Below are 71,618 nucleotides of genomic sequence, written 5' to 3' on the forward strand. Positions count from 1 at the left end.
GTATAAAATAGATAACCAACAAGGTCCTACTGTATAGCACAGGGAACTACATTCAATACCTTGTAATAAACTATAATGGAAAAGAATCTATAAAAGAATCTATCTATATATATATCTGAATCACTTTGCTGTACACCAGAAACTCACACAACATTGTAAATCAACTATACTTCAATTACAAAAAAAAAAAAAATAGTTTGTGACTCACAGATCCCAAGAGGAGGGGGCACACCGGGCCATGGCAGGCCACACAGGGAAGCACCGAGGCTGCCCAGGAGGCGGAGGGAGCGAGGGGGGACCGTGAGCAAGAGCCTTTGTTGTGGTTTCCAAGGGCGGGCGGGTGCGGGTGCGGGTGCGGGTGCGGGTTGGGGGGGCAGCGGGCGACTAGAGGAAGCCAGCTTAGGAGTGGCTAGTTGGAATGGTTTCAGCGGGTTCTGAGGCCCAGGGGACGTCCCCAGTCCTCTGGTACCTGGCTCTGGGGTGATGAGAGCAGAGGAAGGTGGCCCAGGATGTGAGAGGCGGACAAGGGAGCAATTAGGGGTGTGTGGACCCTGGATTGTATTTGAAGAGCATGCCCCCAGGGAGAGGACTTCTCCTGGGGAGGGCAAGAGGGTGCAACGAAAGAGGGAGGAGCCCAGCAACGGGACCCAGGTATATCACTGGGTCGTCCAGAGCAGTGTGTCTCACTGGTTATCCTTGGATCCTACTTTTCACCAGTTTTATTCCCATTTTCAGGGGCTGACAGTCTTCTCCCTTCATGTTCTAATAAAACAGCTCAGTGTCCTGAAGCTCTTTGACCATGACCAGCACAGAGGAAGGGCCTGGTTATTGCCATTTGGAACTAAATTCCAAAATATATCCTGAATGTAACCATAAGAGAATGGGAATATTTCCAGTGTTATTGTTTGTCAGCTCACTGTGTCTATACTCTCTCTCTGTGTGTCACACACACGCATGCACACACACACACACACACACACCCCCCAAAACATAAGTACGTATTGATGAACATTGTCTATTTTTTGGAATGGTAATAAGATGTAGACATTCATAAGGGGATGCAAGTGTAGCTTCCAGTAGAATTCAGGCACACCCTGTGTTCACCTATTTTTAAGCCAGTTGCCACCCCATGGATCTTCCAAACAGAACTTGGAGTCTCTGCTCCATGCAAGCCTTGGTGAGGAGGGAGTTGAGTTTTCAGTTCAAGAACTATAGGAATCTTTTGAAGGATTTTAGGTAGAAGAAAACACAGTCAGATTTTCATTTTTAAAAGGCTATGGAGAACCTAGGCAAAACATTCTCTGACATAAATTGTAGCAATATTTTCTTAGATCAGTCTCCCAAGGCAAAAGAAATAAAAGCAAAAATAAGCAAATGGGACCTAATCAAACTTATAAGCTTTTGCACAGCAAAGGAAACCACAAACAAAACAAAAAATAACCTACAAACTGGGAGAAAATATTTGCAAATGATGCCACTGACAAGGGCTTACTTTCCAAAATACACAATATCAGAAAACAAAAAACCCAATCAAAAAATGGGTAGAAGACTTAAATAGACATTTCTCCAAAGAAGACATACAGATTTCTCCAAAGAAGACATACAAAAAGCACATGAAAAGATGTTCAACATCACTAATTATTAGAGAGCTGCAAATCAAAACTACAAGGAGGTATCACCTCACACCAGTCAGAATGGCCATCATCAAAAAGTCTACAAATAATAAATGCTGGAGAGGATGTGGAGAAAAGGGAAACCTCCTACACTGATGGTGGGAATGTGAATTGGTGTAGCCACTATGGAGAACAGTATGGAGGTTCCTTAAACAGCTAACAATAGAGTTACCATATGATCCTGCAATCCCACTTCTGGGCATAGAGCTGGACAAAACTCTAATTCAAAAAGATACATGCACCCCAATGTTCACTGCAGCACTGTTTACGATAGCCAAGACATGGAAGCAACCTAAATGCCCATCGACAGAGGAGTGGATAAAGAAGATGTGGTACATATATACAATGGAATACTACTCAACCATAAAAAAGAACAAAATAATGCCATTTGCAGCAACATGGATGAACCTAGAGATTACTATCCTGAGTGAAGTAAGTCAGAAAAGACAAATATTATATAACTTATATGTGGAATCTAAACAACAATACAAATGAATTTATTTACCAAACAGGAACAGTTTCACAGACATAGAAAACAAACATATGGTTACCAAAGGGGAAAGGGGAGGGGTAAATGAGGAGTATGGGATTAACAGACACACACTACTATATATTAGTATAAAATAGATAAGCAACAAGGACTTACTATATAGCACAGGGAACTATATTCAATATCTTGTAATAACCTATAATGGAAAAGGATCTGAAAAAAATATAACTGAACCACTTTGCTGTACACCTGAAACTAACACAATATTATAAGTCAACTATACTTCGATTTGTTTAAAAAGGCTATGGAGAATGGATTCCAGGGGGTAAAACGCCAGGGAGATAGAATGTGATTTCAGGGACCCAAGCTAATGTAGTGGTGGCCTTCACTGTATTGGAAACAATGAGATCAGGTCTGAGGAAAGAGCTATTTCAGGAGGCAGAACCGGCGGGGCTGGCGGGTGATGGTATGTGCCAGGTGTGGAGGGGAGACTGACAAGGACATTACCCACATTCCTGCCTTGGACCCTGAGAAGAACTGCCGTACAGTGTCTGTGGAGGGCGGGACCCCTGTAGGACCAAGATCGTGTCTAAATGTGCCTTTCTGGGCAGAGGAATTCTAGAAGGAGGTAGAGCCAATTGTGTCCACCCTCTGGGAGGAAAGAGATTACCTTCTGAAAGCAGTGCTGGCTACACAGCTCGTGGGACCCAGTGTAAAATGAAAATTGTCCAAAAAGCATGAAAAAGTGTGCACTGAGAGTATTAAAATATAATGTTGTTTCCTTCCTTCCTTTCATGATCTCGCTCATGACCCGTCCTGCTATGTTCCCTTTGCTAATTGATACCCTGCCCCCTTGGGTACAGGGATTGTTGTGGGGTGAGTGCAGACCCTCCCAGGCAGTTGGGAGCCCTCTCCTTGATTCAGATATGTGTGCAGAGCCCACCAGCTGCTACGTTCCTCTGCCCATCTGAGCCAGAGTGACGCATCGTGCCCTGGTCAGGGCAGGGAAGCCAACCAAGTATTTCCCCTTCTCCTCCATAACTGGATGGATGGACCATTTCCAAAGGTCTGAATCAGGGGAGGGTAAGAGTCTTGCCCCCGTCCGATTGCCCACTGAGGGCACCCTTCCTCCTCCTCCCCATCGTCTCCCCTCTGTCTATCTCATCTCTCTCTGTCTCACTCTCATAAGGACCTTTGCCTTTGGATTCAGGGTCCACTCAGGCAATCCAGGATGACCTCGTGTCAACATCTTTAACTTAATTACATCAGCAATGACCCTTTTTCCAAAGGTTAACATTCACAAGTTACAGGGATTTGGATGAGGACGTATCTTTGGGGGGTAACCATTGGACCCTCTACACTGGCCATGTCTGAGAGAGAAAGTGTTGGGGGTACATGGGGGCCATATCCTCCCCCCTTCCCCTGCGCCCCCCTCTCAAAGGAGAACTGGGTCCTTGAGAAGGAAGAGCGAGGGGAGGAGAAAGGAGACACATAAGAATAAGACTCCAGCAGGCTCCTTTTTATAAAGTTGCTGCATTTTATAAAGTTCATTCTTGCCCAGGTTGGGGAATGAATGGAAGGAAGGGAGACCAGCAGAGGGGCTGGTACATTGGCTGTTATGGGTTGAATTATGTCCCCCCGACCCCCTCACCGCCAATTCCTATGTTGAAGTCCTAACCCCCAGCACCTCAAAATAGGACCTTATTGAAAATAGGGTTGTTGCAGATGTAATTAGTTAAGAGGAGTCACACTGGAGGAGAGTGGGCCCCTAATCCAATATGACTGATGTCCTTATAAAAAGGAGAAATTTGGACACAGAGACACACGCACACAGAGAGAATGCCTTGTGAACATGAAGACAGACATCTGGGTGACGCACCTACAAGCATGCATTGGTGTTCTACAGGGGATGCCAAGAATTTCCAGCAAAGAACCAGAAGTTAGAAGACTGGCACGAACAGTCTCCTTCACAGTCCTCAGAGGAAAACAAATGCCAAGATCCTGGTCTCAGACTCCTGGCCTCCAGAACAGAGAGAGAATAAATTTCTATTGTTTAAGCCACTCAGTTTAGGATACATTTTTTAATGGCAGCCTGGAGAACTAATACACTTGCCTACGCAAGAGAAATGAGGAATCGACCAGGGAGGTGGGACCGGATGAAACAGAAGTGGCAGGAATCAAGGGTGATATAGGAAGGAGGAGGGGAAGCTGAAGATGCATGTTGGAGACAGGACTGATGGATTTGATGCTGAAGTTGAGGAATAGAGGAGAGTCAAGGATACCATCCAGATTCCTGGTCTTTACAGCTGGTGGCACCATTTTGTGAGTTTGAGAAAATTGGAAAAAGTGGATTTGGGGAGGGGTGGAGTAGGGGGGATGGGCTTGATGAGATCAATTTTGAATTTTTTTGAGTCTGAGGTATCAGTTCCACCTGGGAAGAATGCCCAGGTCATAAGTGGATATACAGTTTAGGAGCCCAGAAGAGAGTTTGTGGTTGAGGATAGAGATGTGAAAGGCAGGTGGCCCTTGAAGCCGTATGGGTGTGTAAGATTTCCCAGGGAACTAGTGTGGATGGAGAAGAGCCGGTCCAGGATGGAGCTGTGATGAACTCAACATTAAGGTTTTTACCATCTAGTTGGGAGGACGAATCTCAATGAACAAGACATTATAGAAACCACAGAAGTTATCTAACATCCTGAGACAAAAGTCCTGTCTTGAATCATTCATTATTTCATTGTTTTCTCCTTCACTCTTGCCCAGTAATAGTACCTTTTTTTTTTTTTTTTTTTTTTTTTTTTTTATTACGTACCATGTGGCATGCGGGATCTTAGTTCCCCAGCCAGGATCTAACCTGTGCCCCCTGCAGTGGAAGCACAGAGTCATAACCACTGGACCACCAGAGAATTCCCTAATAGTACATTCTTAAGGTCATGAATTTCTCAGGCTGGTGATGCAGACATCCAGCAAGGGGGCACATCCAGAAGGCAGAAACCAGCCCAGTAAGACACAAGACTGTGTGTGCTCAAAACTGAGTATTTATAATACTCAGTTTATACACAATGTCTGTCCATCCGTCCATTCAACCCTCCGTCCAGGAAAAACCAGATACTTCATGAAGGGAGTGGTGAACCCAGTAAGGCAAGAGAAATTTGCAACAACGTAATTAATTGATGATTTATTTGTCTGTTAACTGTGTTTCTCATGAGGCCAGCAGGTAGCAAACTAATGGCCTATGGGTCAAATCCAGCCCACTGCCTGTTTTTGTATGGCCCATGAGTGACGAATGGTTTTAATATTTTTAAATGGTTGAGAACAAATCAAATGAAGAATATTTTGTGACATGGGAAAATCATGTGGCATTCAAATTTCAGTGTCCCTAATAAAATGGAACACAGTCACGTGCACTTACATACAGATTGTCTGTGGTAGATTTTGCACAAAATGTCAGGGTTGCATAGTTAAAACAGAGACTGTATGGCCCACAGAGCCTAAAATATTGATCTGGGTTTTTTGTTTTTGTTTTTCTTTCGCTGAAAGTTCGCTGACCACTAGATTATAGGTTCCAATCAGAAAAAGACATCAAGTTAGTTCAAAACAAAATCTCCAGCACCTAGCACAATGCGCAGCATGTTACATATGGTAAAAAATGTTCCTTATGTAAATAAATGTGCAGATGGGGCTTGCCCCATCTTCCTCCAGCCTTATAAATGGAGGCTGTTGTAGAAGCCTAGAGGACCTGCATTGTTACTGGTTCTGGCCTTCTCTGCTACCCTATTCATTGTAAAATCTTTAATGGGTGGGATCAAGTCTTATGTATCTTTTCTTCTGTAGAATCTTATCCAGGGAAGATGTCTGCTATGGATTGAATGTTTGTCTCCCACAGAATTCATATGTTGAAATCCGAACCCCCAAGGTGATGGTATTAGAAGGGACCTTTTGGAGGTGATAGGTCATGAGAGTCAGAGCTCTCATAAATGGGATTAGTGCCCTTATAAAAGAGGCCTCACAGAGATCCCTTAACCCTTTGGCCATGTGAAGAAACAGCTAAAAGATGGGCCCTCAGTAGACCCCAAATCTGCTTGCACCATGATCTTAGACTTCCCAGCCTCCAAAACTGTGAGAAATAAGTGTTTGTTGTTTATAAGCCATCCAGTTTACGGTATTTTGTTAAAGCAGCCTTGATGGACTAAGACAGTGTCCGTCAAAGTTTGAATGGGTTGGTCCAAGCATTTTGCCTCCAGGCAACTGTGTTCTGCAGTGAATCCTGGACAGCTCATAAAACCTCATCATGGCCTGGAGGAAATATTCCTCTGTACAGTACATCTACATTTGTTTCATTCTATGCTGTCCAAGAAACCTCCTGATTTACTTTATTTTGAAGTGGTCAACAAACCCACAATCTTCCAGTCCCTACAAAGAATTTCTTCTCATGCTCCCTTTGTAACTCACTCACAAAAGTGGCTGACATTTATTGAGAGCTTACTTTGCACTAAGTCCATTACAGACATTATCTCTTCTAAGCATCAGAAGAGAGAGTTGGGGGGGGCACCCTAACTCTCTTGCTTTTTTCCCTAATAGGCAGACAAGACCAGTTTAGCACCCCAGCAAAGAGAATGTCATTCATTATAGCCCTCAGGGAAAAGTTCCAGGTGAGTCTCTGAATGGCTCACCTGGAGTCATGTGCTCATCCCTGAGCCAATCACAGTGGTCACAGCAATAGAATAGAGTGACCAGGCCTGGGTCAAACAATAACCAGTTCTCCGTAGAACAGAGGGCTTCTGTGGCAAGAAGCTGGGGGAGGGAGTATTGGGCAAAAAAAGCATAGAATCTGCAATGATATAAATTATGTTTCTAAATAGATGACACCACCTATACCTCTGGCATTTTCATTTAATTAGGCCAATAAATTCTCCTTTTTATTTAAGTCAATTTGAGTTGAATATCCTGTATGTTGAAACTGAAAGAAAAAGAACACTAATTGATTCATTTACATATATTTCCCTCTTCCTACCATAATGTAAACTCCATGAGAACAGATACCAAGTCTATTTTGTTCATTGCTATAGTTCCTTTGCCTAAAACAGTGCCTGGCACCATAGTAGGTACTTAGTAAATATTTGCCATGTTTGTGATTATCTGTTTAATACCTGACCTCAATCCTACCAGGTTTGTTTCCATGCAGCACAGCATCTTGTTCTGTTTTTTTTTTTTTTTTTTTTTTTTTTTTTTGCGGTACGCAGTCCTCTCACTGCTGTGGCCTCTCCCGTTGCGGAGCCCAGGCTCCGGACGTGCAGGCCCAGCGGCCATGGCCCACGGGCCCAGCCGCTCCGCGGCATGTGGGATCCTCCCGGACCGGGGCACGAACCCGTGTCCCCTGCATCGGCAGGCAGACTCTCAACCACTGCACCACCAGGGAAGCCCTGTTCTGCTTTTTAAATTCACTCTGTATCCCCCAGACTCTAATATGTCTCACACATAATGGGCTCTCAGAATATAGTGATGAATGAACAAATAATAAAATAACAAAAGAAACAAATAAATAACAAAAGAACACAAATAACAAAGGTTGGCGAGGATATGGGAAAAGGGGAACCCTGTATACTGTTGGTGGAAATGTAAATTGGTACAGCTACTGTGGAAAACAGTACAGAGGTTTCTCAAAAAACTAAAAATAGAACTACCATTTGACCAAGGAATTCAACTCCTCAGGTGTACATATCTGAAAAAAATTGAAAACACTAATTTGAAAAGATACATGTACCCCAGTGTCCACAGCAGCACTATTTAGAATAACCAAGATATGGAAACAACCTAAGTGTCCATCAACAAATGAATGGATAAAGAAGATGTGGTACATACATACAATAGGATACTCTCAGCCATAAAAAAGAATGAAATTTTGCCATTTGCAACAACATGGATGGACTTGGAGGGGATTATGCTAAGTGAAATAAATCAGACAGAGAAAGACAAATACTGTATAATATCACTTATATGTGGAATCTAAAAAATATAACAAACTAGTGAATATAGCAAATGAGAAGCAGACTCATAGACAACAAACTAGTGGTTATCAGAGGGGAGAGGGAAGAGGGAAGGGGGAAGGGGAAAATATAGGGGTAGAGGATTAAGAGGTACAGACTATTATTACACATAAACTAAGCTACAAGTATATACTGTACAGCACAGGGAATATAGCCAATGCTTTATAATAACTATAAATGGAGTATAACCTTTTAAAATTGTGAATAACTATATTGTACACTTGTAACATATAATATTGTACTTCAATTTTTTTTTTTTTTTTTGATCTCAAGGGCCAAAATTACTGTGTGGCCTTATTCTTTTTTTTTTTTAAATTTTATTATTTTTGGTTGCATTGTGTCTTCGTTGCTGCGTGCGGGCTTTCTCTAGTTGCAGTGCAAGGGCTTCTCATTGCGGTGGCTTCTCTTATTGTGGAGCTCAGGCTCTAGACACATGGGTTTCAGTAGTTGTGGCGTGTGGGCTCAGTAGCCGTGGCACACAGGCTTAGTTGCTCTGCGACATGTGGGATCTTCCTGGACCAGGGCTCGAACCCGTGTCCCCTCCATTGGCAGGCAGATTCTTAACCACTGCGCCACTAGGAAAGCCTATACTTCAATTTAAAAAAAGATCATAAAAAACAAACAAATAAATAAAAGTTTCTCCTGCTGAACTCTAAGGAACAGGAAGGTAGAGACCGTAAGTGTTTTGATAGCAATTGTATCTTCAGGATCTAGCACTGTTTGACACATAGAAAACCAGGTCCCTTCGGGCTTCCGTGGTGGCACAGTGGTTGAGAGTCCGCCTGCCGATGCAGGGAACACGGGTTCGTGCCCCGGTCTGGGAAGATCCCACATGCCGCGGAGCGGCTGGGCCTGTGAGCCATGGCCGCTGAGCCTGCGCGTCCGGAGCCTGTGCTCCGCAACGCGATAGGCCACAACAGTGAGGGGCCCGCGTACCGCAAACAAACAAACAAACAAAAAAAAACAGGTCCCTTCTGATAATTATTAGTTGATCAGACTAAATGATCAACCAACAGACTAAATGAATTAATAAGTGTTAAACATGCAAAATGTTAATCTCCCTGTTGCTTGCAGCAGCTTCTGAACTGAAAACCTATGACTCTGTGGAGTCTGCAGAGGTTCACATAGCCAACTTTTTGTTTTTCTGCAGAGACCCCGTCCAAGGACAGATCTTAACACATCATACATATTTCATAAACCACTGAAGGAGCCGGCTTTAGGGCTTCAGGAAGTCCTCCACATCCCCCAGCCAGGTTAGGTTGACGTCAATGGTTCCGGCTTGTTCCCCTTCAAGAGCTCTCATCTCTAGTTAGCTATAGAGGCAGGCTCAGTTTGTTACCATGGAAACTGCAGCTGGAGTGGGGAAGCGGCGGGGAGCCTAAGGAGTGAGCAGAGACTGAAATTTTCAAACTCAGAAGCAGACTGTGTGTGGAATAAAAATACCAGACCAGCACACAAAAATATTCTCAATAACTATTTTTGGGGTGACTGAACGAAAATGTGGGAACTTGGACAAGCAACCTCTTTCTTCATTTGTAAAGTAAAAATAATTATCCTACTGCATGGGACATTTCAATTAAGATAATGTAAATACAATCTTTAGCACAGGGCTAGGCACTTTTATATCAAAGTTTCTCAAGCACGGTCTTCAGTCGTGCTTCATAATTGGAGGCATTTATTTATAAATTCCAGATGTGCTTTTTTCCCCCTTCTCCAATTCTCTAAGAGGAATGAAATCATCTTCTCTCCCCACCTTAACACGTTGCCCTATCGCTAGGGTGCCAGATAAAATATAGGAAATCCAGTGTGGGACATAATAAGGCTAAAAAATTTATGTTGTTTACCTGAAATTCAAATTTAACTGGGTTATCCTGTACTTTTATTTGCTAAATCAAGCAACCCTACTTCTCACACTAGGCTACCTTGTGACGAATGAAAACTTGGTTTTATCAGCCAATCTAGCGGATGGTTCACTTACCCGGAACTCTAACTTTTGGTGCAGCACGCCCTTTTAAAGACTTCTGTGATCTGAGAACTCTTCACTGGGCATCCATTCTGTCCCAGGCACCGTTTAGGTGCGGTGGATACTCGTACTGACAAGTGCCTGCTCTCTCAGTTTTCGTTCTGTCATGCAATTTCTCTTTTCCCCAGAACATAATGAAATTATTCAAAATATGATCTCATGGAATTCTAAAATTGAAATTTATTTTTAAAAGATTAATCCACTGCCTAGATCAAGATATGAAAGTAATGTGTCTCAAAACACAGCTCACCAAGCTCTATAACAGACGCTTGGGTATAGCTAAAGGATACCCTACATTCGCCCGTTGCTTTTTATCTGCTTCCGGTTCCTCCGTGAGCTCCTTAAGGGCAAGACTCGTCTCGTTTTACTGACGGTTTCCTAGGCGCCCTTGAGTAGGGGGCCCTTACGGCGCGTCTGCGCACAAAGTTCGTACTCATTGACCAAGAAAACGCCCATTCCTGGGTCCTATCCCTGTCCTAATCCGTGAGTTGGGCTCAACTTAGAGACCTGTGACTCTAAGACAGTAGTGGCTGGAGGTCATAGTTCTACTGACTGTTCTCTACCGAGGGACTGGGCAACTAGTCCACAGCCATAGGAGAACCCCGGAAACTCCGACGCTCTGTCGTGAGCCCAACAGAAAGGCCGGCCCAAGGCGCATGCGCAGAGGGCCTCGGGCCCTCGGCACTATCTCGAACCGCCGTGGGAAGTGATACGACCCAGTCCTGGGCGTTCGGGCCCGCGAAGTCGGTGAGCTAGCGTCGTGGGGTCTCTCGGGGCGTCGGATTCCCCTCTTTCGCGGCAACTTTCCTGGCGTCCCCGTCAGGCCTCGTGCTGGACTCAGGCCGTAGGAAATGCGCTCCCCGGTGACCGCACAATCTCGGTTCCCTCACCCTCTCCCTTCTGCGGGGCTGCTTCTCAGCTGGGCCCAGCGAAGACCTCCAGCCTCGCCCCCGGGTCTTTTAAACAGCGAGAAACCGAGAAACTGTCCACGAACAGCTGCTGAAGTCCCGGGCCCGCCTCCCTAAGTCTGTTCCACCGCAGCATTTCCTCTGAATTCGGGATTTCCAGTGATTACCATAGACTTGAATAAGAGGAAGCTTGTGTGACGCGTAGCACTGAGTCTAGGAAATGGCCTTCGATAAGAATCGGTTGTTACAGAATATTGAGCATAGTTCCCTGTGGTATACAGTAGGTCCTTGTTGGTTATCCATTTTAAATACAGTAGTGTGTATATGTTAATCCCAAACTCCATAACAATTCTTCCCTCCCCACCATAAGTTCGTTCTCTAAGTCGGTGAGTCTGTTTGTGTTTTGTAGGTAAGTTTTTTTTTTAAGATTCCGTTATTCATATTTGTCTTTCTCTGACTTACTTCACTCAGTATGACTATCTCTAGATCCATCCATGTTGCTGCAAATGGCATTTTATTTTTTAATGGCTGAGTAATATTCCATTGTATATATGCACCACATTTTCTTTATCCATTCCTCTGTTGATGGACATTTAGGTTGCTTCCCTGTCCTGGCTATTGTAAATAGTGCTGCTCTGAACACTGGGGAGCATGTATACTTTCGGGCCATGTTTTTCTCCTGATATATGCCCAGAAGTGGGGCTGTAGGATCATACGGTAGCTCTGTTTTTAGTTTTTTAAGGAACTTCCATACCGTTCTCCGGTGTCTATACCAATTTACATTCCCACCAACAGTGTAGGAGGGCTCCCTTCTCTCCACACCCTTAGATCAATTTGTGGCACACAATTATTTGCTCCCTGGGAGTTGGTAGGAAGTTTATGTATACCCCCCCAACGGTATTTTGATAGTTTTGGTACTTTATATTTTCTCAGGAAATTGTGCATGTCCTCAATATTTGCAGATTTATTAGGTTAAAATTAAGTGGTGTCTTGTTAAGAGTGTAGTCTCTGAAGGCAGAAGCCAGGGTTAGAGGCCTGAGTTCTTATCAGCTTTAGTTCCTTGGGCAATGTGCTTAACCTCCTGAGGCTCCAGTTCATCCACAGAATTGGATAACAATGGCACCCTAACTTCCCTGGTTGTCGGAGGATTAAATGGAAATCTTATGTTACAGCACCTGGAATCGTAGGGATAGTTCTATAACTATCAGCTGTTGTTATTTTCATTATGCAAAGTTCTTTCCAATTAAAACAGCTTAGGGATTGTAAACCTCTGTGAACCAGTTAATTCAAAGGAACTGGGAAGCCCTCCACTGTTTTCTTCGAGGCCTTGGAACACGTTATGGAACAGAGAAATTTGTTCCTTGATAGTTGGAAGTTTCCATTCCTACTCCAGTCACCCTTTAAAGCCATGCTTTTTCTTCCTTTTGGGGAGTACTTTTTACACACTCCCCCTCCATTTCACTAAGAGTTTTAAATTTAATACTAAAGAATGGGTGTCCGTAAACCTTTTCTGTAAAGGGCCAAATAGTAAATATTTAGGCTTTGTGGGATATGTGGTATCTTTCGGAATTACTTAGCTGAGCCATTGTAGTGTGAAAGCAGCCGTAGATAGTATATAAACATGGATGTGGCTGTGTCCAATAAAACTATATTTATGGACGTTGAAATTTGGATTTCATATAATTTTCATGTGTCACAAAGTATTATTTTGATTTTTTCCCCATCACTTAGCCACTTTTTAATTCAACTATTTTGTGTGTGGACTGCTCAGAAACAGCGGGCCAGATTTGGCCTGAAGGCTGTAGTCTGCTGGCCCCATAGAATTTCATGACACAGTGACTAGTGGTAGGATATGGAGTCAGAAAGACTTGGTTCTGATATGTATTAATTGGTTGTGTTTGGGCAAGTTAACCAGCATTCTAAGCCTCGTGTTCCTCATCTTACAAACAGGTATTATGCTAACATACCTACCTCCTCAGGTTGTTAAGTTGATACAATACATGTGAAAGGCCTTGCATAATGTTGGGTGTCTAGTGAATCAAATATTAGCTATTTCACATTCTTTTTTGAGAATCAGTCAAATAGAATAAGTGCTAGAGGGTGGAGCTAGATGACTTGGGTTTAAATCCTGGCCATTTATTAGCCATGTGACTTTGGGCTGGTCACCCAACCTCTATGCCTCCCTTAACTCATCCCTAAAATAGGGATCATAATAGTACCTACTTCAGACAATTGTCTTGAAGATTAAGTAAGCTAACACTTCATAAACTGCTTAGAAAAATTTCTGGCACATATAAATTTTCAATTAATATTAGCTGTCACTGTTTCACAATAAGACATATTTGGGGTTAAAACTCCTGTGCTTTGTTGTTAAAATGAAAGACTTTCGTCTCTCTTCCCTGGAGTGGTACAATTTATAAGGCACAGGATTTGTTTCTTGGAAATGAAAAGAAAGTTGCCGGTAAATGGCAAGGGCTTACAGCACTTTTTAAGGAAAGTACTCCCTTGATATTTGCCAAGTTTTTATTATCTGCCTTCCTCTCAAGAATGATCCATTTCATTATGGCTTTCAAATTTAATAGCCTAGAAATGTATCCAGTGATAGTGAGAGCTCAGGCGTCTAACAGATTTCGGTTTGATTCCTGACTCTACCAACTACTAGCATGTAACCTGGGACAAGATACTAACCTCCCAATGCTCACTTCTGATCTATGAGACTTCGATAGTAATAGTATCTACCTCATAGAGTTGTCATAAAGATTAAACATACTAACGCACGTAAAGTGCCTGGTGCCAGGCCTTGCCCATTGTAAAAGTTTAATAAATGATAGCTATTACTTTTACTGTCCTCCAGGGCACTCTTAAAGTAAAACCCATTTGAGATGGAAAACCATTTGCCAGGTTTTTAAATGGGCAGCCTTCTCTCTTACTGTAGGTTTGGAATGCTTAATAATACAGGAATTTTTTTTGTTCTTAGGAGATTGCCCTTGTGAACCTGTTAGCTATCAGTTTATGTCTTCACAAAAAAGGGGGCCATTTTTTGAAGATTTTCACTGTATTTGCATTAGGATTGTGTTGGGAAGTAGTAGGCATTGTAGACAGAAAGACCTAGGTGTGAATCTTGGCTTTCTCAACCAGTTAGATTATGACTTTGAGTAAATGACGTCCTATCTGAGATGCAGATTTCTCATCCGTAAAACAAGTATATTAGTTCTAGTTTCATTAAGATTATTGGGAGAATTTAACCAGATGCATATTTTTAAATAACAATTTTATCTCGGTGTAATTAATTCACATACCATACAATTCACCCACCTGAAGTGTATAATTCAGTGGTGTTTAATATATTCAGAGTTGTGCAACCATAACCACAGTCAATTTTCAAACATTTTCATTACCCTAAAAAGAAATCCTCACTCTCCATTCCCTTCTGCCCCAGCCCTAGGCAACCATTAATCTACTTTGTCATTGCCTATTCTGGACATTTCATATAAATGGAATCACACAATATTCTGGGCTTTTATTACTGGCTCCTTTCACTTAGCATAATGTTTTCAGAGTTCATCAGTGCTGTAGCATGTATCAGTACTTCATTCTTTTTTATTGCCAAATTCTCTGTTGTATGGATATACTACATCTTATTTATCCATTTATCAAACAATGGGTCCATCAAATGATGGGCATTTGAGTTGTTTCCACTTTTTGGCTCTTATGATAATGCTGCTGTGAACATTCATGTACAAGTTGTTATGTGGACATATGTTTTCGTGTCACCCAGAAAAGGAATTTCTGGGTCTTGTGGTAACTGCTTAACCTTTTAAGGAACCGCCAGACTGTTTTCCAAGCAGCAACCGGATCTTTTTTTTTTAAATTTTATTTTTATTTATTTATTATTTTTGGCTGCATTGGGGCTTTGTTGCTGCACGCGAGCTTTTTCTCTAGTTGTGGTGAGCGGGCTTCTCATTGCGGTGGCTTCTCTTGTTGCGGAGCACGGGCTCCAGGCGCATGGGCTTCAGTAGTTGTGGCACACAGGCTTAGTTGCTCTGTGGCATGTGGGATCTTCCTGGACCAGGGCTCGAACCCGTGTCCCCTCCATTGGCAGGCAGATTCCTAACCACTGTGCCACCAGGGAAGTCCTACCCGGATCATTTTTAAAGAACTTAACCCAAAGCCTGACATAGAGCAAGTGCCTCATACAAGACAGCTATTTCATTGTAAGAAATATGTTCTTGAAGGCCACTCCTAATTTAGTTGAATAAACTGGCAAGCCTTCTGTCTTTTTAAATGCTCTGGAACAATTTGTACAGACTAAGAATAATTGGCTCCTTGGGCATCTGAAGGACATTTCCAGTCAAACTGAGATTTCAAGTAACTTCTGCTTCCCTAGAAAGTGATACGTTTCTTTAAGGTTTTCCTAATTTGTTGGCATAAAATTATGTTAGCATAGTGGTTGAAGAGTCTGACTCTGGAGTCATTTGCTAGGTATGCAGGTTTGAGTGAGACTCCATGACCTTCAGTTTCCTTACATGTAAAACAGGTCATGAGGTCACGTATCTCAGAGATATTTTACGAGGAGCTGCAAATACATATAATGCTTGATGCTGTATCTTGCATACAGGAAGTGCTCAGTAAATATTCGTTTTTAATCTCATAGAGCCTGTGGGGTTGAAAATCCCTGTGCTAGGCTATTAAAATGTTCTAGAGGGGCTTCCCTGGTGGCGCAGTGGTTGAGAGTCCGCCTGCCGATGCAGGGGATGCGGGTTCGTGCCCCGTTCCGGGAAGATCCCACATGCTGCGGAGCGGCTGGGCCCGTGAACCATGGCTGCTGAGCCTGCGCGCCCGGAGCCTGTGCTCCGCAACGGGAGAGGCCACAACAGTGAGAGGCCCGCGTACCACCCAAAAAAAAAAAAAAAAAAAAATGCTCTAGAGAGTCTTAGTACATAGGAATTCTTTGTAAGGTTTTTCCTACTTTTTTTTCCTATTCCTTTGCTAGTCGGTTTTGGTAATTTTTATTTTCCTTGACAGTGTTCATTTTTATTAAAATCTTCATATGCATTAGTCTAGAACTTTGACTAATATTAATCAAGTTAATATTAATGTGTTTGCTTTAACTTTTAATAGGTAATTTATTTGTGTGGCTCAAAATTCAAAACGGAGAAAAGGGTATACACTGAAAATTTGCTTCCCATATCCCTTCTCTCAGCCACCAGTTTCCCTCCCTGCAGATAACCAGCATCACTAATTTTGTGAATTATCTTTCCAAAGGTATTTCATGCATATTGAAGCAAATATGTATATATTGCATTTGCCTTTTAGTTTAACAAATGAAGCATACTGTGTTCAAGGTTCAGCACCTTGGCTTTCATTTAACAATGTATCTTGGAAATCATTCCATAAGATATTTCTCATTCTTTTTTATGGCTACTGAATATATATGTATTCTATGTATATGTATATATATGTTTAATTTATAAAATATGTATCTTTTATCTCCAGCTCTTTTTCTGCTTTCTTATTCATGCTTTACTTTAATCTCAATGATTGTCTTTTTCCTGTTCTCTTTAGATTTATATTTGATGGGCCTTTGGCAAAACGAACCAGATAAGAGTGCATGTTCTCCTGGCCTGACGATCTGCATTGTGGAAGCCAGATCACCTCTCCATAACATTCTAATCACGTTCTGAGGTGTTGACATGTGAGTATGTGGGGAAATCATGCCACTTTTCAGGAGACTTGTGTGAGGTTTGAGTGCTGGCTGGTCACCCCTGCGGGGAATTCCTGTGGCATGCCAAAGGTTGTGGTTGTCAGGGATCTCCAGTCTTTAAATGGCCTACAGGGCTTTGCAAGGTCTGACTTCTTGCTCCATCCTTTGTCTTAAGCCAGTCTGTATTCTAGCTGCATGGTTCTCCATACTCCTCTCTGCCTCCTAACCTTTGTACGTACTGTTAATTAGGCGTGGAATGTCCTTCTTCAGCACCTGGTCCAGATCAGATTCTCTCATTATACGTGCTTATAGCACAGTGTAGATCAGATTCTCTCATTATACGTGCTTATAGCACAGTGTAGATCAGATTCTCTCATCATACGTGCTTATAGCACAGTGTAGATCAGATTCTCTCATCATACGTGCTTATAGCACAGTGTAGATCAGATTCTCTCATCATACGTGCTTATAGCACAGTGTAGATCAGATTCTCTCATCATACGTGCTTATAGCACAGTGTAGATCAGATTCTCTCATCATACGTGCTTATAGCACAGTGTAGATCAGATTCTCTCATCATACGTGCTTATAGCACAGTGTAGATCAGATTCTCTCATCATACGTGCTTATAGCACAGTGTAGATCAGATTCTCTCATCATACGTGCTTATAGCACAGTGTAGATCAGATTCTCTCATCATACGTGCTTATAGCACAGTGTAGATCAGATTCTCTCATCATACGTGCTTATAGCACAGTGTAGATCAGATTCTCTCATCATACGTGCTTATAGCACAGTGTAGATCAGATTCTCTCATCATACGTGCTTATAGCACAGTGTAGATCAGATTCTCTCATCATACGTGCTTATAGCACAGTGTAGATCAGATTCTCTCATCATACGTGCTTATAGCACAGTGTAGATCAGATTCTCTCATCATACGTGCTTATAGCACAGTGTAGATCAGATTCTCTCATCATACGTGCTTATAGCACAGTGTAGATCAGATTCTCTCATCATACGTGCTTATAGCACAGTGTAGATCAGATTCTCTCATCATACGTGCTTATAGCACAGTGTAGATCAGATTCTCTCATCATACGTGCTTATAGCACAGTGTAGATCAGATTCTCTCATCATACGTGCTTATAGCACAGTGTAGATCAGATTCTCTCATCATACGTGCTTATAGCACAGTGTAGATCAGATTCTCTCATCATACGTGCTTATAGCACAGTGTAGATCAGATTCTCTCATCATACGTGCTTATAGCACAGTGTAGATCAGATTCTCTCATCATACGTGCTTATAGCACAGTGTAGATCAGATTCTCTCATCATACGTGCTTATAGCACAGTGTAGATCAGATTCTCTCATCATACGTGCTTATAGCACAGTGTAGATCAGATTCTCTCATCATACGTGCTTATAGCACAGTGTAGATCAGATTCTCTCATCATACGTGCTTATAGCACAGTGTAGATCAGATTCTCTCATCATACGTGCTTATAGCACAGTGTAGATCAGATTCTCTCATCATACGTGCTTATAGCACAGTGTAGATCAGATTCTCTCATCATACGTGCTTATAGCACAGTGTAGATCAGATTCTCTCATCATACGTGCTTATAGCACAGTGTAGATCAGATTCTCTCATCATACATGCTTATAGCACAGTGCATCTTCATCACATTTACTGCTTGTCACTCATCTTATTTGTGTGGCTATTTTTAATCGTTTGGTGTCATCCATGAACCATATACCCCATGAAAGCAGCAACTGCGTCTCCTTTATCATTTTATCCCTAGTGTCTGGATGTATTTGATAATACCTGTTTATTCAATGGTTGAATAAATGAGTGTCTACCATTTTGCCAGTTCAGGATTAGAGCTTTCTGGTTGGCAAACCAATGTGAGAAAAAAGCATGTGAATACCTGGTGGCGCAGTGGTTGAGAGTCCGCCTGCCGATGCAGGGGACACGGGTTCATGCCCCAGTCCGGGAGGATCCCGCATGCGGCGGAGCGGCTAGGCCCGTGAGCCATGGCCGCTGAGCCTGCGCGTCCGGAGCCTGGGCTCCACGACGGGAGAGGCCACAACAGTGAGGGGCCCGCGTACCGGAAATAAAAATAAAAAAGTATGTGAATAACCCTGTATTTTTTAAAAAAGTATTTTGATTAGCATGTGATAACTTGACTTCTGAGTGATTTTGCTTCCTGTGAGAGAAGGTGCCTAGTGTCCTCTTGGACAGGGACATGTGAGTAGAACTTTGTGTAGATGAGCCTTCCTGGCATACAGGAACTCTTGTAGTTCTGAACCTTAACCCCATCTGCCAGACTTGACATAGCATTTTTCTTTTCTAACATCAGACTTGTGACAGGGTTCTCCTTTGCCTATCTTTAATCTTATGTGTAATTAACTGTTTGTTTAATATTTGAATTTAGAAGCAGTTTTTGTGAAATAGTTGGTTGCTTTTAATGTGAATGTTTGGTTTTCTGTTATCTTGAAAGTCCTTGAGAGGGTTAACAAATAAAAGTAAGTTTACTCTTTAAAAAATTGGTTAGATTTGCATTACTGAGGAACTATACAAATTTGTATACTAAGATAATTACCTATCCAGCACTGAATGTGTACACGAGAGTACTAAATACTGAAGAACTGATTTTATTTTATTTTATTTTTTTGCCGTACGCCGGCCTCTCACTGCTGTGGCCTCTCCCGTCGCGGAGCACAGGCTCCGGACGCGCAGGCTCAACGGCCATGGCTCACGGGCCCAGCCGCTCCGTGGCACATGGGATCTTCCCAGACCGGGGCACGAACCCGTGCCCCCTGCATCGGCAGGTGGACTCTCAAGCACTGCGCCACCAGGGAAGCCCTGAAGAACTGATTTTTAAATTTATTTTGTAAAGTAGTGTTTATCTTAACCTGACTATTCACGCAACAAACGAGCTCTGTGCGGAAAACTTCCAGAGTTAGAGCTCTAGCAGACCTCTCCCGAATACCCACTCAACATCTTCACTTGCTTGAGCATAAGCATTTCAAATATAACATATCCAAAAGAGAGCTCTAGGTTTTCTGCTCTTCCCCTGCCCAAACCTGAGACTCGAAGACTCACTAAATAACACTTCCATCTACCCAGTCATTCAAACCAGAAATGTAGGAATCATTTGCAATACTTTTTTCCTTTGCCACACATACACAAATTATCAGCAATTTTTGTCTCTTTTGTGTCTTGTATTTGTTCACCTCTCCTTGTCTCCACTGCCACCATGCTAGTTCAGAGCACTGTCATCCTGCCTGGACAGCTGCCTCCTAACTGGTCTTCCTGCTTCCTCTCTTTCCTATTTCTAGTCCTCTAGTTTTCCACACAGCAACGTGAATCATCTCTTAGTGGATTATGTCAGACCTTATTTAAAAGTCTTTAATGGCTCCTTATCACATTTAGGATTAAATTCAAGATCTTTATCTTGGCCTACAGTTCCTAAAGAACTGGTTTTTGCATACCTGTAAAACCTCATTTTATGCCCTTCTACCCCATTCTTGCTATCCTCCAGACATTCTGGTGTCTTTTCCATTTTTTTCCTTTATGGTCTTTGTATATTGCTATTTTATTTGTCTAGAATGTTCTTCCCCTTGCTCTTCCCAGGCCTGGCTCTTTCTCACAATTTAGTTTTAGCTCCTTGTCCTCAGAGAAGCCTTCCCTGACTGCCCTATCTAACCACCATATAAAACCCTCCCCCTCCCCACCTCATTTCAGCATCCTGGTTTTTTCTTCAAAGTCCACACCGCAATTTTTAAAGGTTTATTTTGTCAACTTAATGTATGTATCTTCCCAGCTAGACTGAAGCTCAAAGACATATATATCAAATAAATGAATTAGGGCAAGGGCCATTTCAATTTTATTTGCAATGAGCCAAGAACCTGGCCTAATACTGGTCCTTATATGTAGTAGGTAGTCAAATATTTGTTGAAAGAATGCATGAATAAGCATTCATTGAGAGACTTACATGTATTAAGCTCTGTGCTAATCCATGGGATCATACCACCCAGATAGTAGCCCAATCTAGTATAGATTTATTGTAGACCAGAGGTTCTCAAACTTTTTTGTCTCAAGACCCATTTACACTCTTGAAAATGATTGAGGACTCCAAAGAACTTTTGTTTATATAGATTATACCTATCAATATACATAGTTTTAGAAATTAAAACAGAATTTAAAATGTATGTTAATTAATTTAAAAATAGGTAGTCCATTACATGTTAATAGAAGCAACATTTTTTAAATTAAAAAAAGACATAATTCCCAAGACAAAAGATTACTGAGAAGAGTGGCATAGTTTTACATCTTTGCAAATCTCTTTAACATCTGGTTTAAATGAAAACAGCTAGATTCTCAACTGCTTCAGCATTCACTCTGTCATGATACCACATGTCATATAGCCCCAGTAAAACTCCATTGTACACTTGGGAAAGAAGTGAGAACTACTGCTATAGACAATTTAGAAGATAATATTTTTGATTGAGATGGTGCTGTGAGTTCTGCATTCACACTTCAAACCAACCTCTTTTAAATATAAACTTGTAATGATCTAGATATATATGACATCTGTATGGATCAAAAACTGAACAGAAAAACAAGGATTTGCGGGGTTAAAGACATGAACCTGCTGGACTTCTGATCTTTAAATAGGCAGAGGTAGTTAACAATTTGACTGCTGTGGATTAATGAGGTCCAGAAGTACCCTGTGCCTATTGAGGTCCCAGGCTCATTGTGTCAAACAGGGGCTGGGGTGATATTCTCCTGACATGAAATGAGACTGCAAAAAGCCAGTAATAGTTACTCAGGGCTCCAGCTTATATTATGAGCAGTGGCAGGAGATAAAAACATGGCCATGCAGAGTGGACCCAGTCTAAGCTTAAATTTTGCTCAGTGACTAATATTACCCCTTTATCACATGGCACAGAGCCCCCAGTTGATGATATAAGACTTGTCTCACGACTAAGTTTCTCAGAGGCAAAGCAGACACTACCAAAAAAAAAGGCTAGATATGGAGGGAAGAGATGGGTGGGGTAGGGGGAGATACCCCATAGGAGAAACACTTAGAAATTAAAATTGCAAAGCACTCAGTTAAACATAGGAAAACTTAAAATAAATAAGACAACAAAGTCAGTCAGGATATGAATTCATTCCTGACAAAATGCCATTCTAACAGTTTTAGTTTGACTTTAAGATTCTTGAAAGATAAAGAACAGTATGAATAAAATGTTCATCCATTTGAGAAAGGTGGATATAAAAGAGTACTGATTAAAAATCTTAGACATGAAAACAAAATAGCCATTGTAAAACACATCAAGGGAAACAGTACATTGGATGCAGTTAGAAAGAGGAGTTACTCAGAAAACAACCCAGAAAAGAATATGAAAAATAGAGACGATAAATGGAGGATAGATTAAGAAGGGCCAATATACTCTAATAGTTTGAGAAAAATAGAATAGAGTTGGAATGACAGAATATATTGGCCAAGAATTCTCCAGAATGGAAGAAAGACCTTCACTGGTCACACAACTCCTGAGCAGGATAAACAAAAATAAATCCATATGTAACAAACACCTTTTGAAAAGCTACAGAGGGAAAAACCAGTGTTAGGAACATTTAGATTATAGCACACCTCATCAGCAATGTTAAATGTTGAAGACAATAGAATAATATCTTCAAAATAAGCAGAGAAGATAAGGGTCACTTCAGAATTCCATACCTAGGTAAACCGTCATTCAAAAAATATCTTTTAAAGCCATTGTTAGAAATACAAATAGACTGTCTGAAAGGCTTATTTAAGGATTTATTACAATGAGAAAAAAAAGAACCTAGAGGGAAGGAGTAAAATTCAAGAAACAAGAATAAATTATCAAAATATCAATAAATATAATTAATCATTGACTGTAAAAATTGTGCTTTTAGTTGTTTTAAAAATATATAGCCAAAATTCTAGACAATAACCAGGAAAGTGGGTATAGGAAAGTCAATGAATTGCTAAGATATGCCAGGATCCTTTATTATTTTATACTCTTAAAAAATATGTACTTGTATATAAATTAGGAATTTAAAGATAGACAATAAAACAACTGAAATATAATTCAAAGCTTTCAAATTAGCAAAGGGAAAAAAGAGAAGTAAAGAAAACTTGATCAACTCAGTAGAAGGCAAGAAAGGAGAAAATAAGCAAAGGAAAAGGCACATTTAACAAGCAACTATATCAGAAATTTAAAATGTGATGGATTAACTCCTCTATTAAAGGCAGACTTCTAGATTAATTTCTTTGATATCTGATTTAGAGGAAATCATGGACTTGTTCCTACCTAAAAACATGACCTTGAAATATATAAAGCAAAAGCTAAAAGAATTACCAGGAGCAATGGGTGAAACCGTAGGCATAATGGGAGATTTTATTATAATTATTTAGAACTGATATATCAAGCAGACAGAAAATTAATAAGAATACTGAAAATGTAAACACAAAGAAAGCTTGCTCTTATGAACATAAATAGAAATTGGTACCTGATAGTTAGAGAATGCTTATTCTTTTCTAATACATCGAACAATTAAAAATTGATCACATCCTAAGATCACAAAGGAAATTTTAACAAATATCCAGTAATAACATATAGGCCATATCATTTGGCTATAATGCAGTTAAATTAGAAATCTATAATCAAAAGATTTTTAAAGAACTTGAAAACCTAAACACATTCCTTAATGTGACTAAGAGGAAATCTAATTGAAACAATGGAATATAGTACCAAACAACAATGAAATACATGGAATGCAGTTCAAGTGGTACTTGAAGGGAATGTTACAGCCTTAAATGTACCTGTTAAAAATTAAGAAAGGTTAAAGGTAAATGAGTTAAATATGCAACTTACGTTGCTAGGAAAAGAAACTCAAATAAATAGAAGGAAGGAAATAATAAAATAAAGAACAGAAATTAATTAAATGGAAAAGAAGAAAGAATATGGTCAAAAGACCAAAAGCACTTTAAAAGACATAAAATTGTCAAATCTTTAGTGAAACTGATGATAAAAATAAGAATAGATTAAATGATATTAGTAACAGAAAAGGGGACAAATTATTAATTACCAATGAGGACTAGATTAAAAATCAAAAGAATACTGTGAATAATTATGTGCTAATAAATTTAAGTGAGGTGGACAATTTTCTTGGAAAATATAAATCACTAAAATTGACTCAAGACAAAGCAGAAATATAAGTACAAAGCTAAGGAAACTAAGTCAAAAATATTCCATGCAAAAAGACATCAGATTTAGACAATTTTATAGTGTTATATTAAACTTTCAAAAATCAGAGAATCTCTATTTTTTATGAACTGTTGTAGAGGATATAAGCAGCAAGGTAATAATCCAAATAATTTTATAAGGCTAGTGTAACCTTGATACTGAAATGAAACAAGTATAATAAAGTAAAAACTTAGGTGCAAAAACAAAAGTAAAATATAACCCAGTAGAATCCTCCTGTATGTGTATATAAATCAGACCCTCATAATCATGATTAAGTAGGGATTAGGAACGCAACATGTTTCAACATCAGAAAATTTGCCTTAATTCTCCACATTAACAGATTATATAAAATAAAGTATAATCTTCCCAATAGATAATAAAGTCATTATATAAAAATTGAACTTATTCATGATAAAATTTTTAGAAAACTAGAATTAAAGGGAATTTCCTTAACCCCCAACAAAGACGCTCTACAAAAAAGCTTATTGTGAACATTTTTACTTGATACTGAAAGAAAAGTATCCCCTTTCAAGTCTAGAACAAGACTTATTCCGTATCACCCCAGAACGCATTATGATAGAAATGAGATATAATTGTCAATAAAAATTAAAAATCGTCATTAATAAACCGTTTAACATTTTAAAAAATCCAGGAAAATCTGAGAGAAACTATTAGAACTAACAAGGAGAGGTCAGCAAATTCACTGAATTTAAAAAATCAACATATAAAAGGCAAGAGCAGATAATTCTTCTCAAAAACTCATAACCCAAGACAAATCATGAGAAAATATTAGACAAACTCAAATTGAGAGATTTCCTAAAAATCCTGACTAGTACTCCTCAAAACTGCTAAAGTTATGAAAAACAAGGAAATACCGAGGAGCTGTCACAGCCTGGAGTTGTCTAAGGAGACATAACAACTAAATGTAATGTGGCATTCTAGATGGGATCCTGGGACAGAAGGAAGACATTTATGGAAAGTTTGTAGTTTAATTACTAGCTTTGTACTAATGGTAATTTCTTCATTTTGACAACGTACCAAAGTTAGGTAAGATGTTAACATCAGGGGAAACTGGGTAAGGAATGTTTACACTATCTTTGCACCTTTTCTGTAAATAAGTTATTTTTAAAAAGCTATACTACTGTTGTAACCCCAAAATAACCAGTTAGGTAAGTAATAGGAAGAAAGACCTCCTAAAGCCAAATAAGATCTTAAAGGGAAAAAAATTACAATGTACTGTTGATGGCTGTAGATGACATGAATAAATGGGTAGCATAGACGATAGGCAAAGATGGGAGGTGTTGATAAAACGTTTTTAGTTCTCTTTAAATTTCTCTATGGATTTAGTAAAATGTCAGTCGAGGGCTAAGAATAACCAGACACTTTTGAAAAACAAGCTAGGGCAAGTGTCCTTCCAGATATCAAGATACTGTAAAGCTCCAATAATTAATATGATGTGTAAAATGCATACAGATAAACAGATGGGCCAGTGGGACAGACTAGAGAGTTTAGGAGCAGGTCCACTTGTACAGAAACATGACATATGTCAGGAGAAAAATTAGATCCATACCACAGAACATATATAAAACTAAACCTAAAAAAGTAAAACTTAAGGCTATTATAATATCTTTATGACTTCAATGTGGAGAGGGATTTCTTAAGGTAAAAAATGCAGAAATCTGAAGGAAAAGATTATTAAATTTTACAGCACAAATATTTAACATTCTTCCATGACAAAAGATATTGACGCCTTTTAACCTTATATGGATTTTAGACTTATACTGAAGTGTGATTGGGGTAGGGAATAGGAGGTAATTCAAGCTGCAACACGATGTCTTATTCTCAGTTAAAGAAGATCACCCTGGATGCTGTCTAGAGAATATTGGAGGGAAGGGTTTGGAATGGAATCAGGTAGTCAAATGAGTGGGCTAATATCTAGGGGAAATCATGGTAATTAGGACTATCATGCAGAGGAAAAACATAGGAAAAATTTGGGATGTATCTTGGATGTAGAGTCAGCAGGACTTGCTGACGAATTGGATGTTGATGGTAAGGGAAAGGGGAATCGAGAACAATTGCGAGATTTTTGGCTACTGCAACTGGTGCTGTTTATAGAAATGGGGAAAAGGGAAATTACTATTTGTTTTCAATGTTTTGAGTTGCCCATTAGGCATCCTGGTAGAACAGTCAGCTGTTAAGCAGATAGTTGGATATATGAGACTGGGCCTCTGTGGAGAGTTCCGGGGCAGAGGGAGCTGTTGGCATGCAGGTGCTATTTAAACCATACGGCTAGGTGAGACTGCTACCTAGGGAGTAGACGTTGATGGAGAAGGCTAGTGACTGAGTTCTGAGCCTTGGGAGGTTGAACAAAGCAGAAGCCAGCTAAGAGGACATGGAAGGAAAACCAGGGCAGTATAGTGTCTCTGAAAATAAGATAGTTTTTGTTATCATTGTTTGTTTTAATGAGGATGTTGAATGTTACTGAAAGATCAAGTGAGATTAAGAACAAGTTTCCTAGCCACATGGAGAACTGCTGAAATTGCCAAGCAGTTTCAGGGGTGTGGAAAGGATGGAAGCCCGTGTGGCATGCTAGGGGGAGAGAATGTGCGGTAAGGCTGTTGAGTCGGTGACAGAAGGCCACTCTATCAAGAGGGCTTTTTTGGTGGGGGCAGGGAGAGAGTGCTGAGAAAAGGGGTAGTAGCTGGAGAAGCTCTGAGAGCATGTGATATTTGATGGGAATGAACGACCTGGGATCCAGAGAAAAAGCTGTGTTGCAGATAGAGGTCTTTGAGAAGGAAAGAGGGGATGGGGTCCCTAAATTGCATTAAAATCACCTCCTAAACCATAACCAGACTTGAGGATCCCCTGAGGAGCTCCAAAACAAACACCTCTCTGGGACCCTGGGCACCTGCAATGTTTGACAGCTCCCCCAGGGGATCCTAATGTGCGGCCAGATTTGAAAACCTCTGACCTAAGGGTAGTACCACATTCACTTCTAGTGGTGCCTCTAGAATTTCTATAGAAGCTCCCGGGGAATAATTTTCAAAGGTACAGAGCAAACACAATGTTTTCATTCAGATTTTATGTTTATGTGGCACTGCTGGGTGAGAAGAGACTGCTGAAGACTTGGGGAGTTTCAAACATCCCCCACCCCAAAAGCCAGTAGTTCTTAATGTACCCAGCAACCACTGATTTATAAATATTTATACTTATTAAGTATAAAATTTGAATCTGGGTATCATGTTCTTTGTGCTTAGGTAACCTGCTTTTTGTAATTAACTGTATCTTATGAATCTTTTCCTTTAAAATTAAAAAATTACATTTTAATTGGCCACATAAAATTGCAGTGTATGGCTTTGCCAGAATACAATTTATTTCTTCCGCAGAGTACATTTTTCTAATAAAAAATGCTACGTGAATATGCCTGCATATAATCTTTCGTACCTCTTAGCTTAGTTCGTTTCCCTTAGCTCCTGGAGAGTGGAATAGTTGGATCAAAGGGTGCATCAGTGAGCTTTTTGTAATTCATTGATTCTATTACTGGGAAAGAAATGCATATTTCTGGCTAGGAGATTCAAACAGTATGGACTGGAGACGGGAAAGATCCCTCCTCCATATTCCTTCCCCTCATCCTTTTTCCCTAGAGGTAACCGGCTAACAGTTTCTTGTACACTTTCCCAGAGGTTTTACCTGTGTGTGTGTTCATCCTTAACAAACAAATGAAAACACTTACCGGGTCATGTCTACAAACTTCGGCCACTTGAGTGTTTGACTAACTCTATTGAGTCCTCGGCCGTCGTTCGTCCCGAGCGGCGCTACCTCGTCGTTTCCCGCTGCATACGGGTTTCCTCACGCGTCTGTGTGCCCTGCACGTCCGACGGTCCGGGTGGCCACGGGTGGGACTGACCCAGCCTGTCCCAGGCGGCGACGCGCGAGGCCGCCTCAGGAGAGCATCCGCTAAACCGTGCTGGTCCGGGCTCTCGGTTTTACGTTTCTTTGGGGGTCAGGTCGTGAGTTTTGTCCTGTAGGTCTGTCAGCCATTTGTATTTTCCTGTGAATTGTCAGTTTCTTCCCTTTTTGCCCAATTTTCTGGCTTAGTTTGGTCTTTACCGTATCGGTTTCCAAGAGGTCTTCGTTTATTAGGGAAGTTAGCCCCGTGTCTTTCATGTGTCCCAGGCGGAAAAGTCTCGTCTCCCACTTTCTCGTTTGTCTTTAACTTCAACATACATATTTTTGTCCGCCGGATTTTCATTTTCTTAGACAAATGTATGGGTTTTTTTTTTTCTTTTTCTTCAGAGGTTTTGCGTTTGGGAGTCGCTAGCGGGCCTTTCTCTGCGTCACCCCCCTTCTTTGTTTGGGGGTCGCACACTCACTCCCCCTCCCCCTTTTCCAGACCCTTCCTCAGGGCCCCTAGCATGGGCTTCGTTGACGTCAGCCTGCTGCCTTCGCGCCAAGCTGTCGCCACGGCAACTGCGGCCTGATTGGCAGGGCTTGGGGGCGTGGCGAGGGGGGGCCCAGGGCGTGTAGCGCTGCTTCTGATTTGCCCGCGCCGGGGCCCCGCCTCTGCGGAGAGCCTGACAAGGAGTCGCGGGCCGGGGCTCGGTGCAGACGCCGGGAGCTGCGGGAGGACGAGGTCGGAGCGGAAGAGTGGACATGTCCACCATGGGCTGGTGGCGCTGCCGGGTGCCCGGGGCCGTGTGGGGGCAGTAGACTGTGCACGGGCTGCGCCGTGGCTGACCTTCGGCCAGGGGCGGGGCGGTGCCTTGAGGTGCGGTGTGGCGAGGTGAGTCCGGCCGCCTCGGCCCGCACATCCGCGTCTGGACGGTGCGCGGGGATGGGATGCCGCAGGTTCGAGACCCTGGTCAGCGGGCCGGGGCTGCCGCACTTGCCGCAGCGGCGCCATCTTGCGCTGCCGGCCGGAGTCTGGGGTGGGGGCTCCCATGCCACCTTTCCTGGGCATAGTGGAGGACAGGGATGGCTGGCCGTCCTGGGTAGGGGGCGGGAAGGCCGCGGGCTCCTGTCACCGCAGTCCGCTGGGGTGGGTGCCGGAGAAGTGGCGGGCCATACCTAACGAGCGCGGAAAGGCTCAGCGCGCCCCCCCCTGCGCCCCGCCCTCCCGTTTCCTCAGCTTGGTCGGGGGGCTGCAGAGGACACCCCATCCCACGGGGTCCCAGATTGGCCAGGTCTGCTCCGGCCGCCCCTGCATCCTTGCCGGTCTTTGGGGGCGGGACTTGCTTGCCGCAGTGGCGGCGGGAGGAGCTAAGGGGCGGGGCCGAGGGCAGTCGTGCTGCGGGATGTTTTTCTCTGGGCGGTGACAGACTGCGGGCCCGCCCACCCTGGCGTCACTTTTGATGTGTCAGATAAGAGTGGCTGCGCAGGCGCTGTCCTGATTGGTTGGTGCGGGCTGGGGTGGGGCCAAGGGCTGTCTTGACTGCAGGTCTCAAAAGAGATCGACTGGTCAAGCCCCGCCTACCTCAGCGCCATCTTTGATGGGGGCGGCTGAGGCTCGCTGCGCATGCGCGGCCTGGTCTTGGCTGGGTGGCCGCAGGGGCGGGGCTGAGGGTAGCGGTGCCCTGTGTTCTTTGCTGTGATTGAAGGCTGCGGGGGTCCTGCTACCTCACACCTTCTTTGCTGGTCACGGGCCTGGCCGCCGACACTTGCCGCGGACGCTTGCCGCGACGTGCCACCCTGACTAGCGTAGGTTTTGAGGTCTGACTTGAGATTGGGCGACGGCTGGTGACTGGGGGGCTGTTTTATCGGCAGGGTCCATGTGGCCCAGAGTTTGCCGACACTGTTGTTGCTGGAGAGCTGTCTGTCCTGAGGGAGAGGGCTACGGGCTATCATTGTGCCCGCTGTTTCTCCTTGGTTGGTCTGGGGGTTGCAGAGCATCACCCCTTCCCCTGTCGTTGCCTTCCTGAACTGCTTTCACCTTGGGATGTTTCTGGCTAGATCTCTTGGCTTGGGGGGGAGGGCTGGGGCGGGGGGTGCCACCCAGCCGTGTTTCGCAGGTGCCCTGTCGACTGGGCTGAGGGGATGGGGCCACGGGCCGTCTTTGGGGACTGACAGTGCTGCAGAACCCCGCCCACTCTGATCCAGTGCTTGTTGGCCGACAGGTGGCGCCGAGGCTTATTGCGCAGGCACTGTTATGAATGAGGGCGGAGCTGCAGGGGGCGGGCCAGGGGAGGGGCTGCAGAGCCCTGCCCACTCTAGCACTGTTTGTTGGCCGTCAGGTGGCGCCAAGGCTTACTGCGCAGGCGCCATCTTGAACTACTGTGGGGCTGCAGGGGGCGGGCCGAGGGAGGGCTGCAGAGCCTTGTCCACTCTAGTGATGTTTGTTGACTGACAGGTGGCGAGCAAGGCTTACTGTGGAGGCGCTGTCTTGAATGACAGCGGTGCTGTCTGCTGGGGTGGGCCCAAGGGAGGGGCTTTTATGCTTTGTATGACTAACAGGGGACTGCAGACCATTTCCCATCTAGCGCTGTGTACTTTGGCCTAGGGGTGGTAGCTGAAGCTTACTGTGCAGGCGCCATCTTGAATGACGGTGGTACTGTAGGGGCAGCCCGAGGGAGGGGCTGCAGACCCTTGCCCACCTAGTGCTCTGCCGGCCGACAGGTGCCAGCCGAGGCCTACTGCGCAGGCGCCATCTTGACTGACACTGGGCCGGCTCCAGGGGGCGGGTCCGAGGACGGGGCTGTGGAGCCCTGCGGCCCTTGCTTTCTGCGCATGCGCCGTATTGAGAGCCAGTAGGACTGCGGGGCAGGCAGTGTATGGCGTCCTGGGAGATGGAACTCACCCCGCCGTCTTCGCTGCGCAGGCTCCAGGTGGACCACTGCTTGCCGCTGCGGCACATCTTGGCGGCCGCGCGACGGCGTCGTGTTCCCTGGAGGGCGTGCAGAGCCTTGTCCCTGGGACTGTGGGACGGGTTTCAACTGCGCATGGCCGGGGGTCACATAGGAAAGTGGGAATTTTAATAGATTTGGGGAAGGGGTGGATCTAAGTGAGAAGGCGAAGGAGAGCGTGGCAGGCTCTGAGGGCGGTGGGAGGTGACATGAAGGAAAAGGCCTCAATCTCGTAGACAGCCTGGAGAATGCGGAGCGCGGTTATGAGGGAGGCGTGGCATGAGAAATGATGGGACGGAGGAGGGGCTGGCAGGTGGGGCGGGGCTGGGAGGGGCGGGGCGAGAGGGAGCAGCCCTGGATTCCTTGTTTGTGGGCGGGACCTAGTTATATATCTGCCCATGACTGACAGCGTTAACATAAACCAGAGCCATAGTCCTGAAGGTGCATCCCCCTCGGGGCCTCTGATTGATTGAACGCATGCTCTGAGGCACAGTGGGGCTTGAAACATGTGTCGTCCACGGGGATCATGTTGACAGCCTCAACTATTGTGTAAGGTTAAGTAATGATACCATTATCTACTGGTAATGTTGATGATAATAGCATTAAGATTGTAGTATAAGCTAGTCTTTCATGCTACTTAGGTGTACAGCACAGTAAAATTTCTGGCATTGCATCACTGGCTATCGCATGGCAGAACTGGAGTTTTACTCACCTTTCTAAGGGGTGCCTATATCATTATTCCACAAGGTTTCCATGAAAAATGTCTGTAGATTACTGTTTTCCAAAAAGACGTTAGTTGATCTGTAATTGCCATGAGTTCTGAGGTTGAGTTCTCTGAGCCTCTGCTTTTTTGTGTGTGAAATAAGTAGAAAATTATGTTGTGGTGGGAATTAACAGAGATGCTAAAAGTAAGGTGCTAATAAGCACTGTATGAGGCACTTAATTAGCAGTAAATAATACTACCTTCTTAGCTATTTTTTCCCTCCAATTTGTACCTGCAGTGTGTGTCCCTTGCCTTTAGAAGGATGGCCAGTGCAGCATAGCTAATAAGTGGGAGATTGGGGTCTTAAATAGGATTTCTCAATCCCAAGTCTTTACTGTTTTGCTCTGCTTATTAGAGAAGTTTCTAAGACACTCAGAGATTGGCTTGCACACGATTGACATACCCTCACTGGAAAAAAGCTATGATTATAGCCAGGGTACAACATACACCCCAGGGAGCAATGCCGATGGCCCTTCCACCCTGGGAGGAAAAGCTGTTCTTCTTGGTATCATTTTACCTCTACCACTGTAGGAGGCAAAGATGCAGCTGTGTGGGGTCATTTCCAGCCTGGAAATTCAGTAATTGGGAAGTAAGTTCGGTGGCTCACATTTTCTTTTCCTTCCCCAGCTCTACCCTTCTCCGAGACGACTTGCAAGAGGAAGAGGGACTAGGTCCAAACGCTAGGTGGCGGTGTCCAGGTGAGCTGAATTCCCTCCTCGCAGTGCCACACCCATCCTTGGACTGAGCACATCCTTCCTCAACCTGACACTTTCCTACTGTACACGTGTTCCATATGGCCACACGAGCACCCTGTGTGCTCTCTGAGAATGCACAGGCTCTTCTGGTGGGTCACGTGTTCACCAGATTCTCCTTGGTCTTTGCAACATTCAGCTACTCCTTCAGGCCTGCCCTTTCTTTCTTATTGGGTGAATAAAGAAACATGAGAAATTCATTGATTCATCTATCAAACATGGCCCCAAGTGGAAAAGGAAGTGTTTTCCTGGAGCTCATAGTCTTTTGGGTAATGAAAGACATTGAAAAAATAATTGTGTGATTCACGCCTTTGAAAGAGAAGGTTCACTTCAGGCATTAACTTAATCTGGGAGAGGCCATGTAGGGTCTCCCTGATAAAGTGAGGGACATTAAGGCTGAGCCCTGAAGCGTGGTGGATGGTAGTGTGTCGTGAGAAGAGCAGTCTTAAGGGAGCTGGGAGTCCAGGATCTAGTCTAGACTAGAAGCCTAGAACAAAGGAAAGAAAAGAATGGTGTTTGAGATGAGAAAAAGGTAAAGTGGAGCTGCACTGTGAAAGGCTTTGCAATCCGTGGTAGGTAATTGGGCTTGATCTGAAGCACCATGAGAAGCCATGGCAGCACCATGATAATCGGATTTGTGTTTTAAAAATATCATGTGGTTGCAGGGTTCAGAAGGGGAGGGTAGAAACAGTGGGTCCAGGAAGACCTCTTCGGATCTGGGTGAGAGATGGTGGCTTGGGTTAGGGTCACAGAAGAGGGATAAGTGAATTGGATGGATCTGAGAGAGGTACTGAAGAACCGGGGACTCAGTAGGTCTTGTACTCTTTGTTCATGGTTTGCTCACTGATTCAGACCATACTCAGTGAATCATATCATGGGGGGAAGTGAGCAAAACAGCCAAATATTGCTCATTCTGTCAGCAAGCATTGATACTGTGCCTGATCTGGGACGTGATCATGCTGGACTTCAGGTCTCCGGAAGTGAGTGACATAATCCCTGGTCTCAGTGTCTATTGAATGAGAACTCCAGTTAAGTGGAGAGTAAGAAAACATGCTTACCAAGATTGGTGGCCATGCTGATGGCATGTTACCACCCAGGGAAAGACTAACATGCTGTCCCAGTGAGCCACCGGGGGTGGGTTGGTTTTTTCTGGCCTTGGTGAATGCTTCAGACAGCAGTCCAGTGTCTGGCACTCAAGCCTTTGGAGACTCAGAGGCCCTACTTCACCTGAGGACTCATCTTACATCAGTAGATCCACATTAACGAAGCTAAGCCATAATGAATTATTGGTTTATGTCAGAAAATAGTGTGACCAAATACGACGTTCCTGTTTTCTCAGTTTTGGTAATCGATTCATGGTGGGAGAGCACTACCACAGGAACCTAGATATTCAAAAGTACGCATGATCAGCACATTCTCTCCCTGTAGGCAGACCTACATGGGAAAGGAAGCCATAGTGAGAGCTCGCTTGGTGAGTATGGAATCAGAATGAGAGGATGTGGAAAAGCTTTGGTTGCGCTGGCCTGTAAGGTCACCTGGGGATACCATCTGGTTGCAGTGAAGCTCTTGCTAGGGTCACCAGGACACCAGAAGCCCCTTGTCTGCAGCCCCCGCTCTCCCCAGTCTCCATTCACATTAGGTCTGACCAGAGTAGCGTGCTCTCTCCTATAGATGGTTAAATGAACCATGCTTTGTGGTCTGCCTTTTCATGCCCTCACCCCTTTAAAAAAAAAAAATCTGATCAGCCAGTTACCGATGTAAAAATTGGTCAGATATGTCCTACTGGCACAGAAGAGGTTTTATCTCTTTAAAGTAACTCTTTTTCTTGAATCATTTGGGGGCCGACCATAAAACTAAACTCTTAGTTACTGTTTCCTCTTTTTTGAAATTTTTGGGGAAATTCCTCCAGAATGGACAACGATAAGGAACTTTTGCTGCAGAGTGGTAAGTGCTCAGTTTATATGATGGAGGTAAGCCCAGGGCGACGTGGTGATTATCTGCGAGGAGCCACCTGAGAGTCCAGAGGGTGGAGTCGTGGCTGGTACGGTAGGGGTAGTGGTTGTTTACTCCATGCTCACATTCCCCTGTGAAATTGTTACCCAAACAGCCTCTATTGTCCACATGTACCTGTTCATGGTTGACTGGACCACACTGGACGCATCAGCCTAGAGCAGTGGTTCTCAAAGTACAGCTTCTGGTGTGCTTCCTGGATGGCTGTTTCCTGGGGAGCCACAGACCTCCTAAATACCCACCCCGGAAAGGCTGGTGCATTTCTCCCAGTCACCCCAGGCTTGAGAACCACACCCTAGAAGGCATCGAGCTGTAGTGTGCACTCATAATGTCGGAGTGGGGGTGAGCAGAGGCACGGGCTAGCCCAGCTGCTAGTGTTGGGAACCTGAGCTGGGAGGTGAGGCGGGCCCAGGCTGGGACAGCACTTCCCTCCACGTGGTGCTGAAGGAGAGAATGTCGGTTTGCAGAAAGAGGCAGGAGAAAGGAGCAAACAAGAGCAGAGAAGAGACCGCACACCCTGCTGTCCCTGAGAAGCGAAGAAAGTAACGTCCTCGGTTCGTGACTTTAAAGCTCTCAATTCCAGCCCCCTTTAATGAGGTAGGTAGAACGAGAGAGGGGCTGAATCTAGGTGCACCGTGATGAGCACCAAACTAAGTAAGTAGAAACGGGCTTGGAGAAGAGACCATGAGCTTTTCTCACTCGTGGTGGGATGTGGGGAACCTGAGGTCACACAGGGGGCCACAGAATTTCTTTACCTCTCCTCGCGCATCCGGCCACATTTCCAGCCACCACTAGTTGAGTTCCTTCCAGTTCAGTTGAACACTTGACCCACTGATCCTTTGATTGAGGCCAAAGACCCCCCCACTTGTGGCAGGGGTGCCTGATGACTTCCATCTTTGTTTCGGATGAATTAATTGTGAGACTGTGCTTTTGTTTTCTATGCATTTTTGTGAAATAGAAGTAAAGGGCTGTAAAATACTCAGAGAATGGCATAAACACCTCCACATGGACCACAGTGGCAACACTTGTCCATCAGGCAGGACCACTGCCCTGTGGTTGGGGTCCAGCTCTTGCCCGAAACTAACTCTGCATACAGTGCTTATGACACACACATTTCATGCTTAGATGTCCTGTGTATTTAAGAACAGGTCTTTGGAGGTTGAAGAACAGCTGGAACCCCGTAAGCCCCTCTGCCCGGTGTGGAGGGTAAGACCTTTTTCTGACCAGCTGTCCTTGTTTGTCTCCTCTCCTTCCCTCTCCTTGGAGTTAGTGGCTTCCCTTGGCCCCTACGACCAGTGTCAGGCTGGGTCTGTGTGTGTCCCCATCTTCGCCCCCATCCTCTGAATGTGGTCAGACCTTTGGCTTTTAAAATCCTGCCCTTGGGTACTACTTGACTCACGCTGGGACTCCTGCTGCAGAGAGAGTGCGGAGGGAGATGTGGGAGCTTCAGTAACTAGGGTGTGTGAGAGCCCATCTCCAGGCCCGGAAACAAAGCTGATGGGTTTGCCACGTGGCCAGAATTGAGTGTGAACAGTGAGACCGAGAGGACAGCTGGCAGTGAGGTCAGGGTCTAGGTGTGGCGCCCCAGCAGTGGTGTTCTGGCCCAAAGGGTGTGTGGGGAGTGGAGGACTCCACGGGAGCACTGTGGGTGGTCGGAGAGAGGGGGAGCCATGCAGGGGAGGGGGTGCTGATGCGCAGTGACTGGCGCAGAGGAGAGGACAGACAGACAGCAGCTGAACTTCCAAATTTATATTCAGGTATTTTTTTCTGATGGTGAACTTAAAATAACATTCTAAGTTGAAATGCAAAATGAAGTATCTTTTATTAATCATTTATTTTTTCGATTTTCCCCGCTTTACGCATGGTCTTCATACAAGTTTTTATGGAAGTTTTCTTCCAGTTTGGTTTTGTATGTACTTCCATACGTTTAAGCACCTATGTAGTTTTTTGTTTTTTGGGTTTTTTTTACGTAAATGAGATCATGCCCAATTCACTAACACTTCAAACTCAGGCTACCAGAGTGAAGTATGTGGGGTGTTAGGCAGTAATATTTGGTTGTGGGGGAGTGCGTGGTGTGCCACCTGGCGAGCTCGTATCACGTGCCCATCACGTTTACAGTCTCCATTATATGCATGTTTCTGTGTGTGTGAACGTAATATTGTGCAGCTGTTTAACAACATCTACAATAACTTCTGTATAAATACATCTCCATCTGCAGCTTTGATTTCTAAAACTTCACTTTATTCCATTGTGTGGACATCCTCATTGTTTTCTGTGTACATATAAATGAGTATATTTGCGGTAAGAATGCCACATATGCTGTATAATTTTATGCCCTTGTATTTTCATTTAATGCTTTAGACATTTTTTACATTGGTCATTTCCATCAAGTGTAGATAAACTGGTATATCCATAGAATGGAAGACTATGTGGCCTTTAGAAAAAATGATATAAATCTATATGTACTGGTTGGAAAGATGTCTATCAAAAATTACTGGGTTTAAAAATACACACAGAACTCCTGGTATGATCTCATTTTGGTAAAAATAAGATGTTATATGTACAGACTTTAAAAGGTTTAGTATAGGAACAAATGTGATCACTGGATGTGGCTTGCAGTTTCTACGTTGGATAATCTGTAATGTTTGAATGTTGTGCTGTCTTCTATGTTTGTAATCAGAAAATAAAGCTACAAAGTTTCTTGGCAACATGACTTAATGTTACATGACATTTTCTTAAAGATTCTATCTGTTTTCATTTCTTCTTGCATGATGAAATTTTGGAGGAATGCTGTCTTTTGAAGGCAATGATTTATTTTTCTGAAAACAAAGTATGTTTGTCATTGGCCTTAGTGGCCTTTGCCTTCTAGAGATGAAATACCGAATTTCTTGGAGGAGAGGCCAGACACCGGCACTGATGTTATTGGTCTTTCCTAATGTCAGACAGAGGCCTGCTCCAACCTTCTTAGAAATCCATACTCGAATAGCTGGTCAGAAATGGAAGTGTTGGCTGATTTTTCTTGCCACTTTCCTTAAAAAGACCCTTTATCATTTACTCCTAAGGAAGTTCCTAGTTCGTATTTAAACAGTTAATGCTTTTCTTGATTTAAAAGACTTTCTTTACTATAAACTAAATTCCCACATGTGTATATACTTTCACACGAGTCAGATTCTGGAGTGCATTTTGTTCCATCAGTGTATTTATCATTGCACCCCCATCCTTGTGTTGGAAAGAATACTTCGTGTTCTTATATGTTTGGGTCACTTTACAGACAATCCCCCACCCTTGCTGCACACATACCTTCTTGTTCAGAATTGTCTTGATATTTCTGTACATTTAGTCTTCTGGAGAAACTGGATTCTCAGTTTGTCAAAACTCCCACATTTTATTGGATTTTAACTTACATTCAAGGGAGGATTGACAACAATTTTCATGGTCCTGTGCAAAAACATGTCTTCATTTATTTAGGACCTGCTCTGTGTCCTTCTGTACATTAAAAAAATTTTATTTGGAGTTGCAAATACTTCACTGAATTTATTAATGAGAATTGGTTTATTTGTTTTGCTATTCCTGGAATTTTTTTTCTTGCTGTATTAACTGCCAAGGTTTTTGAATTCAAAATAATGCTTTTTCCACATTTATACCTTTCACTTCTTTTTTATCAGTTGCATTAGCTAGGACTTCCAAAATAGTGCTGAATGGTGGGTATGGTGGAGGGCTTCCCTACCTTTAGTGTTTAATGCTTGCTTGCACTTGAGATAAGTCTTTATTGTGTTTAGATGGTCTCCTAGTCTTACTCTTTGCTAGGGACATACAAGGAAAAGTTGAAGTTTGCAGATGCTTTGTAATGTGCAACAATGCTCATGGAATCCCCTTCCCCCTCTAATCCCTTATATAACAGCCTACCCTAATGGGATATCATCCTTGTATTCCTGGAATAACCTTTCATGGTCAAGGGCTACTATTTAGACTTTTCTAGATTGGATTTAAATGTTTTTGCATCTAAGTAGAAAAAAACCCAAACACAGTTTGTTGAACACCCTCTACGTGCCAGTCCTGTGAAGGTAACAATGCAGTGATGAGAAAGGCGATGTAGTCCTTGCCTCAGGGACTTTGAGGGCTGACATAAGTACAGGTGCTCCCTTTCTCTGTTGGGCTGTGCGTCCCCCAGCACATCTTGATTCTGTGATGGCCTTTCTGGGCCGTCCTTGGACAGGCATCCCCCTCGGCCTCAACACTGCCTTTGGTCATGCCAGGCAAGCCCGTGGATGACTCTTCCCTGATGCTTTCTTCCTCTCAGCCACACCCGACACGTATCTTCTGTCCTCTTCAGTGGTAGGCATGGCTGTTGCCATGGAGGCAGGAGCTGGACTGGGGAAGTGGGGGCGAAGTGGGAAGAGCAGTTATGCTTTCGATTGGCCAGAGTCGCTGTCACAGGAGGAGTTCACCTGGGTCTTCCAAAGGGTGAGGTGAGTATGGGGTCCTGGCAGGTGCTAACTCAGCAATGGCCTCATTCCTGGGTGCCCTTTGGGCTGCCAGCGGAGGACAGGGTGAGTCGGGGCTGAAGGCTGGGTCACTCGGCTCCTCCTGAGGGGCCACCTGCAGTCAGGTAAGCCTGTAGGAGAACATTGACCCGTGCTTCCTTTCCCTGCTTTGCCTCTGGTTGCTGTGCAGGGATCTGCCCTGTGTTAGGGCCGCCATTGCATGATAGCATGTTCCCGGATGTGCTCCTTGGGTGACGTTATGTCACCTGCCATCACTCCTGCAACATATTTGAGAGTAGATGTACATACAAGAACTTAGTGGTGGTGGGCAGCTGACTTTGTAGCTTTTTTCTTTTTTAACTTATATTTTTATCTACTTGACTGTCTTTGTCCTTAAGTGGAGACTTGCTGTTTCAAAAGGAATAGGCATTTTTAATGTTTTTTAGATATATGCCAAAATGATATCCAGAAATAGCATTCACACTTGTACCAGCCAGCTTCCCACCAACACTGATTTTTATTTTGAAATAGTTGCCCATTTGGTAAGCGTAAAACGTGTTCACCGTAATATTTTACATTTCTTTGATTTCTGATACAGATGTTGGCTCCTGTCACTGATTTTAGGAGCTGTGTATTAATGTCCTTTATTTTCATGAGGAGCCACTTACTTTTTTCTCACTGCTTTCTAAGACCTATTAACTGTCATCTATGCTGCAAAATATTTTTCCCCCTCCTTTTCTGGTTTGCTTTTATTCTGATTAGTTTTTATAGCGTGGAAAATGTGTACCGTTTTTATTTTCACGTCTGCTGCGTAGCCGTCAGTGGTCTCTGCCATTGAATCTGCTCGAGCATTCTCCTGCCTGTCCCTGTTCTTCACTGTTGTAAACAGTGCTTCTGTGAACACCCTTGTGAACTGTGTCTGTGCTCATGGGCACATAGGTCTGTCAGTTCGAGTTCAGAAGTGGAATCGCCAGGATAGCGAATGGCATTGCATTTATGTACTAATAGTTGCTAGAGTTGTGAGTGCTGTTTCAGCTTGGAGCTGCAGTTTCCCTAAGTACTTCTTGGGTCTGAGGAGTTTGAAAGTTGATTTTTGGGGGTTTTCTAAATTGCCTATCATATCATCTGCAAACGGCCAGTTTAGGGTGTGACCTTGGACTCAGACCAGGGTGGGGGTGGGGTGGGGTGGTGGACAGGGAGGAGAGGAGACCCCTCAGCATTAAGGTGGTAGTGCTGCCAGCACCCACTCAGTGGGCAGCATGGTCTCGAAAGACCTCCACTAGTGCTTTTGTTTATCATTTTGTTTTAACTGTGAATTTATTTTTTTGACTAGTTAATACATGTCATGATAAAATAAAAACAAAAGGGGAATATACAATGAAAAAGTTAAGTCGCCCTTCCTCCCCTGGCCCCCAGTTCCCTTCCCCAGGGGCAGTCACTATTAATCACTATTTTTTTTTTTTTTTTTGCGGTACGTCGGCCTCTCACTGTTGTGGCCTCTCCCGTTACGGAGCACAGGCTCCGGACGCGCAGGCTCAGCGGCCATGGCTCACGGGCCCAGCCGCTCCGCGGCATGTGGGATCTTCCCGGACCAGGGCACGAACCCGTGTCCCCTGCATCGGCAGGCGAACTCTCAACCACTGCGCCACCAGGGAAGCCCATTAATCACTATTAACAGTCTCTTCTGTGTCCTTCCAGAAACCGTCTAAGTAAATGACATCTGTTTTTATAATTCCTTAGAATGCTGTGCACATTGGTGTGTCCCATTTTGCACTTAACTACCTTAGAGGTCGTCTCATATCCATTTATTTACAATTGCCTCGTTATTTTAAAAGGTTTCATAATCATAAACATAACCATATTTTGCCCATTGTCATAACAGTACTTCAATGAATATATTTTTGCACGTATGTCATTACATAGCTCTGGGATAAATTCATAGTAGAGTTAATAGGACAGGATATTACATTTTTTAATTTTGATAAGTAACCAATTTGCCCTTTATAAAATGTGCAGGATATGTGTATCCAGTTTTTTCTTCACACAACATATATGTTATCTATCTTTATGATTATTCTGTTCCCAAGGCCCGTTCTTACTCTCAAATGAATTTCCTCTGCCATTGTGGGAAGGAGTAGGTAAGGCCCAACTGTTTTTCAGGTTTTTCTATTAAAAATCCTTCCTTTTTCAGCGCCCTTGCAGACCAAGGGCTGTTTCGTCGGCCTGGTCAGAAAATCTTGAGCACATTTAACAGAGATCACATTTGTTGACTCTAGTCCTGAATTTGAATTGAGGAAAGGAATAGGTGAATTTTCAGCATACAAGTTGGCATCTACCTTGTGACAGGATGTTTATGGGTGTTCACATGGTCATATTATCAATGAGCAGGAAGTCCTCCGTCTCTTTTCTGTGCTCTGGAAGGGTTTTTATAACATGGTAAATACTTCGCTCATGGAAATTTTATGGGAAGTTGCTCCTTCGGTCATTTCATCTTTTTAAATGTCTTCCCTGGATTTTCCTCTGCTTCCTGAGTCAGGTTTGCCAAATATTTATATTTTCTTAGCAAAATTGTTGCTTCCTTATCAAACTTTTTAAGCCTTACAGTTCTTAAGTATAATTTTTACCTACTGGTGCTTTATGCTTCAAACACATGCCTAGTGGGAAGAAAAATTAATGCGATTAGAGAAGTATGTATACAAAGTCAAAGTTGTCCCTGTTTCCCAATTTCATTGTCAGGTTAGAAGATCCCGTCCCTGCTCCAGGATTATAAAAATTAATCTTTTATTTATTTTGATCTTAGTTTTAGCATTTTCATATATGTTGTGACCTCTTTCCCCAAGTGAATGATTGGCTAGATCTCCTGTTACCATTATTATTTATTGAAGTAATCTATATGCATTCCTTACTATTTTTTAATGCCACTTTCATAGAATTCTACATACTCAGTTGTGTACATACAGTAAACTTATATTACAATTCTTAAATGAATCAGTCTTCTTGTCTTTTTTGGTCCTTTTTTAGGTGGTTGGTTTATTGCTTTGGCTTTGATGGTATAAACAAGAACATCATTTGTTACTTTTTTGTCGTCTTTCTGCCTTTAGGCATCATACTAGAAAAGAACTTTCTTAACCCTGAGATTATATTAAGATACTTCTTTTTTGTGTGTGGTTTGTTGGCCTTTTGATGTATGAACTTTCAAAATATTGATCCAAGTGAAATTCTTCCAGGTCAACTTTAGAACCATTGTGAAGTTCCCCAACATTTATATTCTTTGAAATTCCACTAGGTAGTATAGGGGGTATTTAGAGCTTTCATATGCTAGATCCGTATATCTTCCATGATTATCCTGTGTCTCTCTGGTTATTGCCTTTTCTATTGCCATATAATGTATAAGTTTGTTCCTATGGGTGCTGTCTTCTTCTGTTAAATCTTTTGTATTTTTACAATGGAGTTCTTCCTGTTTTTTCAAATTGGTTATTGTCGGTCCATATTTAGGGAGTCTGTTATAAATGGGTTTCTTACTAAATTATTATTACTATTATAAGGTCTGTTTCCACTGATTTGCAATATCTGAGTGGACGGTCTTACATAAGAGAGTGATAATTTTATATCTTTCTTTGTTCATGCCCCAGATTTTCTTGTAATTGGCTGAAACTCTGTAGAATGATGTTCATTAGCCATAGTGTTAAGACTGTTATGTCTGCTTTTATAAGTGAGTTTGGTCTGCAGTTTGCTAGTGCTCTCTTTGTCTTAGATGTTTTAATTATTCTGGTTTCATAAAGAAAATTGGAAAGCTTTCTGCTTCTTGTCTCTGGTTGGTCTATATGACACGGGAATGGGCCTTTTCTTGAATATGGTATCTAAGGCCTCACTCCCAATGCTCTCTTGGTCCACAGCCATTTGGAGAGTGAATTCTCTGACACTCTTTACATTTCTTCCATGTTTACTTGTCCATGTATTTCTTTAAAATGTCTGCAGGTCCCTGGCATTTTGACTCTGTTCCTGTGGATAAGAACACTTGTTCTGAAGTTCCAGAAAGGATCCTATTCCCAAACAGGTGATTTACATACCCAAGGGTGTCCTGTGGCCTCTGAGAGGTGGGGCTGCTGTCATCTAGGGGACTGGAGTTCTCTCTGGAATTGGATGCCACAGAGCAGGCTTGGGCTCCCTGCCCGCCCCTCTGTCCCGCACAGGCCTGCTGGCTTTTGAGGGCCCTGCTCTTGTCACGGCAGTCCCTCTTAGCCAGTTGTTGGGTAAACTCGACTGTGTTCTCTTGTCCCAGCTGTCTCATCAGCTCTCCAGAGCCTGGACGCTTGCCCTTTCTTTCCCCTGCCCAGCAGGGTGTTGTCTAGTGTCCTGTTTGTCATCGAGGAGGGCAGGGCAGGCAGGGCGGGAGTGGCAGGGTCTCCAGGGTCTCCGAATGGAGGTACATCTGTGTAGTTGGTGCTGAAGCTCCAGAGGATGATGCAGAGAGAGTGGGAGGGCAGTTTACACGGGGCGGAGCGGAGCCCACCACTGTCTGGAGAGAGTCCCCTGCATTCATGCCCAAATGATGAAGGCTACTTTGAGACTGAATAATTGAAACATCTTTTGTTTTCTCTTTAGACATTAAAAAAAAATTCTTTTTAACTTACTGGTTTTTCCTTTTAAAACAAAAAGAATTTTTGCTGCATGTGGTTTTGTTCTTCTCTGGAAGTAAAGCCAGAAGTACAAAACTGTCAGGTAAGTTAATTCACCCAAACCTAGATTTCTTTCCTGTATTGCCTACTTTCTTGCTCCAGTTGTGGCTGACCACTAATAACAAGGCTACATAATAGAAACCACATGCAACTAAAATGGTTTAGGTGAAGGGAAACGTATAGCCTTAGTTGGTTACGTTAGAACAAAAGGAAAAGGGAAAATCAGCTTTTATACTTGGTCTAAAAAGTTTTCTTAAGAAGGGAGGGAGCAGATACTAAAGGACAAGTAAGGAAATAAATGATACAGAGGATTATCAAAGTAGAAAGCTGGTTCTGTGGAGGCAAGCTAGATATTTGAAAAGATTGATAAAAGCAGGAGGATGTGCAGGGGTGTGAAGAAGTCCTATGGTCGCTTGATCACTTTCTCACCATTGATATGAATAATAGGTGTTTATCACCTGTGTAGGGTTTCTGTGGGTTCACTGGTACTTCCTTTAACCTTCCCCCTCTGTGCTAGGCAGCGCTGTAAGAGAGCTCCACATATACCGCACAGTGCTTCCCATGCCTGTTTGTCGGGAATACCAGGAAGGGGCTGGTAGAAAAGTGGGCAGGTGAGGGTAAGTGAAATGCCAGGGTGTTCTTTTGGAAACAGTGCTGCAGAGCTTAACCCAGAAACTGCACTGTGCTTCTGCAGGCCTGTAGTAAGAATGCATGCCTGTGTCTAAAACCAGTTTTAAAATGGGTTTGCGTACATTATCTTCAACATGCTCTATCAGTGTTGATACCTGACTCTTCCAGTGATGGAAAAGTTCGTCTCTCATCCCTTTACCAGAGTTTACAGTGGGGGCATAGGCACGTGAGCTCAAATATTTAAGACTAAATGCAGCAAGTGCTTGGAACACTAGTAGAGGAAGTGAGTCTCGGGAAGGGTCCCAGAGGACGTGGTGTTAGCACGAGCCCAAGGCTGGGCTGTGGGGCAGACGCTCCTCAGAAGGGTGGGCACTGCTGACGCAGGGGTCCTGAGCTTTCCTGCAAACTCAGATGCTGTCCAGCCACTCTGGCCAATAGAACTTGCTCCCACGAGGGCGATGTTCCGTGTTGTGCAGTAGGGTAGCCACTGGCGCTTGGAATGTAGCTGGTGTGACAGAGGAGCTGAACTTTTAATTTCGTTGAATTTTAACTTAACAGCAGCGCGGGTTCAGGGAAATTATTAAGAGCACTTGCAATCGCATTACCCAGAGCTGAGCACTTGTAACATTTTTCTGTGGTCTTCTACCTTTCACGTGTTGTATGCTGTTTTAACAACCATGTTAGGGGAAGAAATGCTCAGAAATGGCAGAATTGAGCCCCTCACGACCCCCTTTCCGTTTTTGCTAAGAAAAAATACCGACATCCCATTTTAGTAATGGCCAGCACCTTGGGCATCCCCATGTGCTGTGTGCTGGGTGGTTAGGCCTTTTAGGTGTATTGGCTTATTTAAGCCTCACAGTTCTAGAAGGGGTGTAGGTCTGTTGTTCCCATTTTGTAGATAAGGGCACAGACGGCAGGACGTGGGCTGTGTGGCCCAGGGTCACAGAACCAGTTAGTAGCAGAGCTCACTCCTCACACGGGTGTGTGTGGTGCTTTAACGCCTGCCTGTGCATGTGTCTGTGTGTTGGGGTTTGATGCCTCTCTTCTGCCCTTGGCCTGTTCACAAAGCACTGTTGGTGCCCTTGTCGGGCAGCCCCACACTGCTGCCTGGTCCTCGACTTCTGGGACATGTGTATGTCTCCTTACGATCCGCAGGTCCCTGAGTACTGACTGTCCCAGGCTGCCGCGTCTTTCCTGTTGACTCATGTTGGGTTCCTCCAGTGAAAATTTTCCTTAGAGAGATGCTGCCTCCAAAGTACTTGTCTGCCACCAAACCCAAGAGGTCTTGGGCCCCAAATCTGTGTGAGCTAGACAGTGACTTGTCTCAGGAGCCGGATGCCGCCATAGGAGAAGCCGCCACTGACTCTGAATTCTTTCATCAGAGGTTTCGGAACTTCCTCTACGTGGAATTTGTCGGGCCTCGGAAGACCCTGCTCAAACTCCGAAACCTCTGCCTCGATTGGTTGCAGCCGGAGACTCGCACCAAGGAGGAGATTATCGAGCTCTTGGTCCTCGAGCAGTACCTGACCATCCTTCCAGAAAAGATCAAGCCTTGGGTGCGTGCAAAAAAGCCAGAGAACTGCGAGAAGCTCGTTACTCTGCTGGAAAATTACAAGGAGATGTACGAACCGGAAGGTGAGCGGGAGAGGAAGGCGGAGCTCCCTGGGGTGCCCCGCGCAGTGCCCCTGATGTTCTAGGCCGATCGTCCTCTTCGCGGGGAGTGGGGGACTGCCCTGCCATAGGACGTAGGTGGCCTCCCGGCCTTTCTGCCCACAGCGTGCCAGTTGCACCTCCCTCCCCAGCTGTGACAGCCCAATGAGAGCCGGTGCCCCGTGCCCCCGCGGAGCAGAATCCCTCCTGGTTAGGATGCGAGAGGGAAGGAGACCGTGGGCCTCTGACTGGAAGGGAGCCTGCACACACCGCGCCCTGGCCCAGGCTCTGGAACAGGGGCGGGGGCAGGGTGCACCCCAGCAGGTTGTACCTGGCGCTGCCATCGGGAGGGTCACAGCCTCGTTCCTGCCCAGCAGGGGCGGAAGGGCGGGGCGAGAGGGTCTGACCACTGCAGCAAGGGGTGGGGGCCAGCCGGGGGGGCTACTTAGAGGGGACCGGCGAGCACGGACGAGACCTTAAGTCGTGTGTGGTGCCCTCTCAGACGACACCAGCAGTGATGCCCACAGCGAAGGCAGCATGAGCCGGAAGGCAGCAGAGGCCCCGCCGCCACACTCCGCCTGCTGCAGTGAGTAGCCCAGTCGCCGCGCCATCCAGGCCGCGCAGGACTTCCCTGGGGCAGGGCTGCTGCTCAGAGGTCTGAGGGGGAAGGAAATCAGTGAGGATGGAAGGAGTCGTTCTTATGTCGAAGCAGACACATGTGTGGCGTGAAATACAACTGTTTCTCTTAATGATGAGAGAAAATGTTTAAAGCTATGTGAATTTTGCAGTAGGCCGTTTCAGGTTGTGTCCACAGCCTCCCAGGAGGGGCAGAGTTCATCACCCCTTTGCCTCCAAAGCTGTTTTATTTGTTAAAGGTTCTTCGGTGAACTTTTTGAAGGAGCGTTGCTTTTGGGGCAGGTGGGTGTTTCATTTCTTTGGGGTAAAGTTACGTGCACATTAAGACTGACTGGGGTAAGCGAGGCGGTGGAGGGTCTGAAGTCCATTTTCCCGAACGTGGACCTGACCACGTGGGAGTTGGGAGACCAGGAGAACCTGAAGGGGGAACCAGCTCCTCAGCTCAGTGTTAGCCCTGACTGAGACCAGGCCCGCCTAGGCAAGGCCCCCAGAAACTGGTCCGGGGCCCGGGTGTCGGGTTGCACTTGGGACCCCTGTTCAGGATCCGTCTCCTAGCATCCCCTCCAGAGGGGTATGTGCACGTGAAGTGAGCGCACTCGTGTCAGGACACGTGCTCAGCTCCTGAAATGTCTGCTTCCTCAGGTGACCGGGACTGGGACCGGGACTGGGACCGAGACTGGGACCGAGACTGGGAGCGAGCCCGCGAGCGGGAGCACCGGAAGGGCAGAGGCAGGGACCTGGAGTCCCGGGCCCGCTGGCCGTACGCCCGGAGCCCCAGGAGCAGTAGGTCCTCCTCCGACTGCTCCCCAGTGCGCGTGCCAGGTTGACTGTGCCTTGTTCCCTCATGACGCCTGTTGTCTTCCAGGGTTTCATCAGCGGGATCTTTCCCTTCCTCTGATGGAGAAAGTGACTTTTGCAAAGGAAAGAGAGCACAAACATCGGGACTCTGTGATGGATTACGAGACAAGATCACAGGTATGCTTAGGTCTCCACTCATTCTAGGAAGGCTGTCTTCATTTCATGGCAGAGATGCCTTTCTTTCCCGAGAGGCTGAGTTATCTGCCCGCTAGAATCCTACCTGGATTGGGGAGAGCCCCAGCGACTCCCCAGGAGCCTGTCCTGTCCCCAGGGGTGACTGGTGGCTGGGGAACTGCTGCCTGTTTTCTGGTTCATCTACGGGATCAGAGGAGCACTTTTCCGCTCAGCGTTTGTGTCATGTGGTGCGTCGTCCGCAACGGCTGTTCCTCCTGGGCCAGGGAAGCCCATCGATCCTGCAAGTGTTTCTGGTCCTCAGTAGGGAGCCAGGAAAGTTGCACATCCACAGAGCAGACTTGGGGGAGAGCAGAAGGCCCCGGGGCCTGGAAGAGCTGGGTCTGGAGCCTGGCTCTGCCACCTGCTACCTGTGCAGCCTCAGACCATTAACGAAGCCGAGCCTCGGTTTCCTCACCTGTGAAGTGGGCGGGCTGTTGTGAGGAATGGGTGAGAGTCACACGTAGATGGAACCGGCGCAGTGCGATGCCTGGCACGAGGGAGGCGCTGTGGGCATCACTGGCTGTGGGTACAGGGAAGACGGGCCTTGAGAGAGAGGGTCACGTGTGACACGGCAGCGTGGAGGAGGGTGCGGGGCCTGCGGCCCTGGGTGCATGGTGGTGACCAGGCGGGACCCGTCCTGGGAGCCTCCTGTCTTGTAACAGGAGGGTGTTCAGCAAGCATGCGGGGAGTCTCTGTAGAGAGAGATGCTGTGCCTGACGCTGGCTGTCCAGCTCGCTCTTAAGGAAGAGACAGGGTAGCGGACTGTCACAGGGACAGGAGCAGCTGGCCAGGTGCCCCCTGGGGCGGGGGATCCCAGGAGAGCCCAGCACAAGCCCCGAAGCGGCACCAGATGAAAGCCAGAGTGGGTGGAATGCAAGGGCAGAGGTGCAGTCTGTCCCCAGTGCCCCGAGATGCGGTAACGGTACTCCCTGTGGCGGGGTTTGAAAGGTGGGGTCAGGTGACAGAGGGCTCTGAATTCTACCCCCAAAACTCTTGTCATTTGTCCTGTGTCCTGGAGGCAAGCCAGAACGCGCAGGTGTGTGAGAAGGAGGGGGATGGCATCCCGTTACTGAAAGCAGAGCTTCTGCGGCAGCAGTACCGATGGGGGAGGGGATGTGGAAGGGGGGGAGGGGATGTGGAGGGTGGGCTGGGTCGGAGGTGACCCCGGTGCTCCAGATGTGTGTTATGACCTTGTCCCAGGGAGAGGCCTCTATGTGTGGGACACACTTAGTTTGTCACTAATTTTGGTTTCTTATTTGGAGAAACCAAATTGACCAAATTTTAGGAATCCAGATAAAAACATTAAATCGTAGAAACTCTGAAGAAGAAACCTCTTTAGTGTGCATTTGCCCCCACGAAGTGATGGATGTCAGGGGTTTCCAGTTAACTGCTCTGTGAGCCTGGGACCAAGCGTTCACTCATCTTCAGGGAAAACAGGAACTGCGGGTGTCCTTATTTGGGGGTGTTAAAGTACTCTTATGAAATGAAGGTGATAGCAGATTGGCAGTGGGATTGTGTCTTATTTTGCTTTTCAAATGCCCGTCCTCGCTACTGGAAAGCGTTGGTCCCCTGTGTGTGGTCCAGAGGTCTGGGAGCCACTGGTTCCTCCTACCTTGGTGTCATAGAAATAACAAACAAAGTTCTCATCTTCCTTCAGCATGCATTGTTCGTGTGTGTAGGTCATGTGAGGATGCAGCAGTGTGGGTGGTGTTCTCTGGACAGCATCTGTAACAGGGAACGTGGCGGTGGCTTGTGCCACCTTAGATCCGTGGTTGATCACAGATACAAAGAGAACAGCTGCTTAGGGCTACCCACTTGAATAGGTCAACTTAATTTAAGTCAAAGCAGCATTTTTATTTCCTAGCAACAACGTAGTCCAAAATTTAACATACATTACATTTATGTTACTCAGATTAGCCAAGCGGAGAGAAATATATGAAAAATGCCCCTTCCCTTTTGCCATCGCCCTTTGGCGTCTGTTAGCACCAGGGCTGGTGCCCTTCTGGCACCCTCAGCCCCCCGGGGTCTTGACCTCATCTGCTCTCTGGCAGCCCGCAAGTTAGGAGTTCTGGTTCCCTCCCTCTCCCACCACAAATACATCTGTGCTCCCAGCAGGCTTCTCCCACTTTGCAGTAATCCAGGGCTGAGGCCTTAGGATGGAGGCACTATCGGCCCCGAGCCCAGCGGGGTGCCCACTCTGGGGAGCCGCCCTCTGACAGGAGGAGACAGGCTCCCACCAGAAAGGGTGGCCGGTGGTGGTCCCAGCCGATTTTGCAGTGAGTGCTTCCTGATCTTTTGTAGTGTGTTGTCCTAAAAATCCTAAGGCCTGGCCTGGTAAGAGTTCGTTTTTGAAGTTCTGCTTAGTGTTGGTGGTGGCCTTTTGCTTTTTAATCACTGCACATTGGCAGTTGTCTTACAAATGAGGCTTTCCTCATAGACCCCAGTGCCTGTGCCTGTTTATTTTTTTCAGTAGGCGATGCACCTGATTGTGTCTTTTTGTGTGTGTGTGTGTGTGTGCATTTGTGCATGGCTGTAATATCTGTGCCACTTTCCAGAACTGTAGCAAATTTAATATCAAAATATCTTTACCTAATAGTTCAGTAGTGACAACAATTTACCTTTCGCTTACACGATTTTTCTCCATGCTTAAACAACAAATCACATCGCAGGACATCCACTCCCACAGTGCTACAGAGCAGGCCGATGCCCTTCTCTCCATTTCACAGATGAAGGACCTGAGGTTTGGAAAGACGTCTGCTCCCAGGGTTGCTCGGTCGTAAACGGTGCATAAGCTCCTTTGACCCTGGAGTCTTCTCTGGCCCCACAGCCTGTGGGCTTCCCACGGCTCCACCTCGCGCCTTGAGTCTGTCTCCAGGCTCCCTGGGACCACGACTCCCCGAAACTAGTGACGTTCTAGTGCAGCAGTGAGAAGAGGTCCTGTGAGGTCCTGTGCAGGAGGCTGTCCCGCGTGATGTGGGGACTCCTAAGATGCTTTGCAAGGGAATGTGTGTCAAAGCAGAAAAGGCAGCTGGGAGAGGAAGGTGCTCTGTGCTTAAGGTCACCCCCGGGTTCTTCAGAACTTGTCCATACCCAGCAGGGCCCACAGTGTACGGCGGAGGCGGACACAGGACACAGCGGGCCTGGGGATGGAAGCCGGTCACTCTGCTGACCAGGTGTCTGGAAACGCTGTGTGCAGTTGACACTGGGCCTGTTGAAGCTTCCCACCCCTGTCCGGGCCAGAGTCCCACCACCACTCACCACCCCACCCACGGCCTCTGCGGTCTTTGCTCACCATCCCAGCCCACCCTGAGCTGTCCCCCCGCTAAAGCCGCTTAGCGCTGACTCTCTGCCCCCACCTTGTTGTTTACTGTTCTCTGGTTGTTTCTCTCCAAACAAATGGTAAGCTGCACGAGGGCAAGGCATATGTGTCCACGTCTTTGGGGGCTTCCTCAGAGTGTAGCACCAAGGTAGGTGCCGAGGAGGTCCCTGGTAGAACCTGACTCGGATCGTTCGGAACCCCAAGCGGTGTGAGCACTTGCTGCACACCGTGTGCGCGTGTGTGTGTGGCTCCCATGCCGCCAGCGTTGTCCTGTCCTTGTCGCCCACGGGAGTGGACTCCACTGAGGAGAGGTGTGCATTTGCTGTTGCAGGATGCGGTGTCGTACCAGGATGTGGTGGCCCTCACCGAGGACCGGAAGCCCCAGAACCCGGTTCAGGACAACATGGAGAACTACCGGAAGCTGCTCTCGCTGGGTGAGCGCTGCTCTCCCGGCCTGGCCCCTCAGGCTGCTGCACGGAGTCAGGGTCCGCAGTGTGTGTGGACTCGAGGGGTCAGAGGCCCTCAAGCGGCTCCCAGCCCAGCAGAGGCATAAACGCTGAGGCCGTGTTTTACGAATCCTCTGGCTTTGGGGGAGGAGTGTGTAGTGTGGGGTCCGGGAGCCCAGGAGACAACTCTGGCCCCCAGGAGTGCTGACCCTGGAAATTTAAATGCTCATTGCGGATGGGGTTCCAAGTTCCAGTTTGGATTCCCCGGGAAGACATCTGGCTCAGGTCCTAGTAGGCGGTTGGCTCTGCAGGAGTGTTGTGTGGGCAGTGGAGCCTTGAGGAGCTCCCGTGTTTGGAGACCAGGTGGGGAAAACAGGCACGAGTAGGAGGAGAGCCAGGAAGCCCAGTGAAAGGATGTCAGGACTGAGGAGGTGGTTACGAGAAGGGGAAGACTGAAAAGAACGCAGTAAATTTAGAAGGCACTCGGAGGTCTCTGTACAAACTTCTAGGTGGAGTCAGGAGAATTAACTAAAATTCAGACCAGCAGAGGCTAAGGAATGAATAATAAGGAAATGAGACTGCAGACAGAAGACATGGTAGGGCTTGGATATGGGCCCCTTCACACTTCGTGGCTGAGAGAAAGACAGACATCATTTATGGTGATGAGCCTTGGTCCCCAACTCGAGTGTGAGATGTTGTGTTCTTCCTGTGGACAGGGGTTCAGCTTGCCGAGGACGACGGCCACTCGCACATGACCCAGGGCCACTCGTCACGGTCAAAGAGAAGTGCCTACCCGAGCACCAGTCGAGGTGAGCGCGCAAGGCCCCGTGGAGTGGCGCTTGCACCAGTGAGATGGGAGCCGTCCGCACACACTGACACATGATGATACACAACTGATGCACAAAGACACGAGCATTGTACAGTTTATCTTCACACCACCATCACGGAGGTCCCAGTGTTACTTTGCACAAGTACGGGGACGAGGGAGCATTTACATCTGGGATTTCTTTTCAGGTCTGAAAACTATGCCTGAAACCAAAAAGTCAGCCCATCGGCGGGGGATCTGTGAAGATGAATCTTCCCACGGGGTGATAATGGAAAAGTTCATCAAGGACGTTTCGCGCAACTCCAAGTCGGGAAGGGCAAGGGAACCTAGCGATCGGCTGCAGAGGTTCCCCAGGAGGCCAGACAGTGACTGGAAGGAAGTTCCATTCAACAAGAGGGAGTCGGTGATTCAGGAGAGGGGCCATGAAGGGAATGCCTTTGGGGGAGGAGGCTTTAATTTGAACTCAAACCTTGTTTCCAGAAAGAGAGTTCTTGAGAGAAAAAGGCGCTATCATTTTGACACAGATGGGAAGGGCTCGATGCACGGTCGGAGAGGTGGTGCAAGGAAGCGGCCCTTTGAGCGCAGCGAGGTGAGGAAGGCCGCTAGTGGGAGCAGCCTTAGCGCGCCGCCCGTCCCCCAGTTGCAGCCCTTTGACTTTGGGGCGACGCCCTATGTGTGTGATGAGTGCGGGAGGTCCTTCAGCGTGATTTCGGGGTTTGTGGAGCATCAGATCACGCACACCAGGGAGAATCTGTATGAGTACGGCGAGTCCTTTCTTCATAGTGTGGCCGTCAGTGAGGTTCAGAAAAGGCAGGCCGGAGGGAAACGCTTTGAATGTAAGGAGTGTGGGGAACCCTTCAATAAGAGCGCCGCCCTGGCCGAGCATCGGAAAATTCACGCTAGAGATTGCCTTGCGGGGTGTAAGGACGAGGAGTACGAGGAGCCCTTCATGCCCAGCCCAACCTTCAGGGAGCTCCAGAAGATATACGGGAAGGACAAATTCTATGAATGCAGGGTGTGCAAGGAAACTTTCCTTCATAGTTCTGCCCTGATCGAGCACCAGAAAACCCATGGCCGAGATGACAAAGGTAGTGAGCGTGGGGAAGCCTTCAAACCCAGCCCAGCGCTTAACGAGCTTCAGAAGATGTATGGGAAAGAGAAAATGTACGAGTGCAAGGTGTGCGGGGAGACCTTTCATCACAGCGCATCCCTGAAAGAGCACCACAAGATCCACACCCGAGGAAACCCATTTGAAAACAAGGGCAAAGTGTGTGAGGAAACCTTCATTCCTGGTCAGTCCCTTAAAAGACGCCAGAAAACCTACCCAACGGAGAAGGCCTACGACTTCCAAGATGGTGGGGATGCCTTTAGGCAAAACTCAGACCTCATCGAGCATCAGAAAATTCATTCTCGGAAGAACCTCTTTGAAGGCCGGGGGTACGAGAAGTCTGTCATTCACAGTGTGTCCTTCCCCGAATCTCAGAAGAGTCACACTATAACAAGGCCACCTGAGGATGAGGAAGACAAGAAGGCATTCACTGTCAGCTCCAATCCTGATGACAGCCGGGAAGCCCTGTCCTACGAGAGGAACCCCTATGAGAGGTCTTTCATTCACAGCTCAGCCTTCCCTGGGGCTCATAAAAGTCACAGCAAACCGAGAGTGATAGCAGAGGCGACCGTTCAGAGCTCGGGTGCCACCGAACACTGGAAAGTCCACGCTGGGGAGAGTACCTCTGAAAGAAAGGGGTATGAGAGGTCCGTCATCCACAGCCTAGCTGCTTTCAGGCCTTCCCGTGGTCGCGGTGGAAATGAGCTCCTTGGATGTGACGAGCAGCAGGAGTCCTCCGCTTACCTCTCAGACCCTTGTGGCCAGCCCCAGAAGACCCTTGCCCTAGAGAGCCCCTATGCAGGGGGTAAGAACAACATCTTCAAGGGCTCTTTTGTGCACGGTGCATCCCACACCGTAACTCAGGACAGTCTCGCTGGGGAGGGCCCCAGTGGATGGAAGAAGGATGGTGAACCATCTGTTCCCAAGTCAGATGTGCGCGAGCATCAGAAGGCTCGTGCTAAGAAGAAGAACATCGAGCGTAGGATTTATGAGACCTCTGTAATCCACTCCCTGCGTTTTGGTGAACCTCAAACGTTTCACCCGAGAGAGAAGTTTTACGAATGTCCGGAGTGTGGAGAGTCCTTTGTTCATAGCTCCGACCTCACTGAGCATCAGAAGATCCACGATAGAAAGAAGCCCTCTGGAAGTGAAAACTACATACGATCTGTCATTCGCAGCATAGCCTCCACGGATCCTCAGACCAGTTATGCGGGCCAGTCAGCACAGATGAGTTACGCTGAAGAGCCAGCTCAGACCAGTTACGCTGAACCACCAGCTCAGACCAGTTACGCTGAACCACCAGCTCAGACCAGTTACGCTGAACCACCAGCTCAGACCAGGTACGCTGAACCACCAGCTCAGACCAGTTACCCTGAACCACCAGCTCAGACCAGTTACGCTGAACCACCAGCTCAGACCAGTTACGCTGAACCACCAGCTCAGACCAGTTACGCTGAACCACCAGCTCAGACCAGTCACGCTGAACCACCAGCTCAGACCAGTTACGCTGAACCCCCAGCTCAGACCGGTTATGCTGAACCACCAGCTCAGACCAGTTACACTGAACAGCCAGTCCGCAATGAATGTAAGGAGTGTGGGGAGTGTTTTGCCACTGTTGAAGACCTTGGCATACATCAGAAAATCTATGCCCGAGAGAAATTCCATGGTGGGGAGCTGTTTGGAGACTCTGTGATTCAGAGTGTGGGCCTTGATGGACCTCGGCAGGAAGAGCCTCGGCAGGAAGGGCCAGACGAGCCAGACGAGCCTGAAGACACCATCTATGGGTGTAAGGACTGTGGGCTGGGCTTCGTGGATCGCACAGACCTCAAGGACCATCAGAAGGTGCACGGCAGGGAGTACCTCACCGATAGCCGCGAGCACGCGCATTCTGTGACGCACACCCCTTCTGTCAGCGAGTATCAGAAAGATTACATTGGAGAGCAGCTTTACGAGTGCCCGGCATGTGGGGAATCCTTCGTTCATAGCTCATTCCTTTTCGAGCATCAGAAGATCCATGAGCAAGACCAGTTTTACGGCCACAGGAGGTATGATGAACCCTTTATGCAGCCCTTGGTCATTAGCCCGCAGCGGCCTCGGGCCCCACAGAAGAGTCCTCCTGCTGGGACGTCCCTGCAATGCCAAGTGTGCGGACAAGACTTCATCCACGGCTCTGTCCTTAACGAACACATGAGAGTCCATGCTGGAGACAGCCTGCTGGAGCAGGGCCAGGGGAGCACAGATGCGGTCAGCCCAGGCTCGGCCCCCACAGACCTTCAGAGAGACCAGGCCAAGGACAAGCACTATGAGTGCGCGACCTGTGGAGAATCCTTCCCCAGCCAGGCCGACCTCCGGGAGCACATGAGGATTCACGAGAAGGACAAGCCCTACGACTATGGGGCCACCTTCGTCCATACCTCCTTCCTCACCGAGCCCCCCAAGAGAGATTCACCCTTCTATGAGTGCAAGGACTGTGGCAAGTCCTTCATCCACAACACAGTCCTCACGAAGCATCAGAAGCTGCACCTCGAGGAAGAGGAAGCAGCAGCAGCCGCCCAGGAAGTTGAAGCCAACGTCCTCGTTCCACGGGAAGTTCTGCGGATCCAGGGATCAAATGTGGAGGCCGCAGAGCCGGAGGTGGAGGCCGCAGAGCCGGAGGTGGAGGCTGCCGAGCCCAACGTGGAGGCCGCCGAGCCCAACGGGGAGGCCGAGGGGCCGGAGGGGGAGGCCGCCGAGCCCAACGGGGAGGCCGAACAGCCCAACGGGGAGGCCGAACAGCCCAACGGGGATGCTGATGAACCAGACGGGGCAGGGATCGAAGACCCAGAGGAAAGAGCCGAAGAGCCAGAGGGAGATGCGGATGAGCCGGACGGTGCAGGGATCGAGGACCCAGAAGAGGAAGGTGACGACCAGGAGATCCAAGTGGAAGAGCCCTACTACGACTGCAGGGAGTGTGGCGAGACCTTCACCTCCAACTCGGCCTATGGTGAGCACCTGAAAACCCATGCCAGGGTGATAATATTCGAGCCTGGAAGCGTCTACGGGGAAAGCTCCCACTACACCGAGCACGCCAGCACCAGCAGCAATGACAGCGGCAGGGCTGATGACAAGTACTTCAAGTGTGACGTCTGTGGGCAGGTGTTCACTGACCGCCTGTCCCTGGCCAGGCACCAGAACACCCACACCGGCTGAGGACTTGGGTGTCAAGGTTGGAAAACCTTCACTAGGACTGGACCCTTACTAAACTACAGATAATTGGAACCAACCCACGATGATGTCGGAAGGAGGCTTCCCTTGGCGTATACACACCTGACTTTGAACATCAGACAACTCAGCCTGGAAAGAAACTGAAGGTGGAGACTCCTTCGGACTTAGCTCTTCCCCATCAAACATCGGCGTATGCATGTGGGAAAGCCATAGCACACGTCTTACCTTCCACCCGAGTAACTGCATTGACGGAAAGCTGGAGGGGTTTTCAAGGCTACAGAAATGGCCCACATCTGTAAATGACACTCCTGGAACCTATATATAATGAATGTTTCCTGAGATGTATATAGAATAGCAAATCATAGCAAACAGTACTCATATTGGGACTTAATATGGTATCCAGTTACAGTTCACTTGCAGAGGTACCTTCCTTACCTGGTACTCTTTGATTTTTTTTTCTTTTTTTTTTTTTTTGGAGGAGGAAGAGAGCAACAAATTAGAATATATTTGTAAGCATCTTAGATCCTTAGAAAGATTTATTGTGCGTTATTTGAATCCTATCCATATTTTTTTGAGTAATTGACTGTGTTGTTCCTTACTCTTGAATATTCCCGTAAAGGTGTAGGCATGAAAGATAAAATGTCTTTTCCGCTTTGCTGTTTGAAAGGGGAAGTACTTGGAGCTTCCTTTTCAGCCATTCCGTCTACACTAACACTTTGGAACCTAATGCTGTGTAAGCCTTTACGATACGTGGATTGGCCTTTTGTAACCCCAAATTGATTGGTTGCCACCTTGTACTTTGCAGTGGTTCTCATGCAAAAAATAGTTCCAAGTTTTGTTATTTGTTTTTAAACCAACTTGATGTCTGTAGGATAGTGAATTCACAAAAGCTGAAGCTTCTCCCTGTGCATCTTGCGTCTTTGCCTTTCAAGAGTGGTTGCAGCCATCCCTAGATCGCGCGCGTGCCTGATGAGGTTGAGAACCGTGGGGGCTCTCATGTAAGTTAGGACGGGGCTGCTGCCTCATCACTCCCTTTGCGCGCTCCCTGCCTTAAGCGACAAGTAGCAACGGGGCTTCGTCCGTGTGTGCCGCTACAACTCAGTTTTTGCACCCTGGGCGCCCAGGGGCGAGTATCCTTAGAGCTTTCTAGCGTGAAACTTAATTCTCGTCTTTACCTGTCTGACCCTAAACCCCGTGTCTAACTTGCATTTAAAAAAAAAAGCTTTCTTTACAGTCAACTCGAGCTTAACGTGGACTCAGGTTCCCTAGCAGCCTTAATTTGTTTCGTTGCCATCTGTCCCTTCCTCTTAAAGAGTGCCCCCCTAAATAAGCAGTTGTCACCTATCCTTTAGAGCGTCACGTCTGTCTAGTCGCCTCGGTTGCCTGTGTGATCACAAGTCGACCTCACAGCTCGAGGTTTCCTGTGTCCTGTTCTGTGGACCACCTGTGCTCCCTTTGCTTCCCCGCCCCTTGCATAATGACAATTAAGAACTCTTTTTGGCTTTGAGTTGGCTGGAAAAAAAAAAAAAATTAAAATTAAAAAAAATTTTTAAAGAGGATCTGGTAGATTAAGGGAGCAGAAGATAAGAGCTAGATTATTTGGGCGAGCAAAGTTAAAGTACCTGCTGGGGAAATGTGTTTAAATCTCCCTCTCCTAGGTCTGCACGGTTAGGGCTCGGGGAGAGCATATCGCAGCTGGAAGGAATGCCAAAGTCGAAGGAGGTTGGTAGGGTGAGAGCAGGAAGCAGAAAAGAGTAAGCCAAAGAAGGGGGAGTCCTGATAACGTCTCCAGACCTCGGAGGGTGAGGAAGCAGTTGGAAGCAACATCAGGAGCGGGGATGGGAAGGCCAGGATGGGAAGAATGAATGAGCAGGGTATCCTGGGCCTCTGAGAAGAAGGCGCCGTTTTGATGGCATGGTGTAGGCGAGGGCCAGCTGCATGTGAAGACCCGAGGTTGGACACCTGAGAGAGCTGAGGGACAGTGAGGCACGGCCTCAGAGGAGGACCCTGAGGTGGGGGCCAGCGTCAGTGTCGGTGGGGTGAACCTGTGTTCACCACTGTTGGCAGTATTAACTGGTAGAACCCTTCAGAAAGCCACTTGCCAAATGTCAGGGTGTCCGTTCCAGCCTTTGCTTAGTGAAACATTAGGAACAACTTAATGCCAAAAATAGGAAGACAATTAAGGGAACTTGTCGGTGGACTCCTAATGCAGCTGTTTAAAAATGATAATCATGGAGAGTTATGTAGCAACATGGAAATATATTTACGGAATACTAAGTGGAAAAAACAGGACACAGAATTATATTTATACTACAGTTATAACTGTTTAAAAATGTATGCTTATAGTCAAAAGCTGTCGTGGTGGTGGTGTTGTAGGCTTATAGTCGAGCATTATTTTCTTAAATTCCTTGAATGTTCTTCTTCGTAGTGTTACTAAAAAGTTTATAATCACGTTTCCATTGTGAACATAATTTGAACTCATTATCAGGCACTTGGAAAATACAGAAAAGTGGAGGGAAAAAAATCCATATACCCCCCCATCCAAAGACAGATATACTCCTCACTGTATTGTTCATCCTCGTTTCTGTGCACAGGTTTATGATGATAACTGTGTCAAATGTGTACTCAGAATAACTGTTACCTTTGTGGAATTATGGTTAAACATTTCCATCTTAATGTTTTCAGATGTTCCTTACAGTAGTGTCCTGATAACAAAGCTTATTATGTTTGTTTCCATTACAAGCATAATACGTACCCGGAGGAATAATTGGAAAACACAAAGTAAATTAGAAAAGTCGCCCATATCCCCAACACCCAACAACTACTGTTCACATCTTGATCTGTTTTCTCCATCTCATGTCAGTGCACAAGCTTGTGATTATGACAGTGTTGAGTACATGTGCATAAAGTCTAAAATGAAAAAAATATGGAAAATAATTAAAAGAGTATTGTCGTTATGGGATTACGGTTAAACGTTTTGTCTCAGATTCCTTGAATGATCTTTGGTGTTTTGGTACTAAATCTCACGTATGTATTTTTCCATTACAAATATAGTACATACTTATGGCAGACTTCGGGGAGATTCAGCAAAGCAAAAGAAAAGAAATTCATCCATATTCCCGACACCCAACAACCATTGCTGTTGACACCTTGACCTGTGCACAGTCTGATGACTGTGGTGTTTGTGATGAGTATGCAGAGGGTCAAAGATGGGAAGAGACACAGAAAGCAGTGAGGAAGTGGTGTGTGGTCATTGTGGGATTACAGTTAAGTATTTTGTCTCGGTTACCTGGGACAGGCTTTCTCACAGTGTTTTGGGAACCTACCTTTATTACATGTATTTCCATTATAAACACGGTATGTGTTCATTACAGAGACTTGGAAGTTACAGAAGTGTAGAAGAGAAACTCGCCCATATTATCATCATCCAAAGACTGTGGTTAACATCTTCATATATTTTCTTCATCTTGTTTCTGTGCACAGGTTTTTGGTTTGTTAATATGGTTGTGGTCGTTCTATCTATCTGTAATAGTGTCAACAATAAAAATAAAGTTAAAAATAAGATACTTCTCAGTCTCTTCTTTTGTCCATTTTAAGTGTTTGGGGTGGTTAAAAATCCCAAAACTTAGCGTCTCCTTAGGCCTTTAGGGTTAGTTTACAAATCTTATTCCAGTTTTAATTATTGCATATATCAAGAGTTACTTCTAAGGGATCTTTTAGTACTACACGATCCCACATTTTTAACTGCACGAATAAAATTAAAACATATATTCCAATAGTGTTTTTTTTGTTTTTTTTTTTTTCTGCGGTACGCGGGCCTCTCACTGTTGTGGCCTCTCCCGTTGCGGAGCACAGGCTCCGGACGTGCAGGCTCAGCGGCCATGGCTCACAGACCCAGCTGCTCCGCGGCATGTAGGATCTTCCCGGACCGGGGCATGAACCTGTGTCCCCTGCATCGGCAGGTGGACTCTCAACCACTGCGCCACCAGGGAAGCCCCTCCAATAGTGCTTTAAACTTGATAATAACCGCAACAAGTATGCTTCAGTTACTTGAGTCTGCATTTAAAATTTTAATCCTATATAATATTTTCTCAAAAACAAGAATGATCCTGTAACATAGAAAACACGTTGCTGTTGTGGAGTCTCTTTAAAGTGTCCATCCCTCACTCTTCCGTGAGGTTAGATGGTTACCCCTGGGGGTGCCTGACTGACTCCAGGGTGGTCACAGCATCGGTGATCCTTCTACGATAAGGGGCACCAGCGTCGGTCACGGTGCGAGGGTAAATTCTCTTTTAAGACTACGAAAGGAAGTCTAGGAAGGGAAGGAAGCGAGGGTCGTTGGAGTTGCTTGACGGGCATTTAGGGAATTCTTTTCTCCACCCGCACCTCACTTGCAGGGGTAACTATGCCCCTGCCATGTTTATTCCCTGAGGTTTGACCCTTCCCTGGCCTCAGCTGATTGGTACCCATGGGTTCCCCGTGTCCAGTCAGACTCGGACTGAGGGCCTGGTCACACAGGCTGGGGCTGGGTGTGTTGGTGAACAAGGCCACGTGCCAGAGGGAAACTTGGTTCCTGGTGCTTCACCCACCCCAGTGCCTTGGGGATCCTGGCTGAACTGCCTACCTTTGGGTTCCCTAAGAAGTCCTGCCTCATTACAATAATCGTCCTTGCACTTGAGCTGGCTTTGTTGTTAGTGTAGTGTTTTGCTGTTTTCAGCAGCCCCAAATCATTTCCCCTTTCTGGGAACCACCGAGTCTTGTGGGAATGCCACAGTGCCCTGCCCCTTCCCTGTCCAAAGGCTGAGCCCTGTGCCAATCAGGCTCCCTGAGCAGAAGGGCACACAGAAGTCATCCCAGTGGCAGCACTGACCATACATGAGTTCCTGCTACAGAGATAGCCAAGAGCTGTTCTGGTAACTGTCCTTCCTGAGGCCTGATTGTTCTTCCTTTGATTCTCTGAGTACCCATTATCCTTCCAGGCTATTCCTTACTTGCTTTACTTGGCCATAGATAGTTATTTATAACCCCAAAGAGTCCTAACTGATACAGAAATGGATGCAGAAATGGGTTGGAGATAATAAACCCTGAGGGAAATTGGGATACTTGGAAACATTCAGTATTGGGCCTTGGAATGGGAAACTCAAAGACCAAGGCATGTGGCCTTAAAATATTTAAGTACTGCCCATGGTCGGTCATCTGGAGTCACCTGCTTCCTGGGGTGAAGGGCTTGATAGCAGCTGTCACAAACAAATCCAAAGACTATGAAGGATGTCGTCAGGGAGCTCAGCTCCGTGCTCTGTGGTGACCTAGAGAGGTGGGATTGGGGGTGGGGGTGGGGGTGGGAGGCTCAAGACAGAGGGGATATATGTATGCATATAGCTGATTCACTTTGTTCTACAGCAGAAACTAACAATACTGTAAAGCAATTTTACTCCAATTTAAAAAAAAGACTATGAAGAGTGTTGAGATCAGAGTTACAGGTGGGTTTCTACCTTTAACCTGCAGGGCTCTGACTTTGGTCAGTTAAACCCATAGCCTTGCCCTATTCCCAATGTGAAAAGCTTGGGCAGCCCTAGGGAAACACGATCCTGGCAATCAGAATGGTGGGTCTAGGAGACTCGGAAACACTGAGACCACCCTGAAGCTCCAAACCCTTGAAAACACTCCGCATTCACCACTTCCATCCCACACAGAGGAACTCGTGGGGGCTGCCCGTGGGAGGGGCAGCCGTTGAAATGCTCTCTGATGTTCTTGGCAATGGGAAGAAACTGAGTATTGAAAAGGGGGCCGCTTCTCAGAGGAAGCATGGCTGGTGTAATCGGATCCTGGGGGGGCTGGGAGTCCCGACACAGATTCATGGATGTGATGCCCCCACAAAGGATTTATATAACAAAATAAGCCAAAGTCTAGGTCCAAAAGAGGCTGACTAGGGCCACCATACTGGAGTCACAACGTCCTTGCGTCTGTTTATAGACAATGTCACTAGAGTCCAGGGACCCTTGAGGAAGGACTCTGTTAAACATAACACCTGTGCCTTATGGAGACAATCCATTTGTTGATAAACAAACCTTCCAAGGACCAGTGGATGTTGCATCTAAACAAACACTCATCCTTGGGGTTGGGAGCATTGCAAGGTGAACAGCAATTAAGATGTAATGTGCTGTCTGCAGGCAAGCCAGCTCCCGAGAACTGGGCTCTACATCTCCTAGTTGTACCTTCCTAATTCTTCACTTGGTTTAACTCATTCCTCCCCTGGGAAGGCATGAGTGAGGATGAAGCCAGGACTGGTACTATGTCCACCCTCCAAACAGCCAGACATCTGGGGGTAGGTTGATCACACCAAGCCCCTTTCATCACAGAGAGGGCAATGTTTTATCCTCAATGGAACAGTGATGTGTTCTGGATTTAGATGTTCCTTTCCCTCCCCACCAGCCTCTTCTCAACATCTGTGGGCTTCCTGTGTGTTTCATACAGCACTTAGGCACCATATGTAGCAGTCATCCATCAGAATGATGCTCATGACAAGCATCCACAAAACCTCGATGACACCCAATAACTGTTTATTTCTCGCACATCGAGGATCAGATCGGTGAGAGGGCTCTGCTTACCTTGGCTGGGCTTGTTCATGTGCCTGGGGATTGGCTGGCTGTCAGCTGACGTCGGCTAGCAATAGCTGGGGTTGGGAGACACAAACAACTCCCGTCCTCCTGAGACTAGTGGACCACCTCCTTATGGTGGCGGCAAAATGCAAGAGAACAAGTGAAAATACCCAAGGCCTCTTGAAGCCTAGACTTGGAACTAGTATACTGTCACTTTCATCTCATTCTGTTGGCCAAAGCAAGTCCCTTGGGGTGGGGAATATACTCCACCTTTAGGAAAGGAGTTAAAGCCACATGACAGAGAGGAGTGAAGAATCAGAGACATTAATGGAACCTCAATACCTTGCTGTTAACCAAGGAATTCTCTTCCCATGATTTATATCCCACACACCTGTATAATCCCTAAAAAACATCCTAGGTATATCCTAAGGAAAACTAAGCCATGGTCTTCGATGAGAGAAGCCACCATCTGACTTTGGAAAGCTGTCTTGCCAAATGTGACATATGCCCCAAACCTACTGTCTGTAGTTGGAAGACAAAAGTCCAGGAACAAAGAATTGAAAACAGAGGTGTACTTCCTTCCATTGCATCTCATTACCCAATCTCCAAATTCTTGTTTCAGGGAGCCTGTTGATTTAGAACTCTTACTATCCAAGGGAACTTTTACAGCTGGAGACACAATAGTTCCATATAACTGGAGCTAGACTGTCCCCTAGCCTTCTGGGGTTCCCTCTCTGACCACTAGACAAATAGGCAAAAAGAAGATTATGATGATAACTGAGGTTGGCCCTAATTAACAAGTAGAAATATGGTCGGTCACTGCTTATTTTGATTATCTCTTGTCATGTAACAATTCCAAAACTTAGTGACTTAAAATAACAACCAACAATCATACATTTGCTCACAGTTCTGCAGACTGGGTTGGACCCAGCTAGGATCTTCTGCTGTCTTGTCTACAGTCACTCATGTGTTATAGTCATATATCTGGAGACTCAACTAGGGCTCCCTGAAGGGTTGGCTTCTCTCTTGCCTCAAGTTGAGAATTGCTGGCTGGTGAAGAACTCTCTAAGTCAAATCCAGCCCATAAAGACTGGAAGAGGTAGCTACTTGTTCAAATGTACAGAACAAAGCAAACCTACAAGGAACATGAATAATCAGGAAAACACAGCACAATCAAAGTAAGAAAACAAATCTCCAGTAACCAACATGGTAGAAATGGAAATCTGTGAACTGTCTTACAAAGAATTAAAAATAATCATCTTTAAAAAGCTCAGTGAGTTACCAGAGAACGTGGGTAGACAACCAAATGAGACCAGGGAAATTATACATGAACAAAATTAGAATATCAACAAAGAGAAACAAACAAGCAAAAGAACCAAGTAGAAACACTGGAGCTAGAGAATACAATAACTGAACTGAAAAATTAATTAGTGGGGTTCAGAAGCAGAATTAATCAAGGAGAAGAAAGAATTAGCATACTTAGGGGCAAGTGATTCAAAATTTTCAGTAAACAAAGCTACAGTAATCAAAACAGCATAGTACTGGCACAGAAACAAACACAGAGATCAATGGAACAGAACAGAGAATCCAGAAATAAACCCACACACTATGGTCAATTAAACCATGACAAATGAGGCAAGAATATAAAATGGAGCATCAATAAATGCTGCTGGGAAAACGGGACAGCTACATGTAAAAGAATGAAATTAGAGCATTCTCTAACACAATATACAAAAATCAACTCAAAGTGGATTAAAGACCTAAATGTAAAACTGGAAACCATAAAACTCCTAGAAGAAAACATAAGAAGAACACTCTTTCGAGCCCTGGTCTGGGAAGAGCCCACATGCCGCGGAGCAACTAGGCCCGTGAGCCACAACTACTGAGCCTGCGCATCTGGAGCCTGTGCTCCGCAACGAGAGGCCACAACAGTGAGAGGCCCGCGTACCACAAAAATAAATAAATAAATAAATAAATAAATAAATAAATATTAAAATACTAGTCCCAATACCACTATTACACTTAAAATAATTTCTTAATATCTCCAAATACCCCGTGTTCAAATTTCTCCATCAGAAACGGCAATCTATTTTAAAAGTGCTATTTTAAATCTATTTTTTAAATTACTCATATAAAATGAGCATAAACTTGTGATCTTGTTGAACGCAGTTTTTTTTTGTTTTTTGCTTTTCATTGGATGCACGTAGCTCTTGGCTGCACAAGGCTGCCGAGGGGTGCTGGAAGTTTTGAGGCAGGGTCTCTAGGGACCTCTATGCTATTTAATACTTTGCCTCCTGGTAAGGGGATGAGGTGCAGAGCGTGAAGGCCCCCTCTCCCCCATGCTCCCTCCATCTGCAGGAACCCAGGGCTGGGGTGAAAGGAGTGAGGCGTGCCACTTCTTGCTCCCACCTCCGCCACTCTGGCGTCCCTCGACCGCCCCCTTCGGTCTCGGGACTACATTTCCCAGAGGTCCTTGAGCTCCACCCGGGCTCGAGCTCCTTAGCAGACACGGAGCGACTAGCGCGGCGAGGCGCGGTGCCTTCTGGGACAGGTAGTTCGGTGGGCGGCTCTCGGAGCGCTTTGGTCCAGGTTTGAATTCCGCCCACCCGCATTCGGCTCGGAGGGAAGGCAGACAGTAGGACGAGCGGTGAGTTTTCGGCAGGGAGGATGGGAGGTGGGTTGGGAGAGGAACAGTGTGTGTGTGTGTGTGTGTGTGTGTGTGTGTTGGGGGGAGGGCTCTGTATTGGCCAGTGGAGGAAGCGGGGATGGCTCGGCTGCGCGCTAATGGGGGTGACAGCGGGCGGGTCCTCGGCCACCCCTTCCTGACCTGTTGTGTCTCTGAGGGTGAAGGGTCTGGGCGTGGGTGTGAGTGAGTGACTGGCTTGCCAGCAGGTGACGATGTCAAGGTGGGGGGGGGTGTGGCTCTGCGGGGGTCCGGGGAGTGTGTGGCCTTGTCTGTCCGTCCCAGGGCGGGAGATTTTAATGGGATTCCACACAGCACGAATTCTGACTTTGGGAGGCGTCTGTGTGAGTCTGCGTCTGACTCTGCGGAGTTGTGCCCAAGGGTGTGCATTTTTGTCTGACAGGTGGAGTCAATGGGTACTTAGGTGTGTGTGTCTCTGTGTGGGTGTGTGACTGCAGCAGAGTCTGATTGTGTGTCTGAATTTGGGGAGCTCATGTCTTCACTATGCGAGGGGCATGCTAATCTGATGGCGGTGGCAGACGGTTATTAAGGGGCCTCCAGGACCCTGGAGGGGTCAGTTGGGAGTTAAGGGAGCCACTTACGAACTTGGCCGGCTGGGGGCATGGTTGAATGATTTGGAGGGAATACCTGAAGCAGTTTAGGGGGCGTTGGAGCTGCGGAAAGAGGGTTCTCGGAGGACGCATATGAAGTTTTGGGAATGAGAAGGGCTTTTGGAAAACGGCTTTTGAGCCAACAGTGGTTATGCACATAAGTGTCCGGCTGTCAGGGGGGCTGGGAGCATGAATGGTCCGCACATGTGAAAGGAGGCAGCTTCTGGGCAACGGGACCTGGGTCTGTCCTGGGTGTCAGCCAGAGGGAATCGTGTGTCTGGAGGGTGATTTTGAGTTTTGAGATGTGGCTGCAGGTGTGTTTGTGTCTTTATGCCCCAGTGTCCAACGTGTTTATCTGGAAGCTGTGTGTGTGTGTATGTCTGTGTGGGTGTGTCTGCGTGGGTTACCTGTGGTTTGAAGTTGTGTGAATCTGAATCTGCACATTTGTAAGTGGGGAGCAAGTGGGTTTTATTGTTTTTAAAAGGCTTGCAAGGCTGAGGGGGTGACTCCGATTTTCCAGGTGTGTGTGTGTCTGTGTCTGTGTGTCTGCATGCCTGTATTTCTGTGGATGGATTTCTGCATATTTGTCTGTCTGATCTGCTAGGAGCTCTCAATTTTTTCAAGCCTACAAGGCTGAAGGAGTGATTCTGAGGTTTAACGTGAGCCATTGTGAGTAGGAGCTGGGGGGCATCCAAAGCAGAGTGACAGGGGGCATCTGAGGTGAGAGGCTACTGGGGGGTTGGGTCCCCAGGTGAGACTGAGGGTGGACTCTGGAGTGTCAGGCAGAGGAGGTCTGAGTATCCCATAGGGTGCCCTTTGAGCTCTAAGTGTGCAGACGTGTGTGTCCTGCGTGTGTGTGTGCCTGGTGTGCCCAGTATTTGAAGCTGTGTGTATATGCACATTTGTGTGTGTGTGTGTGCACGTGCCTGAGTGTTACTGAACCTCAGGTTGTGTTACTGCCCATTTGTGTGTATTTGAGGATCTACAAGTGGGTCTTAATTTGTACAAGTAGAACACCGAGACCGAAGGGGTGTCTCTGAGTTTCTCAAAGTATCCCACTGTGAGTAGGAGTGTGAGTCCTGGGCAGGAGACCACCTCGTGGGAGGGAGTCATTGTGCGCCTGATGGTCCTGCAGGACCCACCCTGTCCCCCAGCCACCCCCAAGGGGTCCCCAGGCCCCAGTGCCTCTGATGCATGAGCCTCTGTGCCTTTCCTAGGAAGGCCTGGCCTGGGCAGTGGGGGAGGAGCGCTGGGGGAGGGGACGGATTCTGAGGCCCAGTAGGAACCCCTCAGTAACAAGGATAGTGATGCTGGCAGGCTGGGGGCCTTCGTGGAGGAAGAGGCCCCCGACACTCCCCCCTAAAAATACAATTGTAGCCAACACTCTGACGCCTGTGCTGGTGTCAGAGACTGTTTTAACCACCTGACTTGTGTTCGGGGGCGGGGGTTGGGGGTTTGTGCGTATCACTGAGCAACTCATTCCCATTCATTCACCCAAGTTTGTCCACCGCCTCCTTGGGCATCTCTGGAGCCAGCGCTGCTCAGGTGCCGAGGACAAGCCCTGAGCAAGCCCGCCCGCTCCTGCCCAGCGGCCCAGGCAGAACCTAGGTCGGGAGGTCAGTCCCGAGGCCACAGCTCTGAAGGGTCCTGTCATCAGGGCGGGGACAGTTTGGGGCCAGGGCAGCGCGGGGTCGCGCTGCAGAGTCTCCTCGGGGATGTGCGGTTGCGTTCGCGGCAATGGGGCGCAGGAGCTGCTGCCTAGGAGCCCCTGAGACCCGATGGTGCCCGCGGTGGGGCCCCTTGAGGAACCCGCGTCTCCCCTGAGGGCGGTCGGGATGCTCAGATCCTTGTGAGCCACGGGGCGACTCCAGGTCAGGATTCCTCTGGCCACTGGGAGGAGGGAAGAGTGGAGGGGACAGAGGAGGCTGGGGTGTCAGTAGTAGGGGTGGTGGGGACTCCATCCAGGACAGGTGGAGGAGGAGCCCGGGTCCTGGTCCTGAGGTTTTAGGGGGTAGGACGGGCAGATGGGGGACTCTGTACTTGGATGGAGGAGGCCGGGGTATGGGGGGAGGGGATACTTCGGGAGAGGTCTTTTCGGGATCAGGGGGCCAGGTACGGAATTGGCCTAAAAGAATAACCAGGGCTTCCCTGGTGGCTCAGTGGTTGGGAGTCCACCTGCCGATGCAGGGGACGCGGGTTCGTGCCCTGGTCCGGGAGGATCCCACATGCCACGGAGCGGCTGGACCCGTGAGTCATGGCCGCTGAGCCTGCGCGACAGGAACCCGTGATCCGCAGCGGGAGAGGCCACAACAGTGAGAGGCCTGCGTACCACCAAAAAAAAAAAAAAAAAAAGAATAACCAGAGGGCCATTCAGGGGACGTGGAGCCCCTCCTGCAGGCTTTGGGGGGGCGCCTGAGGAAGCTTATGGAGATTTACTTAAGAGAAGGACATTTGGCAAAGGGCAGTGCAGCCTCCAGTGATTCTGCGCGTGCACTTGCTTCGCTGCGGGTTAGGGCTGGGAGCATGCCAGGGGCGCCCATCTTGGGGGGGGGCAGCCTCTGGGGGTTGGGCCATGGGTGAGACTGGGGATTGGCCCTTGGTGTCAGCCAGAGGGGAATTGTGTTGGAGAGGGTGACTTGTATTTTCAGGTTGTGCATCTGCCGTTGTGTGTGTCCCAAGCGTGTGTGTGTGTGTGTGTGTGTGTGTGTGTGAGTCTACTGGTGGGTCTCAATTTTTAAAAATAGGTCTGTGGGCTCCAAGGGTGTCTCAGAGGTTTTCAGAGAACATCATGGGGTGTTGGAGTGTGCGTGTGAGTCCCTGATGGGGGATCACCAAGTTCCTGGGGGGTCATCGTGTGTCTGATGGTACTGCCGGGCCAGCCCTAACTCCCCAGTCACACTTGAACTGGCAGCCAGGCCCTTGTGCCTCAGCTGCTCTGAAGCATGAAGCTCTGTGACCTGGGGATCTTCTTCCATAAGGTTCTGTCTTCCCTGGAAGACCTGGCCCAGAACCAGGGCCTGGATGGGTGGGGGAGGGGCGCTGCGGGAGATCAGAGGTCAGAGGCCAGGTTGGAAGGTCCTGGCATCAGGGACAGTGATGCAGGGAAGGTGGGGGTGGGAGAGGAGGTGGAGGAAGAGGCCTCCTAACCACCCTCCCCCCCACCAATAACAACAGAGTTGGATCCAACACATAAACTGCCTGACTGTGTGTCAGGCTGTGTTCTCAATACCTGACATGTGTTTAATCATATTCAACCCTCCTGTTTAATCATTCATTGTCCTTATGTTTATGGAGGGGACACCTGACAGCACACCCGCTGAATCGGGGCTTGTTAGGTAAAATGCAGGATGCATACTTAAATTTGAACTCCAGACAAACAAAGAAATACCTTCCAGTGTAACCATGTCCCAGATATTTCTTGCCTATACTTAAACATAACGTGGCAAAATAAATAAAGGGTGATTTTTTTATGTAGACCCGTCCCATGCAGTGTTTGGGAGCTACTTATACTAAAGTATGGTTTGTGTATCTGAAATTCAGATCTCAGTTTGCTGTGTATTTCTTGTAATCTTGTTGTCGTTAAATCTGGCGAGCTTGATCCTTGAGGTCTCTCCGCTCGTGACTGGAAGGCTGGAACCCCCCAGTGCACCCTCCAGACACACTGGCCCAAGTCCTGCCCAGGGTAAAGCTGGGGTGGAGGCGGGGTCCCAGGACCCCTCAGCTGAGCCTGCTGCTAGGCACCCTTGCTGCAGTGCTGGCCGCTCGCTCCCCAGGGGCTGTGGTGAGGGGTCTGTGGACCAGCCCCCTCGTCTTCACAGCAGTCCTGAGAGGCCATCCCTTGAGCATCCTGTACCAGAAGAGGCCCCCGAGGACAGGGAAGAGGGGTCCTGGTCTGAACCATTTGGTCAAGCTGCAGTGTAGCCTTAGGACACAGCTGAAATACAGCACTGGGAATGCTGGCCATGAGTGTGCTTACTGAGTGCCTGCTGTATGTCAGACACCACAGGCCCTTTTGATATAAAGTTAACTGAGCTGCACCTTCAGGCCCCAGCACTTTGTGTCATAATTTTTCTATTCTTAAAGAGGCATAAACCCCACACCCATGATCCCTGCCCTTGCCCTTGCCAGGCACCATGGCAATCGCTCTCCCCACATCACACACTGGGCCTTGGAAGCCACTCTAGGAGGGAGGCATTGCCAACACTTCCCCTTGGATGTTGGGGACCTGGAGACTTGAGGAGGGGATGGAGCTGTCTGAGTCCATCCGACACCTGAGAGCAGTGCTGGGGTTCACACCCAGGCCATCTGGGTCCCCAGCCCAGGCACTGACTGCTCTGGTCTCCTGTCCATAGGGAGCACCTGTGGTGTCACGATGCTACCTCTCAGCACCATCGAGGGCCAGGAAACGGAGGCGGTGCAGACCAAGCCACCGGAGAAAGGAGGTGAGACACACACGGGGTGGAAAACTGTGGGCAGGTGGCAGTGGGGAGGGTCTCCAGGGCACGGCTGATGGGGAAGTGTTGACCCTGAAGACTGATCCCAACCCCAAGTAGCTCCCACTGGCTCCTGCTGGGAAGGGAGGGCCCTGAGGGGCACCCAGGATGGAACATCCCTGACATCACCTGATGTCAGTGCGTCCTGTCTCTCCCCTGTTCAGAGCCTACAGCAGTGTCTCCTGGGAGCTGAATGCATTGGAGCTTCTTTTTGTGGCCTGGACACCCCTGGTGTCTTACCCCAGCCCCTTCACTCACTGACATTCCCCGTCTGTTCCCTGTGAGACTACAGGATGCAATTTAATGCATGTCTGCAGGCACTGCTGTGCAACGTCCCTAACCTTTCTGTGCCTCCGTTTCCTCATCTGTAAAATGAGATGATAATAGTAGTTATTTCAGGGAGTTATAATGAACAACCAGACAAGCTAATAATTGTAAAATGCTTAAAAGCGTGCCTGCCACATCGCAAGTACTCCTCACATATTAGCTCTTGTCAAGGGTTCGTGATGAAGATTTTATTATTATTGTTTCTCAAGCCTCAGAGGGCAAGATGGCCTCATGCCTCTTTCCTCCTCCCTCAGCCCTGCCTTCTGAGGTTCCTGATGATCTGCTGAGCAATCCCTCCAAAACGGAGGGAACGATGTCAGCCAAACTCCTGCCGATCTGTCCCTTGGTAAGTCTGCTTGTTTCCTCGCTTGACCAGAGTCCCCTGGGTTCTGAGA

The 71,618-nt window shown here is 46.6% G+C and overlaps 1 protein-coding gene across 3 annotated transcripts; it reads left to right on the plus strand.

Moving 5' to 3' along the window:
- Positions 1-28,757: 28,757 nt before the first annotated feature.
- Positions 28,758-59,705, plus strand: PEG3 (paternally expressed 3). Of its 3 annotated transcripts, none has more exons than XM_082676493.1 (11): positions 28,758-28,915; positions 32,362-32,432; positions 42,959-43,037; positions 43,586-43,702; positions 45,445-45,924; positions 46,442-46,525; positions 47,218-47,358; positions 47,441-47,550; positions 51,258-51,360; positions 52,089-52,181; positions 52,387-59,705. In XM_082676493.1, the coding sequence occupies exons 5-11, from the start codon at positions 45,531-45,533 to the stop codon at positions 56,493-56,495; spliced, it is 5,034 nt and encodes a 1,677-aa protein (XP_082532619.1). In that variant the 5' UTR covers positions 28,758-28,915; positions 32,362-32,432; positions 42,959-43,037; positions 43,586-43,702; positions 45,445-45,530; the 3' UTR covers positions 56,496-59,705. The 3 variants fall into 3 exon arrangements, with proteins under 3 accessions (XP_082532619.1, XP_082532618.1, XP_082532620.1); XM_082676492.1 differs by having other exon boundaries at positions 43,640-43,702; XM_082676494.1 differs by lacking the exons at positions 42,959-43,037; positions 43,586-43,702 and having other exon boundaries at positions 45,759-45,924.
- Positions 59,706-71,618: the final 11,913 nt, after the last annotated feature.

The sequence above is a fragment of the Grampus griseus genome (assembly GCF_964374135.1).
Source record: "Grampus griseus genome assembly, chromosome: 19".
Taxonomy (NCBI): Eukaryota; Metazoa; Chordata; class Mammalia; order Artiodactyla; family Delphinidae; genus Grampus; species Grampus griseus.

Coding starts and splice junctions, on each gene's coding strand:
- PEG3 (XM_082676493.1), top strand. CDS start 45,531: ATGCTGCCTCCAAAGTACTTGTCTGCCACCAAACCCAAGAGGTCTTGG. Junction 46,526..47,217: donor GCCACACTCCGCCTGCTGCA/GTGAGTAGCCCA, acceptor CTGCTTCCTCAG/GTGACCGGGACTGGGACCGG. Junction 52,182..52,386: donor CTACCCGAGCACCAGTCGAG/GTGAGCGCGCAA, acceptor ATTTCTTTTCAG/GTCTGAAAACTATGCCTGAA.